General features: G+C 40.0%; 1 protein-coding gene and 1 long non-coding RNA gene across 3 annotated transcripts; both read right to left on the bottom strand.

Moving 5' to 3' along the window:
- Positions 1 to 26,267: 26,267 nt before the first annotated feature.
- Positions 26,268 to 32,950, bottom strand: LOC122686319. Its single transcript, XR_006338701.1, has 3 exons — positions 32,692 to 32,950; positions 31,496 to 31,593; positions 26,268 to 26,478 (listed from the first exon to the last, which is right to left on the bottom strand). It is a non-coding gene; the product is annotated as an uncharacterized LOC122686319 (long non-coding RNA).
- Positions 32,951 to 38,018: 5,068 nt separating this feature from the next.
- LOC122685819 (cyclin-dependent kinase 4 inhibitor B-like) lies at positions 38,019 to 63,045 on the bottom strand. Of its 2 annotated transcripts, none has more exons than XM_043890793.1 (3): positions 44,739 to 44,891; positions 41,010 to 41,316; positions 38,019 to 38,386 (listed from the first exon to the last, which is right to left on the bottom strand). In XM_043890793.1, exons 1-2 carry the CDS (start codon positions 44,874 to 44,876, stop codon positions 41,041 to 41,043), a joined length of 414 nt encoding a protein of 137 aa, XP_043746728.1. In that variant the 5' UTR covers positions 44,877 to 44,891; the 3' UTR covers positions 38,019 to 38,386; positions 41,010 to 41,040. The 2 variants fall into 2 exon arrangements, with proteins under 2 accessions (XP_043746728.1, XP_043746729.1); XM_043890794.1 differs by lacking the exon at positions 44,739 to 44,891 and adding an exon at positions 62,914 to 63,045 and having other exon boundaries at positions 38,030 to 38,386.
- Between the last annotated feature and the right edge of the window lie 9,044 nt (positions 63,046 to 72,089).

Genomic DNA, 72,089 nt, shown 5'->3' with positions numbered 1-72,089 from the left:
AAGAATGTTTTTTTCCAGAAAGAAGAAATAAAGGGAGTGGGTGGTGTGGCTCTAATGAGGAACTCATCAGATTCACTTACTAGAGAAACTAGTGAAAATTACTTTAAAACAACCAGTTAAAATCCCTGGATATGGTTCAAGTACATACAGTAACTATAGAAACACACAGTTAAGAAACTTTTCTGCAATTTGTTTAGAATATTGAGAATCTGTGGTATTTGAACTGAGATCTGCTTCCTCTTCCTCCGTCCTAACTCAACAAGATGGAAATTTTACTCCAGACTGGTAGCCAAGAACACAGGGATCCAGCTTCCAGTTTGAGAGCTATAGTTGCAGACAAGTGGTATGTTAGTATTCCTCCCCCACCTATCTATTCAGTTCAGTTCAGTTACTAAGTCGTTTCTGACTCTTTGCGAGCCCATGGACTGCAGCACACCAGGCTTCCCTGTCATCACCAACTCCCAGAGCCTACTCAAACTCAGGTGTGTCGAGTCGGTGATGCCATCCAGCCATCTCATCCTCTGTCCTCCCCTTCTCTTCTTGCCCCCAGTCCCTCCCAGCATCAGGGTCTTTTCCAATGAGTCAACTCTTCCCATGAGGTGGCCAAAGTATTGGAGTTTCAGCTTCAGCATCAGTCCTTCCAATGAACATCCAGGACTGATCTCCTTTAGGATGGACTGGTTGGATCTCCTTGCAGTCCAAGGGACTCTCAAGAGTCTTCTCCAACACCACAGTTCAAAAGCATCAATTCTTTGGCGCTCAGCCTTCTTCATAGTCCAACTCTCACATCCATACATGACCACTGGACAAACCATAGCCTTGACTAGACGGACCTTTGTTGGCAATATAATGTCTCTGCTTTTTATTATGCTGTCTAGGTTGGTCATAACTTTCCTTCCAAGGAGTAAGCCTCTTTTAATTTCATGGCTGCAATCACCATCTGCAGTGATTTTGGAGCCCAAAAGAATAAAGTCTCACACTGTTTCCACTGTCTTCCCATCTATTTCCCATGAAGTGATGAGACCAGATGCCATGATCTTAGTTTTCTGAATGTTGAGCTTTAAGCCAACTTTTTCACTCTCCTCTTTCACTTTCATCAAGAGGCTTTTTAGTTCTTCTTCACTTTCTGCCATAAGGGTGGTGTCATCTGCATATCTGAGGTTATTGATATCTCTCCCGGCAACCTTGAGTCCAGCTTGTGCTTCTTCCAGCCCAGCATTTTGCATGATGTACTCTGCACATAAGTTAAATAAGCAGGGTGACAAGATACAGCCTTGACGTACTCCTTTTCCTATTTGGAACCAGTCTGTTGTTCCATGTCCAGTTCTAACTGTTGCTTCCTGACCTGCATATAGATTTCTCAAGAGGCAGGTCAGGTGGTCTGGTATTCCCATCTCCTTCAGAATTTTCCACAGTTTATTGTGATCCACACAGTCAAAGGCTTTGGCACAGTCAATAAAGCAGAAATAGATGTTTTTCTGAAACTCCCTTGCTTTTTCAATGATCCAGCGGATGTTGGCATTTTGATCTCTGGTTCCTCTGCCTTTTCTAAATCCAGCTTGAACATGTGGAAGTTCACAGTTCATGTATTGCTGAAGCCTAGCTTGGAGAATTTTGAGCACTATTTTACTAGCGTGTGAGATGAGTGCAATTAGTTTGGTTTTCAGTTCAGTTCAGTTCAGTCACTCCGTTGTGTCCGACTCTTTGCGACCCAATGAATCGCAGCACACCAGGCCTCCCTGTCCATCACCAACTCCCGAAGTTTACTCAAACTTATGTCCATCGAGTAGGTGCTGCAAAAAATCAAATATCACAATAAAGCAAGTCGCAAGAATTTTTTGGTCCCCCATTACATACAAAAGTTATATTTACCCTATACTGTACTCCATTAAATGTGAAATGGCTTTATGTCTGAAAAAACAACGTACAACCTTAATTTTAAAATACTTTGTTGCCCACAACACTGTAAGTAAACTATAATCCACTAAAAATTTTTTAATTAAAAAAAAAACACTTTATTGCTGAAAATATACTAACCACCATCTGAGCCTTCAACAAGTTATAGCAGTAACATCAAACAAAGGTCACTGATTTTAGATCACCATAAGAAATTCACTAATGAAAAAGTCTGAAATATTGCAAACATAACCAAAGTGTGACAGAGACATGAAGTGAGAAAATGCTGTTGGAAAAATGGATCCAAGAGATTTGCTAAACACAGGGTTACCATAAAGCTTCAATTTGTAAAAACCACGATATCTATGAAGTGCAAAAAAGTGAGGCACAATAAAACCACATATGGCTATACATCAATAATCATGTTAAATGTAACTACATTAAATAATTCAAAGGCAGACACTGTCAGTCTGAATTACAAACAACAAAATCCAACTATACACTATCTACAGAAGATATTTTATATTCAAAATACAAACAAATTCAAAGTAAAGGGATGCTAAAAGATATATTATGCAAACAGTAACCACAAGAAACCTCGAGTGGCTATACTAATGTCAGAAAAAAACAGACATTAAAAAAGTGTTGCTAGACAAAAAGAGTGGCATTTTACAATGATTAAAGAGTCAACCCATGAGGAAGACCTAACAATTATAAGCATATGTGCACCTAATAGAACATAAAAATATATGAAGCAAAACTGAATAATGAAGGGAGAAATAGGTAAGTCAACATAATAGTTTAAGATTTCAACACTCTACTTTAAAAAAAAAAAAGAACAGTTAACTAGAAGATCAACAACAAAATAAAAGATTTGGACAACACTATACACCAACCATTTATTTATACAACATTCACAGACCACCCCACAAAATAGGAACAGAATATACATTCTTTCCAAGTGTACATGGCCAACCTCTGAGACAGACCATAGACAGACTAAGACAGAAAACCATAAAACAAACCACAGTGAATGTACAGAAAATAGAAATGGTTAAAAGATTAAGAGGATAGACATGATACAAAACTATGCTTTCCAACACTAGAAATCAGTAACAATAAAATGTGGAAAATTCAGAAACATAGGGGAATTAAACTATACACTCCTAAATCATCAGTGGGTCAAAGAAATAAAAAAGGAACTTAAGAAGTATGTTGAAATGAGTAAAAATGAAGACATATACCAAAACTTAAAGGATACAGCAAAAAGCAGTGCTCACAAAGGCATTTATAGCAATAAGTACTTATTTTATGGAAAAAGTAAGATCTCCAATCAGTAACCTAACCTTCTACTTTAAGACATTGGAAAAAGACGAGCAAAATAAACCTAAAGCAAGGACTTCCCTGGAGGCACAGTGGATAAGAATCTGGCTGCCAACGTAGGGGATCCAGGAGATTCCACAAGCAACTAAATCCGTGCAGCACAAGAATTGAGCCTGAGCTCCAGAGACTGCAGGCCACCACTACTGCGTCCCGTACGCCTAGAGCCCATGTTCTAGGCACAATAAAACCACGTGTGCCGATACATCAATACAACAGTGAGGAACCCGCACGCTGCAACTAAGAGTAGCCCCTGCTCACCACAACTAGACAAAGTCCTTACAAAGCAATGAAGACCCAATGCAGCCAAAAATAAATAAATAATTAATTAAAAGAAAAAAAACCACCTAAAGTGAAAAGAAATGGTAGATTAGAATGGAAATTAATGAAATAGAGAATAGAAAAATTAAAAAAAATCAATTAAACAGAAAGCTGATTCTCTAAAAAAAGAAAGAAAGAAAGAAAATGAATAAAACTAGCTTTAGTAATCAAGGCAAAAAAGATGGGACTCACACTGCTAGAATTAGAAATGAAAGCAGGTACAGTCCTACTGATCTTATGGAAATAAAAGGACCATCAAAAAATACTATAAAAACTGTATGCTAACAAATTTGACAACTAGATAAAAGGGGGAAAGTCCTAGAAACACACAATTTCTAAAATTAACTCAAAAAGAAAAAGACAATCTGAATAGACCTACAACAAAGATATTAAACTGGCAACCAAAACACTACCCAGAATGATCATTTAAACAGATGCAGAAGCAACTTTGACAATATTCAATAACCTCTTATGATGAAATTCTCAACAAATTAGAAATAGAAAGAAATTATCTTAACATAATAAAGACCATACACAAAAACCCACAATTAACATCATACTGAACAACCTGAAAGCTTTCTCTGAAACTAAAAGATGAGGAATAAGGCAAGATGCCCATTCTTGCCACCTCTATACACCTCTGTCCTATGAGTCCTAGCCACAGCAATTACATGGGGGTGGAGGACAGGAGCAACCAAATTGGAGAGAAAGAAGTCAAGTTATTTCTGTTTGTAGATGAGACAATCTGATATAGAAAACCTTAAAGACTAAAAGGTACACACACATCAAAAACCGCAAAAAAATCTGCTAGAACAAATGAATTCAGAAAAGTTGTAGATACAAAATAAACATTAGAAAATCAGTTGTATTTCTATATGCTAAACAGCAAACTACCCAAAAAATAAAATCTCATTTGTAATAGCATTAAAAAGAATAAATGACTTAGAAGTAAACTCAACTAATGAGGTGAAAGACACTTATACTGGAATCTTCAAACACTGATGAATGACATTAAAGAAGACACAAATTAATGAAAAGGTTTCCTGAGCTCACAGATGGGAAGAATTAATACTGTTAAGATATTCTTATTACCAGAAGTGATCTACCACTTTTGAGAAATGCTTATCAAAATCTTGATTTTTTTCATACTTAGAAAAAATATCCTAAAGTTCATATGAAACCACAAAGAACACAGAATGGCCAAAACAATCTTGAGAAAAAAAGAACAAAGCTGGAGGCATCACACTTCCTGAATTTAAATATATTATAGAGCTATAGTAATTAAAACAGCGTGTTACTGAAGACAGATCAACCAACCAACCAAAATTGAGAGCCCAGAAATAAACTCACACATATACAGTGAACTCATCTTCAATAGAGGTATCAAGAATTTTGTTATTGCTGTTGCTCAGTCACTAGGTTATGTCCGACTCTTTGTGACTCCATAGACTGCAGCACACGAGGCTCCCCATCCTTCACTATCTCCAAGAGTGTGTTCAGATTCATGTCCATTGAGTCAGTGATGCTATCCAACCATCTCCTCCTCTGCCTTCTCCTTTTGCCTTCAATCTTTCCCAGCATTAGGGTCTTTTCTAATGAGTTGGCTCTTCATACCAGGTAGCTAAAGTACTGGAGCTTCAGCTTCAGCATTAGTCATTCCAATGAATATTAGGGACTGATTTCCTTTATGACTGACTGGTTTGATCTCCTTGCAGTCCAAAGGACTCTTAAAGAGTCTTCTCCAACACCACAGTTCAAAAGCATCAATTCTTCAGAGTTCAGCTTTCTTTATGGGGCAACTCTCACATCCACACATGACTACTGGAAAAACTATAGCTTTGATGGACCTTTGTTGGCAAAGCAATGTCTCTGCTTCTTAATATGCTGTCTAGGTTTGTTATCACTTTCCTTCCAAGGAGCAAGCGTTTTCTAATTTCATGACTATAGTCACCATCTGTAGTGATTTTTTGGAGGCCAAGAAAATATAATCTGTCACTGCTTCCACTTTTTCCCCTTCTGTTTGCCGTGAAGTGGTGGGACTGGATGCCATGATCTTAGTGCTTAATGTTGAGTTCAAACCAGCTTATTCACTCTCCTCTTTCACCCTCATCAAGAGGCTCTTTAGTTCCTCTTCACTTCCTGCCATTAGAGGGATATCATCTGCATATCTGAGGCTGTTGATATTTCCCCTGCCAATCTTGATTCTAGCTTGTGATACATCCAGCTTGGCATTTCACATTATGTATTCTGTATATATGTTAAATAAGCAGGGTGACAACATACAGTCTTCCCTACTCCCTTCCCAATTTGGAACCAGTCAGTTGCTCCATGTCTGGATCTAACTGTTGCTTCTTGACCTGCATACAGGTTTCTCAGAAGACAAGTTAAAGTGGGCTGGTACTCCCCTCTCTTTAAGAATTTTCCACAGCTTGTTGTGATCCACACAGTCAACATCTTTCACATAGTCAGTAAATCAGAAGTAGATGTTTATCTGGAACTCTCTTGCTTTTTCTAAGATCCAACAGATGTTGGCAATTTGTTCTCTGGTTCCTCTGCCTTTTTCAATTCCAGCTTATACATCTGGAAGTTATTAGTTCATGTACTGCTGAAGCCTAGCTTGAAGGATTTTGAGTATACCTTTGCTAGCATATAAAATGAGCACAACTGTATGGTAGTTTGAACATTCTTTGGCATTGCCCTTCTTTGGGATTGGAATGAAAACTAACCTTTTCCAGTCCTATGGCCACTACTGAATCTTGGAGGACAAGGAAAGCAGGGCAAAGGCTAGTAGTTTTGTCAAGATAACACACTGGTCATAAACAAACACCCTTTTCCAACAACCCAAAAGATGACTGCACACATGGACGTCACCAGATAGTCAACGCAGAAATCAGATTATGTTCTTTGCAGCTGAAGATGAAGAAGCTCTATACAGTTAGCAAAAACAAGACCTGGAGCTAACAGTGGCTCAGATCATGAGCTCCTTATTGCAAAATTCAAGCTACAAATGAAGAAAGGGAAAACCACTAGGCCATTCAGGTATGACCTGGAGTGACAAATATATTCAAGGGATTAGATCTGATAGAGTGCCTGAAGAACTATGGATAGAAATTCGTAACATTGTACAGGAGGCAGAGACCAAAACCATTCCAAAGAAAAAGAAATGCAAGAAGACAAAGTGGTTGTCTGAAGAGAATTTATAAATAGCTGAAGAAAGAAGAGAAGTGAAAAGCAAAGGAGAAAGGGAAAGATATACCCAACTGAATGCAGAGTTCCAGAGAACAGCAAGGAAAGATAAGAAGGCCTGCTTCAATGAACAATGCAAAAGAAGTAGAGGAAAACAAAAGGGAAAGACTAGAGATCTCTTCAAGATAACTAGAGATACCAAGGGAGCATTTCATGTGAAGATGGGCATGATAAAAGACAAAAATGGTAAGGACCTAATAGAAGCAGAAGAGAATAAGAAGAGGTGGCAAGAATACATAGAAGAACTCTACAAAAAAAAAAGTCTTAATGACCTGGATAACCACAATGGTGTGGTCACTCACTTAGAGCCAGACATCCTGGAGTGTGAAGTCAAGAGGGACTTAGGAAGCATTACTAAAAACAAAGTCAGTGGAGGTGATGGAATTCCAGCTGAGTTACTTAAAATCCTAAAGGATGATGCTGTTAAAGTGCTGCACTCCATAAGTTCAGTTCGGTTCAGTCTCTCCGTTGTGTCCAACTCTTTGCGACCCCATGGACTGCAGCACACCAGGCTTCCCTGTCCATCACCAGCTCCCAGAGCTTGCTCAAACTCATGTCCATCCTGTTGGTAATGCCATCCAACCATCTCAGCCTCTGTCGTCCCCTTCTCCTCCTGCCTTCAATCTTTCCCAGCGTCAGGGTCTTCTCCACAGTGAGTCAGTTCTTCACATCAGGTGGCCAAAGGATTGGAGTTTCAGCTTTAGCATCAGAACTTCCAACGAACTCCATATGTTAGCACTCCATATGTCAGCAAATTTGGAAAACTCAGCATTGGCCACAGGACCAGAAAAGGTCAGCTTTCATTCCAATCACAAATAAGGGCAATGCCAAAGAATATTCAAACTATAACCAACAACATGACAATACAAATTGAATTAGTTTTTAAAATGGTGGAGAGGACTGCCCTGGGGGTCCAGTGGTTAAGAATCCACCTGAAAATGCAGGGGATACGGGTTTGATCCCTGGTCTGGCGAGATTCCACTTGCCTCAGGGAAACTAAGCCTGTGTGCCATCAATCTACTGAGCCCTTGCTCTAAAGAAGCCCCCGTTTGCCACAACTAGAGAAAGCTGGTGCACAGGAACCAAGACCCAGAGCAGCTAAAACTAAATACATAAAATTTTTTTAATTGTAGAGATGGGGAGAGCAAAGGAAAATGAGCTAATTATACTAATTTTAAGAGTTTCTCTCTGTACTATGGTCAAGATCCATATTTGATCTTGAGATTTTTTTTAGCTGCCAGGAATAGTAAAAACAAAAGTATGACAAGTGTTACAGTGCTCATTACCAGAAATGAGGCAACATGTTAAGTTCACAATAAATCCCTAAGTAAAGTGTATAAGAAATCACTGTCAGTCTGGATTCTTACATGCAAGAAACAGATGTCATCTCCAGCTAAGTCATTGAACAGAGAGTGGGACAGCTCACAGAATCTACTATGAAGAACTTATATACAGACTCAATATGAAACCACAACACGGAAAATGAATGCAAGCACGTTTCAGAATTGATATGGAGATAAAACTGCTCCAGCCAGTGCCACTGGGCACTGCCACTTCCACCTGCACGGCTAGTGCGGTTGTGCAGTGTATCTGGCGGCATCTGATTGGTAGAGCCGAGGTCACATATCTGTGCTCCAGATGCAAAAGAGAAAGGGAAAGTAAGCATCTGGCACTGTTCGCTCCTATAGCACACTCTACCCTATGAATCAAATAATCTGGGGGTTAGGAATTCCACCAAAATAGATGATATATTTCCTGGCAATAACCCTAGCTGTCTTATGAATTTGCTCTATAATAAATGAAGTCCACCCTGGGAGGGGCTTAACAAAGAGACAGCTAATTGTTCCTTGTTCCATACTGACTTACTGATCTAACTATTCTCAATCCAATGATGGATTATAATCCTGCATTTATTTACTGTTTTCAGTGGAGGCACTTAATACATACACGCTTGTAGTTTTAGTGAATCAATTTAACTTGATCAAAATGTAGAACCCAGAATGCCTGCAGGAGTGGCTACACTGGCAATCCTTTTTCTTATCTCAAAGGGCTCTTAATAAAACTGAATCCATCAGTTAAAACAGCAAATGATTAGGTTAAGAACAAAAGTATCAACATATAATAAACACTTGTTTACCTTAAAATGAAATTAGCCATTATCCAAATAGAAACTGAAATTCCCACCAAAATATAAATTTCAAAAGTGACAGAGATACATATAAAGAATTGAAAATTGAAGTAATAAAAAAGCTACTGGGGAGAAGATTAATTCAACTACACGCTCGACCATCTCAAAAGACAAAGTGAGCTCTGCTGTCTTCTTCCTGAGTAGTGACTGAGTCCATAATGGCCTGTTTCTCTCCATGGCGCTGAGTGGAGCCTGCTTTGCTGCTGCTGCTGCTAAGTCGCTTCAGTCATATCCGACTGTGTGACCCCATATGGCGGCCCACCAGGCTCCTCTGTCCCTGGGATTCTCCAGGCAAGGATACTGGAGTGGGTTGCCATTTCCTTCTCCAATGCATGCATGCACGCTAAATCTCTTCAGTCGTATCTGACTCTGTATGACCCCATGGACAGCAGCCCACCAGGCTCCTCTGTTCACAGAATTCTCTAGGCCAAGAGTACTGCTTTGCTAGATGACTTCAAATGCAGGCTACTTCAAAAGGGGGGTTCAAGAACAGCATGTTTTTTAGAGTATGAGTGCCAGTGGGCATGGGTGAGGCATGCTTAGGCTTGCTGCAGGATGATGATCCTTGGATTATACGGACAAATTAGCCTGAAACAAGTAACCTAAGACTGTCTCTCAAAAATCTCAAGGTCCAACTCTGAACCAGAATTTAAAATGTCCTCTACTGATAATATGTGGAAGTAGAAGGAAATGTTCCTGGAAAGAGAAGAGATGGAAGATATGAAGCTGAGTTTCTGGGAGAAGAAAGCCTTTTTCTGCTCGCAGAGCTGCTGTCTATTCCAGGGGCAGTTGGCCTTCTCTCTGTACCTTCATCAAAACTGCTTCTCTACTGCTCTTGCTTAACAAACCTAAATGCTGTGAGTCACTTTTACCAGCAATGTAGACAGGTCTTGGTAGCTGCTGAACATCCTGAGCAAACAATCCTGACTCACCAAAAAGAAAAAAATATATACATTAAACATCATAGTAAGGATGAAGCAGAGAAAAAAAATTCAGGGCACAAAGAGAATTATCTGCTAATGCATGAGATTGTTTTGGTTGATACTGTTGATTAATAAGGATTTATTTTTAATGCCAAATTTTCAACATACAATTTTCTCATTTCACTTAAAACAATGCTGGGTTTAGTACTATTCAGAGGTTGTTGTTTAACTGGAAATGGAAAATCGCTTAGAGCCAATATGAAATTTTGATTTACTTATTATTTCTTAGTTAATAGAAACCAAAGTTAAAGTCAACATACCTTCAAAAAAAGTATTGGTTTAGGCTGCTGATATTTTTTCTCCAAATTTTCTGTTAGTATTCCTGATTATAATACACACACACACACACACACACACACACACACACACACACTGCCTTTTCCAAGAATATGGAAGACTAAGTAAAAGATGTGAAAATTTTTTACCACAGAAAGTTAGAAATGCTGACAAAGGTAGCACTCTGTTGAGTGCATAGATGAGATGTCAATACAGTGAAAGAATTTCCAAGGGACCCAAAAAAGAAGGAACAGAAAAACAAAGCAGTAATAGAACGGGGAGGGGGAGTTTCTGACATTAGCAATCAAGATTTGGGTTTTTGTAATAGCCACTCACTGATGGAGATAAGACTTTGAGACTAAGAAAGCAAGACACTGGAATTGAAATTCTCACACAGAACTGGATCTCTTAACAGCTATAAACTGATGGCCAAAAGGTCCTAGGATATATATTTGAGAATGCATAAGATTGTGCCATTCGCTGCCATTAGTGGCTCTGAGTCGAAAGAAACATCTTGTGACGAAGTCTGCCTTCAAGTTGGTTTGGTACTTACTTAGTTGTGTGGTCTGGGTACCTCCATAAAAAGAAATTAACTAATTACAGACTAATCATTTTTGTGAGACCTGATAAAAACAGACAGAAGTTAGGAATTCCCTTGAGGTCCAGTGGTTGGGACTCCACACTTCCATTGCAGGGGGCATGTGAGTCAGGGAACTAGGATCCCACAGGTCACACAGCATGGCCAAAAGAATTCTTTTTAATAAATAAAAAGAAAGAAGCAACATGCTTTGGAAAGATTCACCTAAAACTCAGGCTCTGTAGGATTTTTATGGATAAAGCCCCATTTAAAATGAACTCATTATCCAAAATACAAAGCTTAAAAGGGAACAATATTCCATGAAGAAATGTCAGTAAAGAGAAGTGAAAGTCATCCAATCCTGTCCAACTCTTTGTGACCCCATGGACTGTATAGTCCATGGAATTCTCCAGGCCAGAATACGGGAGTGGGTAGCCTTTCCCTTCTCCAGGGGGTCTTCCCAACCCAGGGATCAAACCAAGGTTTCCCTCATTGCAGGAGGATTCTTTACCAGCTGAGCCACAAGGGAAGCCCAAGAATATTGGAGTGGATAGCCTATCCCTTCTCCAGAGGATCTTCCTGACCCAGGAATAGAACCAGAGTCTTCTGTGTTGCAGGTGGATTCTTCACCAACTGAGCTATCAGGGAGGAAGAGAGCCAGATCATATTCCTAAGAATGTGAGATAATGGAGAACTTAATTACATAAATCCTATTATAAAAATATTTTTGAACATAATATAAAATATGCTAATGTATAAATATATAGAGAGAAAGAAAAAATTTTCTGGAGTTAAATTGTAAAGAAACTAGTTATATAGATCCAATTGCATAAAGGACTTTGAATAACAAAAAGAGCTGTATAACCAACAGTGGTTGGGCAGAAAATAAAGACTAGTGATGGAAAACAGATCAGTGAATTGCCAGGGGTTAGAAGTGAGGGAGAAGGCAATGGCACCCCACTCCAGTACTCTTGCCTGGAAAATCCCATGGATGGAGGAGCCTGGTAGGCTGCAATCCATAGGGTCGCTAAGAGTCGGACACAACTGAGCGACTTCACTTTCACTTTTCACTTTCATGCATTGGAGAAGGAAATGGCAACCCACTCCAGTGTTCTTGCCTGGAGAATCCCAGGAATGGGGGAGCCTGGTGGCCTGCCGTCTATGGGGTTGCACAGGGTCGGACACAACTGAAGCGACTTAGCAGCAGCAGAAGTGAGGGAAAGGTGTAACTACAAAGCAAGGTTTTGGGAGTGAAGGAATTGTTTTGTATCCTGATTGTGGTTGTCATACACCTGAATCTGTAGAAGTGAATGCACTGTGCACCCACAAAAAAATCAATTTTTCTGTATGATAATTTACAAATAAAAGATAAAGAAGAGTTTGAGGGTTCCCTGGTGGTTTGGTTGTAAAGAATTTACTTGCCAATGCAGGAGGCAAGGGTTTGATCCCTGGTCCAGGAAGATCCCACATGCCTTGGAGCAACTAAGCCTGTGCACCACAGCTACTGAACCTGTGCTCTAGAGCCCAGGAGCTGCAACTACTGAGCCCAGGTGCCACAACTAATGAAGCTCATGCGCCCTAGAGCCCGTGCTCCACAGCAAGTGAAGCCACTGCAATTAGAAGCCTGCATACTGCAGCTAGAGAGCCGCCCCTGCTCTCAGCAACTAGAGAAAAGTCCTTGCAGCAGTGAAGACCCAGCACAGCCAAAAATAAATAAATAAATAAGTAATCTTTAATTATTGAAAAAGAATTGTTTTAAAATATACTTTAGAAAAGTAGAATTTTTTTATATTTCTAAAATATACTTTAGAAAAATAGAAATGAAGGCTATAAAGATATAGTTATTAAAAATGAAAATCACTGGAAGGATTAAACAGCAGGTAAACACAATAGAAGAGAGTTGGTCAACTGTAAGACAGACTTAAAGAAATCACCAGAATGAGAGAAAGACAGTGAGCAAAAGAGCAAGAGAATGAATATGCAAGAGATGTTAAGAGTCCAGGAAGACTAACATAAAATCTAATAGAAGTCTAGGTGGAAAGAACAGAGAAAATGAGAGAATAGAGGACAGGCAATATCTGAGAAAGACAGAAAAGACTGAAATGTTGACCAAAATTATGGAGAAACATGAATATTTAGATTTAGGAAACAAGTTCCAAGATGGAGAAATTAAATTCATACTTAGACAAACAGTGGTGAAAATGTTGAAAAATTTTAAAAGCAATTAAAAATAAAAGATTGCCTACATAAGAACACTCATCTGTATACTAGCATATCTGTGATCATCTGCAATATGTCAGAAATCAGTGGAAAAAAATTACCAGAATATACACTAAACTATGCCCTATGATTTAGAAAGTAAATTCTTTTTGAGAAGGAAAAAAGGTGAGTCATCTCTTTTCCTGTCAAAGATTGCTTAACAGTAATTCTGTAAATCAGAAGAAAAGCCTGGCAATTGAAAACTGAACCCAGCAATTGAAACAAATGTTAAATCAAAAGTATTTTCCACTAATTAAGGCTATGAAGGAATGTGGTTGGGTTAATGGACAAGTGGAAAAACTGAAGAAACAGCATATGATATCCAAGTACAATGCCAGACGCTGGGGTCAACTATCCTAGATTTTGACTATTTAGACAAGAGACGCAACAATGGTCAGCAGTGTTTAATTCACATAAGGTTCTAATGTACTGACTTGTAGAGGCTGTCAATAATCTTAATGCTTAATAGTTTGCATATAATAAAACAAAGCTATCAATGTATTTCAAATGGTTTGATTAAATTTTCAGGACTGCACACTTAAATTTTAAATTTTCTCATCAATGACAGTTTTTTTTAAACTACAAAAGTAAATTCTCTGTACTGCAGAAAATTTTAAAGATATAAGCTGCAAGAAAAAACATTTGTATTTCCTTTCATCTTACCAAAGAAGACATTTATCAGTTTTTTAGAATATTTCAAGTATACCTTATTTTATTATTTTTTAATTAAATTTTTTATTTTATCTTCTGTTTTTCAGCTCTTGTGGGTCTTCCTTGTTCTGTGGGCTTTTCTCTAGTTGCAGTGCACGGGATCCTCATCACAGTGGCTTCACTTGTTGCAGGGCACACAACACATGGGCTTTGGGAGTTGTGGTACCCGAGCTCAGTATTGTGGCTCCGGGGCTCAAGAGCACAAGCTTGCCAGTTGCACTGCAGGGGCCTAGTTGCTCCTCAGTATCTGGATCTTCCCTGATCAGGGGTAGAACCTGCATTGCCAGGCAGATTCTTTACCACTGAGACACCAAGGAAGCCCTAATTAAAATTTTCCTTTTAAGAGACTTATAGATTCACATGCAACTCTAGAAAATAATGCAGACAGATACTGAGAACCTTCCATCCAGTTTCCCCAAACATTAACATCTTGCAAAACTATAATACAATATCATAGCTAGGATATTTACATTAATACAGTCAAAACACAAACGTTTCCTTCACCACAAGAATCCTTCATATGGCCCTTTCAAGATGATTAAACCTCAATATTCCCAAGTTTTATACTTAATAGGAAAACCATCATAGAGTACCTCACTATAACATAAGCTTAATTCTACTATGGATTATTTTCAATCTCTCACACTCTCTCTAAACTGTGGACATCTCACTTATTCCTCAACATCAACAATATAAAAGGCTTCTTCTATACTTGTGAATAACTGATCAGTCTTCTCCCTTGTTACAAGGGGCAGAAGAATCTATAATAAGCATAAAAATACTAAGTGATAAGGATAAAAATAGCTAACATTCATTCTACCGTTTCCATGTGCCAGACAATATGCTATTCATTTAACAAGTATTAAATACTTTGATTCTTACAACACATCCATGAGGCAGATACTATTAAATTCCCCATTATGTACATGAGGAAACTAAGGCTCAAGGATATTGGGTAACTTGACCAAGTCACACATAGTTTAACAGTGGCATAACCAGGATCAAACCCATAAGGTCTATCTATAGATTCTGAAAGTGGAAGTACTAGACAAAAAGAAAAACTAGTGTTGGCTCAGCAGAGAAGGGTGAAGGTTGTAAACAATATTAAATAGAACAGTCAGCATACGGAAATGACATCTGATGATAAGAGAATTAGTCTCTGGGGAAGAGAAGCACAGAGAGAAGAGTTCTAAGACCCTAAATTGGGGAGGGCCTGGCATATTTGAAGAACGGCAAGGAGGCTGGTGCAGCTGAAGCAAAACGATCCAGTGGAACAATAGCAGTAGATAAGGTAAAAGAGACAGACATAGGAATGGAAATCACTAAAAAGTTCGGGGATTTTTTTTGAGGGATGGTGGTATCTTTGTGGGTTTTTTCTTTGTTTTTAGTAACAACTTTATTATATTACAATTCACATACCTTGAAGTTCACACTAATAAATTGTACAAGTCAGTGGTTAAATAACACATTCAGAACTGTGCTACCATCACCACAATCCAACTCCAGAGGATTTTCATCATCCCCTAAAGAATCCCCATATCCCAGCAGCTGTTTCTCATTCCACCTTTCCCCTTGCCTCTGGAAACCACTAATTCACTTCCTGTCTCTAAGGAATTGCCTATTCTGGACATTTCATATAAAAAGAATCATACGATATATGACCTTCTGTGCCTGGATTCTTCTGTTTGGCATAATAGTTTCAAGGTTCAGCCACACTGTAAGCATACATGTATCAGTACTTTGTTACATTTTAGGGTTGGATGATACCACATTTTGGTGTATCAATTTGGCACTGGGCTACACAAATGACAAATGTGTTTGCTGATATGTTATAAAGGATACAACTCAGGAATAACCAAGTGGAAAAGATGCATAGGGAAAGGTATTGACAGGTGGTGGTGGTAAATGAGGGTTTGCTGAAGTGTTGCATAAAGTTTCCACACCCTCTCCAGGCACACCACCTCCCAGGACCTCAATATGTTCACCAATTGAGCTCTCTGAACCCCACTGATTAGGAGTTTGTATGGAGGTTTCTTTGCATAGACACGATTAGTTCAATTATTGGCCACTGGTGAGTGAATTCAATCTATAGTTCCCCTCTCCTCTGAGGTGGGGACAGGGGACTGAAAGATCCAACCCTCTTATTCTGGCTTGATCTTTTCTAGCCCTGAATCTGAAGCTATGTAGGAGCCTCAGTCAAGAGTCATCTCATTAGCATACAAAAGACACTCTTCTCTCAGGAGATTCCTAGGGTTTTAGCAGCTCTGTGCCAAGAAGGAAGTGGGGCCAGCAAGGACCCAATATATTTCCTATTATACCACAATGTACAGTGCTGTGCTAAGTCACTTCAGTCACATCCGACTCTTTGCAGCCCCATGGGCTACTGCCCGCCAAGTTCCTCTGTCCATGGGATTCTCCAGGCAAGAATACTGGAGTGGGTTGCCATCTTCTTATCCAGGGATCTTCCCAACCCAGTGATCCAACCAGCATCTCTTAAGTCTCCTGCACTGGCAAGTGTGTTCTTTACCACTAGCACCACCTGGGAACTAAAATTTTACAATGTACTAATTATGCAGCTAAATTCTGATATTTTTCCCTCTGATTTTGTCTAGTATTTTAATCCACCATCATTTCTGAAACATCTACACAATACCTGCCACCCCACTCCAGCTGGGAAGAGACACCTATTTTTAAAAAACCAAGAAACACCTCAGAGATTGTCATTCTCCTGTATTATCTTGTCATTTTGTTGTTGTTCGGTCGCTCAGTCGTGTCCAACTTTTTGCGACCCCACGGACTGTAGCATGCCAGGCTTCCCTGTCCATTACCAACTCCCAGAGCTTGCTCAAACTCATGTTCATCGAGTTGGTGGTGCCATCCAACCATCTCATCCTTTGTCGTCCCCTTCTCCTTCTGCCTTCAATCTTTCCCAGCACCAGGGTCTTTTCCAATGAGTCAGTTCTTCGAATCAGGTGGCCAAAGGATTGCAGTTTCAGCTTCAGCATCAATCCTTCCAATGAATGCTCAGGACTGATTTCCTTTAGGATTGACTGGTTTGATCTCTTTGCTGTCCAAGGGACTCTCAAGAGTTTTCTCCAGCACCACAATTTGAAAGCACCAATTCTTTGGCACTCAGTCTTCTTTATATCACTGAGAACTAAGAGTATTTCCTGCCATATCAGTAAACAAGGATGTCATAATCATCAGCAATTCTGATCTGCCAAATGTGAATTTCTGAGCCCCAAGGGAACCCAGGAAGTACAGTACCTGCTATCTGGGCAGCTCCTTGATGTGAGCACTGAAGAAAAAACTGGTCCCAGATAGTTGAGATGCACATGAAAAGAATGATTTCAGTGAGCCCACATCCTTGCATCTTCTCACACACAGAAAAGCACTAAATTCCTTAATTTGAGATATCTGGTTTTCTTTAATTCACAAAGATACTTCTGATGTTTAGATTACTTGCCCTTTGTTGCAAATGTCTATATATCCTGACTCTTCCCCACACCTCCTCGGAGCAGTTCTCTCAGTTACTTGAGATACTGTCTCCCGGGCTTGAAGTCCTAAAAAATCCCCACCGAATAAAACCTAACTCTCAACTTCTGCGTTGTGACTATTTTTTTTTTAGTGGACATCACCAGGGCATTGTCTGCCCCAAGTTGCATAATGGTGCATCCTTGGCTAATTTCAAGATAGCACTAGCTATTGTTAGTACCATTTGAAAAAGAGCAAGTTCCCTACATCTGGGGCTAAAAATAATGGTAGGCTATCTAGCTCTTAATGTTCTAAAATCTTGACTAGAAGATAAACATGCCCAAATGTAGGAGTATGGCCAAGACACCATGTAATGGCTACAACAAATTAAAATGTGACAACAACTGCCTTGAAATCTAAAAGTATCTGAGGCAACTGCTGCTAAAAGATAATAAGATTTTGAAGACCACAGGGTTGTCAATAAAAAATTCAAATCAGCTAGAAAAAAGTCAATAAAACAGTCATCAAAGTAGACAAAAGCAAGAAATAGGACTCAAAAAGAAGCCAAGTGTCATTTAGGAAGCAATTATCTGATAACACAAAACTCAGAGTCCTTTTGGACCTAACCTTCATGTACATATTAAATATCAGTTAACTGATAAGGTTTGGTGGATTATATTTGCCAAAGGTTATTTGTATTTCAAAAAGGAATTAACTTCTAAAACAATGGACTGCTTTAATTCATTCAACAAATATTTGCTGAGCACCTACTCTGGGATATGATGGTGAGCACAACAGAAACTTTTCCTGGAGTCAGTTTTGGAGCAAGCGGTAAAGCCAAATACCAACCAAACAACACTAACATTTGCACAATTGCAAACTGAGGTAAATAAGTGTTCCAAAAAGAAAAATCATTCTGGGAGCGCTTATACCAAAGACCCTAATCAAGGAAGTAATCTGGAGGAAATAACCATTTAACTGAGATCTGAAGGATGAGCTGGATTGAATGGTCTGAGCCTTAAAGTGAAACAAGATTTTTACCAGAGAGTTGGTGTGTTAACTTGCTAGGGTTGCCATAACAAAGTATCACAAACTAGATGGCATAAACAACAGGAATGTATTGGCTCACAGTTCTAAAAAGCTAGAAGTCAAGGTGTCTGGAAAATTGGTTCCTTCTGAGAGTGATGAGGGAGGCTCTGTTCCATTCTTCTCCCCTAGATTATGGCAGTTTGCTGGCAATCTTTGGTGTCCCTTGGCTTGGTTTCTGCTTCATTTTCATATGGCATTCTCCTTGTGTTCATATCTGTGCCTAAATTTCCCTTTTTTATAAGGACATCAGTCATACTAAATTAGGGCTTCACCCTAATCCTCATCTTAATTAATTATATCTGCAATGACCCTATTTCCAAACAAGGTCACATTTTGAGGTACCAGAGGCTAGGACTTCAACATATGTATTTTTGCAGGTATAAAATTCAATCCACAACAGTTGGGAAAGAGACAATGTGAACAAAGAGGGGTCTCAAATTTACCTCCTGACTTCAAATGGGTTGCTAATGAGAATAAAAATTTTCATATCAGAGACCTTCAGGAAATTCCATGTCCTCAAGAGAGAGTTGGATTACATTTATGCTCTTCAAGAAGGAAGCAGAAACTAAGAAGAAATTGAGATTACATAGCATTAGCTGATTACAGAGTAGGAATACTAGGAACACAATGGAAAGCTTGGGAGGTGGGAGAGGTTTGGGTTAAGGACAAGGGATTATAGAGCATTATAAGCATGAAGGGCAGAGAGAGGAAATTGGTCAGGAATGCTTACTTATACTGAGGTTTCTGACTGACAAAAACAGAAATAAGAAGCAAAGATGGCTTTAATCCCAAATGCCTTTTTGAGAAAGGCCTAAAGACCTCCCAGTGTAGAGCAATATCAGGCTCAATGAGCATAGTCCATGTTCTCCTGGACAGAACTAGGATCAAATTCTGGCTCTACCATTCACTGGATATATATGGTTGGGCCAGGGTCAGCACCTCTCTAAGCCTTTGCTTCCTCATTTATAAGATGGGGCTTCTCTCATGACTCAGTGGTAAAGAATCTGCCTGCCAATGCAAGAGACAGGAGACGCAAGTTCAATCCCTGAGTAAGATGCCCTGGAGAAGGAAACGGCAACCCACTCCAGAATTCCTGCCTGGGAAATCCCCATGGACAGAGGAGCCTGGTGGGCTACAGTCCATGGGGTCACAAAAAAGTTGGAAAAATTGAATGACTAAGCATACATGCATATATATATATATATGTATGTATATATATATACATACATGCAATACATATATATGTATACACATATATATATAACATCAGAACATCTAAATATATAAAGCAAACATTGAGAGTTTGAAGGGAGAGATAAGCAATACAAGACAAGATAATAACAGTAAAAGACTCTGCTCTCAATAATGGAGAGAACATTCAGACAGAAGATCAAAAAGGAAACAGAGAACTTGAACAAAACTATAGACTAAACGGACCTAAGAGACATATAAAGAACATTCCATACCATGTCAATAGAATACACATTCTTCTCAAGTGCACATGGAACATTCTCCAGGAAGCTCATATTTAGGTCACAAAACATGTCTTAACAAGTTTAAGAAGACTGAAATTATACCAAGTATATTTTCTGCCCATAATGGAATGAAACTAGCAGTCAACAGTAGATGATAAATGGGAAAATTAACAAATGTGGAAATTAAGCAATAATAATCCTCAACAACAAGGTTTAAAGGAAATTGGAATATACCTTGTGATAAACAAAAACACAACATATCAAAATACATGAGGTATGACAAAATATTCAGAAAATCAGTCCTGAATATTCATTGGAAGGACTGATGTTGAAGCTGAAGCTCCAACACTTTGGCCACCTGATGGAAAGAGTCGACTCATTGGAAAAGACTCTGATGCTGGGAAAAATTGAAGGCAGGAGGAGAAGGAGATGACAGAGGATGAGATGGCTGGATGGCATCACCAACTCAATGCACATGAGTTTGAGCAAGCTCCAGGAGTTGGTGATGGACAGGGAGGCCTGGTGTGCTACAGTACGTGGGGTCGCAAAGAGTCAGATGACTGAGCGACTGAACTGACTGACAATAAAAGCAGACCAAAGAGGGAAGTTTGTTGACATAAATGCTTATATTAAAAAAGAAAAAAATTCAAACAACCTAATTTTATACCCCAGGAAGCTATAAAAAGTAGAACAAATTAAGCTTAAAGTTATCAAAATGATGGGGGGAAAAAAGATTAAAACATAAGTAAGTGAAATAGAGAATAGATTAACAATGTGAAAAAACCAACAAAACTAAGAGGTGATATCATGAAAAGATAAACAAAATTGACAAACTCTTAGACGACTTAGAAAAAAAAAAGAGATGACAAAATAAAAACATGAATGCCAATCTGTCTCAAACTCTTCCCAAAACTCAAAGAGAAGTATACATATCCAAATTCATTCACAAGGTCAGCGCCACCCTGATACCAAAGCCAGGTACCAGAATTACCCTGATAACAAACAAGAAAAGAAAACTACAGACCAATATCCCAGATGAATACAGATACAAAAATCCTAAACAAAATACCAGCAAACCAAATTCAACAGCTCTTTAAAAGGATCATAGATCATGACCAAGTGGGATTTATCCCTGGGATGCAAGGATGGTTCAACATATATAAATCAATGTGTCACACCATAAGGCCAGAATATAGAATAAAAATTATAGAATCATCTCAATAGATACACAAAAAGCATTTGACAAAATTCAAATATCCTTTCAGGATAAAAAAATCTCAGTATAAGAAAATTGCCTCAACATAACAGAAGCCATATATGATAAGCACACAGATAACATCACACTAAATGGTAAAAAAATTGAAAGCTTTTCCTCTAATATCCGTAACAGATAAAGATGACTGCTATGCTACTTCTATTTAGCATAGTACTAGAAGTTAGAGAGGTAGAGCACTTTAGGCAAGAAAAAGAAATAAAAGGCATCCAAATTGGAAAATAAGATATAAAATTATCCATGTTTGCAAATGACATGATCTTATATATATAGAAAATACTAAAGACTCCAGGTGTTATAACTAATAAATTTGGTAAAGTTGCAGGATACAAAATCAACACAAAAATCAGTTGCATTTCTATATACTAACAGTGAACTATCTGAAAAGAAAATTAAAGAAACAATCTCATTCACAATAGCATGAAAACATATTTAGGGATTTAGGAATATAAATATACATATTTAGTATATTCAGGAATAAACTTAAACAAGGAGGTAAAAGACTTGTACACCAAAAACTACAAGACACTGATAAAGACACAAACAAATGGAAAGATATCCATGTCCATGAACTGAAGAATTAATATTGTTAAAATGTCCATACAACTCAAAGTGGTCTACAGATTCTATGTAACCACTACCAAAATTCTAGTGGTATTTTTCACAGAAGTAGAAAAAACAATCCTAAAACTCATATGGAAACACTGAAGGACATGAATAGAAAAAGCAATCCTGCAAAGCTGAAAACACCCCACTTCCTGATTTCAAAATATATTACAGAGCTACAGAAGTTAAAACAGTACTGTGCCTGCTTAAAGACAAACAGCTAACCAATGGAACAGATTAAAGAGCCCAGAAATAAACATATGCATATATGGTCAACCTGATCTTTAATGAAAGTGCCAAGAATACACAATAGGGCAAGGACAATTTCCCCAACAAATTGTGTTAAGAAAACTGGATACCCACATGCAAAAGAATGAAACCTTACCCTTATTTTATGCCATATACACAAATCAACTCAAAATGGATTAACATTTAAAGAAGAGATAAGAAAGTATAAAACTCCTAAAAGAAAATGTAGGGAAAAAGCTTTGTGACACTGGTCTTGACAATGACATTTTTTGTATATGACAATAATACCTCAGGCAAGAAAAGCAAAACAGTTAACTGGAACTATGTCAAACTAAAAAGCCTCTCTATAGCAACAGAAACAAAAAGTGAAAAGGTAATTTGTGAACTCAGAGAAAACATTTGCAAACTATATAATTGATTTTTATATATGTATATATATATATATATATATACACACATACACACACAGAACTCCTAAAAGATGATGCTGCAAAAGTGCTGCACTCAATATGCCAGCAAATTTGGAAAACTCAGCAGTGGCCACAGGATTGGAAAAGGTCAGTTTTCATTCCAATTCGAAAGAAAGGCAATGCCAAAGAATGCTCAAACTACCACACAATTGCACTCATCTCACATGCTAGCAAAGTAATGCTCAAAGTTCTCCAAGCCAGGCTTCAATAGTATGTGAACTGTGAACTTCCAGATGTTCAAGCTGGATTTAGAAAAGGCAGAAGAACCAGAGATCAAATTGCAAACATCCACTGGATCATAGAAAAAGCAAGAGAATTCCAGAAAAACATCTACTTCTGCTTCACTGACCACGCTAAAGTCTTTGACTGTGCGGATCACAACAAACTGTGGAAAATTCTTAAAAGAGATGGGAATACCAGACCACCCTATCTGCCTCCTAAGAAATCTGTATGCAGGTCAAGAAGCAACAGTTAGAACCAGACATGGAACAATGGACTGGTTGCAAATTGGGAAATTTGAGTGTATCCAAAATTTGACTGGTTCCAAATTGAGTGTATCAAGGCTGTATATTGTCACCCTGCTTGTTTAGTTTATAAGCAGAGTACATCATGAGAAACGCTGGAGTGCATGAAGCACAAGCTGGAATCAAGATAGCCGGGAGAAATATCAATAACCTCAGATATGCAGATGGTACCACCCTTATGGCAAAAAGTGAAGAGGAACTAAAGTCCCTTGATGAAAGTGAAAGAGAAGAGTGAAAAAGCTGGCTTAAAACTCAACATTCAAAGAACTAAGATCATGGCATCTGGTCCTATCACTTCATGGCAAACAGATGGGGAAACATTAGAAATAGTGACTGACTTTATTTTCCTGGGCTTCAAAATCACTGCAAATGGTGACTGTAGCCCTGAAATTAAAAGATGCTTGCTCCTTGGGAAAAAAGCTATGACCAACCTACATAGCGTATTAAAAAGCAGAGACATTACTTGGCTGACAAAGGTCCATCTAGTCAAAGATATGGTTTTTCCAGGAGTCATGATGTGAGAGTTGGACCATTAAGAAAGCTGAGCACTGAAGAATTGATGCTCTTCAACTGTGATGTTGGAGAAGACTCTTGAGAGTCCCTTGGACTGCAAAGAGATCCAACCAGTCAATCCAAAGTGAAATGAATATTCAGTCCTGAATATTCATTGGAAGTACTGATGCTGAAGCCAAAGCTCCAATCCTTTGGCCACCTGATGTGAAGAACTGACTCACTGGAAAAGATCCTGATGCTGGGAAAGACTGAAGGCAGGAGGAGAAGGGGATGACAGAGGATGAGATGGTTGGATGGCATCATTGGCTCGATGGAGATGAGCTTGAGCAAGCTCCAGGAGTTGGTGATGGACAGGGTAGCCTGGTGTGCTATAGTCCATGGGGTCACGAAGAATCAGACATGACTGAGCAACTGAACTGAACTGAGAACTCAATAGCCAAATACCAAAATCTGATTTTAAAATGAGCTAAGGACCTGAATAGGCATTTATCCAAAGAAGACATATAAATGTCTATCAGGTACATGAAAAAATGTTCCACAGTCTATAAATGTAAAGGAAATACAAATCAAAGCCACAATGAAATATCATCTCATACCTGTAAGGATGGTTATTATTTAAAAAAAAAAAGATCACAAAAGTTGGTGAGGATGTAGAAAAATTGGAACCTTTGTGCACTATTGGTAGAAATGCAAAACAGTACAGCCACTATGGTAAACTGTATAGAGGTTCTTCAAAAAATTAAAAATAGAACTACCATATGACCAAGCAATCCCACTTTTAGGTATTTATCCAAAAGAACTGAAACCAAGATCTCAAAGAAATATTAGCACTTCCATGTTCATTACACCACCATTCACGATAGCCAAGATGTGAAAACAACATAAATGTCTTATCAACAGATGAATGAAGAAACAATGCCATACACATACAATGGATTATTATTTAGCCTTTAAAAAGAAGGAAACTCTGCAATATGCAACAACATGGATGAACTTTGAAGATTTTATGCCAAGTGAAATAAACCAGTCACAGAAAGACAAATATTACATGACTTCACTTATATGCGGTATCTAAAATAGTCAAAATCATAGAATCAAAATGTGCAATGGTGGTTGCCAAGGGGCAGAGGGGTGGTATGAATTATTAATCAACAGGCATAAAGTTTTAGTTAAGCAAGATGAATAAGTTCTAAAGATCTGTTATACAATATACTGTTATCCTATGGTTAACAATACTGTATTGGACACTTAAAAATTATTAAGAGGGTAAATCTCATGCTAAGTGTTCATTCTAAAAATTAAATTTTAAAAAAGAACTCTGAAATGGGTCTGACTGGGTTAAATCAATTCATTTTTGAGGCTCTGAGGGATAATTTGTTTCTTACCTTTTCTACTCTCTAGAGGCTACCCACATTCCTAGGCTTACTTGCCCTCTTTATTTCATCTTTAGAGCCATCAACATCAGACTAAGACTCCCACTGCTAACTCTCTGGCTCTTTGCTATGCCTCTCTCTCCCATTTATAGAATTACATTGGGACCATCTGGATAATCTCCCTATACATGGGAAAGTGACTAACATCCTCCGAAGATATCCAAGTCTGAATTCCTGGAACCTATGATTACTGCCATATAAGCAAAGAGGGACTTCTGTATATGTAATTAAATTAAGGATTTTGAAATAGGGAAATTATCCTAGATTATCTGGGTGAACTGCAATTACAAGTGTCCTTATCAGAGGGAGATTGAAGGAGATTTTATGAGAGAGATATGACCGAAGCAGAGATTAGAGAGATTTATGCTTCCAAGATAGAGGAAGGGGCCCCTAACCAAGGAATACAAGTGTCCACTAGAAGACAAGAAAAGGGACTTTCCATTCAGAGACTCCAGAAAAAATTAGCCCTACAAACATCTTTATTTTAGCCCAGTGAAACTGATTTTGGCCTTCTGAAATCCAAAACTGTAAGAAATTAAAAGTGTATTGTTTTAAGCTACTAAATTTTAGTAACAATAGGAAATTAATACACCATCTCAAGGTCTGCTGATGACCAAGCTTAATTCCACCTGAAACCTTCATTTCATTTGCCTTGTAACTTAATATACTCAGTTTCCAGGGATTAGGACATGGACATCCTGGGGGAAGGGCATTATACTGCCTATACCACAATTTCACATAAAGGGAAAATAAAGTACAGGTCAACAAAATAAGTAAATGTCAAGTATTAACAGCAAATGTAGGAGAATGAATTCACAATCTCGGGTGTGTCAAAGGTCTTAAGACAACAATATTGTTAAGACTACTTTTTAAAAAACTGATACATTTATTTCTATTAAAGTTTTAAAACTCTGTAATCTAAGTTACATAAAGCAAAAGTACAAGCAACAAGCTTGCAGAAAATATTTGCAGCATATATAACCAAGAATAGGACTTCCCTGGTGGCTCAGATGGTAAAAGCGTCTGCCTACAATGCAGGAGACCCGGGTTCAATCCCTGGGTCGGGAAGATCCCCCGGGAGAAGAAAATGGCAACCCACTTGAGTATTCTTGCCTTGAAAATCCCATGGACAGAGGAGCCTAGTAGGCTACAGTCCACGGAGTCACAAAGAGTTGGTCCAGAGTCGGATATGACTGAGCGACTTCACTTTCACTTGAACCAAGGATTAGTAGCCCATTTTATACTAGTAAGAATAGAAAATGACTTAAGTGTCTATCAGTAAGGGAATGATTAAATGGTGTACTTACCCATACAATAGAAAGTTAGTTGCACAGTCCGTCCAACTCTTTGTGATTCCATGGACTGCAGCCTGTCCCACTCCTCTGTCCAGGGTATTCTCCAGGCACAAGTACTGGAGTGGGTTGTCATTTCCTTCTTCAGGGGATCTGCCTGACCCGGGGATCGAATCCAAGTCTCCCATATTGCAGGCAGATTCTTTACCAGCTGGGCCACAGGGGAAGCATACAATAGGCTACCTACAACAATTTAAAAGAATAAGCAAGAATTTTTCTGATTCTTTGCAAAAATCTCAAAGACATTGATATTTTAGATAGTAACAGAACAGTATGTACTGTATAATGCTATTTTTAGGGGGGAAACAATATGCACCAAACAAAATCGTAAATCATGAAGCACTGTCCTCACTTTTATGAAGATATCAGCAGTTACCTTTGGGCAGAAGAGCAGCAGCAAAGAGAAACATTAATTTTGTTCTATATTATTTGAAGGCAGACACACTCATGTATAAACTGCATAATATTTTTTAAAGCACAATTCTGTCTTGTTCATCACTGTATCCAAGCAGCCAGCACAGTTTTTGACTGGTAATGTTTGTTTAGTGGATGAAATCCAAGGGGATGAGACTTACTGCTAATGATAAATCCTGTGCTGGTAAGAATATGCCTGAGTTATGCTTAAACTCTTTCTGCTTCAAGCCCAGCTTGGTCTTCATTTGGAAACTGCTTTGGGGAAATTGGAAGTCTGAGCCAAAAGTGAGTGAGTGAATATGTGTGTGCATGTGCTTTAGTATGTATAATAATTTATATTCTTTATGCTTCCAGACAACAACTCTGCAAAATAGTCATCCTCATACCCATTTTACAAATAAGGAAACTAAGGCTTAGATAAGAGGCTAACTGAAATGACTTACCCTAAGATTTTCTTTGTTCTCTTCCTGTAAATGCAATTTTGACAGTAACAGAAATCTTATAAAACAGAATGTGGTGAGTTCAACAGAAATACTTCCTTCTACCAGTACTTGATTTACTTCACTAGGTGTTTGTTTTACTTGTATTAGATAGTTCATACCCTTGTTTTTTAAACTGGCAGTAAACTGTTTGTACTGAAACAGTATTCAGTACAAAGTAAATCTCCCTCCACATAGCCTGTAGTCATCTACCTCCCTCCCTTGAGACAACAGTCAGCAACTTTTTCTGTGTCTTTTCAGAAATATTCCATGTATATACAAGCACACATACAAATATACCTAAAATCTAATTTGAAGTATTTTACACACATAGTCCTGTACTTTTCTTATTTCACTCAACAATGTACCTTGGAAATCATTTCATATTTGCTAGATCTGCTACATTCTGGTTAATAGCTGTACATTACTAATTTTAGGGAAAACTCATAATTTAAATAATCCCTCATTTATGGCGACTGCAGTTGTTTAATATCTTCTGTTATTACAAAGCTACAGTGGGTATTATTATACATAGGCCATTTTGCACACATGTAAATGTATCTGCAGAGTAATTTTTAGAGGAGCAATTGCTGAATACAAAAGATGTCCCTTAAATATTTCATGGATACTGGTAATTTTCCTCTGTAGATGTTATATAATTTTACTGCCCCCCCCCCAATGTTTATTTATACTCCTCTGCCAACACTTGGTAATATTTTCTTTTTTTGAAATTAATTTATTTTTTAATTGAAGAAAACTTGCTTTACAGAATTTTGTTGTTTTCTGTCAAACATAGTGTTTTCTTATACAAGGAAAAGAAAGAAAAAATTTATTTTATTTGCATTTGGCACTGAAAGGTAGCTCTTTCAACCTTTCCCAGGGGAAAGCTGCAGTTCCATCAACCCTCCATTTCCCACAATGGTACTACTTATCAACTAAAACTGTGAAACCTATTTCCCTCTCTTTTACTTTAAACATGATTGATCTACTTCATATAGGGCTGGGCATGGAAATTACTAATTCTGCTCTTCCATTTGAAAGATAACTCTCCTTTCAGGGTGATCAACCCCTCACTACCCTGGGTCACTTGCTGATTGAACTCTCCAGAAACATCCACATTTGGTTCTAGTGTGGACCCACTGCCCCTGCCTGGCAAGTATTTACATCAGGTACTGTTTCTGGCAAAAAAGAAACACACTGTTGCCATCTCCCTCCTCCTTCCTTTCATCAATCTCATCTCAATGGTCCTTAGGAAAACACTTTATTTCATTATTATTTCCTTTCAGTTCACTTCAGTCATTCAGTCCTGTCCAACTCTTTGCAACCCCATGAACCGCAGCAGGCCAGGCCTCCCTGTCCATCACCAACTCCCAGAGTTTACTCAAACTCATGTCCATTGAGTCAGTGATGTCATCCAACCATCTCATCCTCTGTCGTCCTCTTCTCCTGCCCTCAATCTTTCCCAGCATCAGAGTCTTTTCAAATGAGTCAGCTCTTCGCATCAGGTGGCCAAAGTATTGGAGCTTCAGCTTCAACGTCAGTCCTTCCAATGAACACCTAGGACTGATCTCCTTTAGGATGGGCTGGTTGGATCTCCTTGCAGTCCAAGGGACTCTCAAGAGTCTTCTCCAACACCACAGTTCAAAAGCATCAATTCTTAGTCGCTCAGCTTTCTTTATAGTCCAACTCTCACATCCATACACGACCACTGGAAAAACCATAGCCTTGACTAGTCGGACCTTTGCTGGCAAAGTAATGTCTCCGCTTTTTAATATGCTGGACTTCCCTGGTAATATGCCGTCTAGGTTGGTCATAACTTTCCTTCAAAGGAGTAAGCGTCTTTTAATTTCAAGGCTGGAATCACCATCTGCAGTGATTTTGGAGCCCACAGAAATAAAGTCAGGCACTGTTTCCACTGTTTCCCCATCTATTTGCCATAAAGTGATAGGACTGGATGCCATGATCTTAGTTTTCTGAATGTTGAGCTTAAAGCCCACTTTTTCACTTTCCTCTTTTACTTTCATCAAGAGGCTCTTTAGTTCTTTTTTGCTTTCTGCCTTAAGGGTGGTGTCATCTGCATATCTGAGGTTATTGATATTTCTCCCAGCAATCTTGATTCCAGCTTGTGCTTCATCCAGCCCAGCATCTCTCATGATGTACTCTGCATATAAGTTAAACAAGCAGGGTGACAAGATACAGCCTTGACGTACTCCTTTTCTTATTTGGAACCAGTCAGTTGTTCCATGTCCAGTTCTAACTGTTGCTTCCTGAGCTGCATACAGGTTTCTCAAGAAGCAGGTCAGGTGGTCTGGTATTCCCATCTCCTTCAGAATTTTCCAATTTATTGTGATCCACACAGTCAAAAGCTTTGGCATAGTCAATAAAGCAGAAATAGATGTTTTTCTGAAACTCTCTTTTTCGATGATCCAGTGGATGTTGGCAATTTGATCTCTGGTTCCTCTGCCTTTTCTAAATCCAGCTTGAACATCTGGAAGTTCATGGTTCACATATTGCTGAAGCTTGGCTTGGAGAATTTTGAGCATTACTTTACTAGCATGTGAGATGAGTGTAACTGTGTGGTAGTTTGGGCATTCTTTGGCATTGCCTTTCTTTGGGATTGGAATGAAAACTTACCTTTCCCAGTCCTGTGGCCACTGCTGAGTTTTCCAAATTTGCTGGCATATTGACTGCATCACTTTCACAGGATCATCTCTTAGGATTTGAAAGAGCTCAACTGGAATTCCATCACCTCCACTAGCTTTGTTCATAGTGATGCTTCCTAAGGCCCACTTGACTTCACATTCCAGGATGTCTGGCTCTAGATGAGTGTGAGTGATCACACCATCGTGATTATCTGGGTCGTGAAGATCTTTTTTGTACAGTTCTTCTGTGTATTCTTGCCACCTCTTCTTAATATCTTCTGCTTCTGTTAGGTCCATACCATTTCTGTTTTATTGAGCCCATCTTTGTATGAAATGTTCCCTTGGTATCTCTCATTTTGTTGATAAGATCTCTAGTCTTTCCCATTCTATTGTTTTCCTCTATTTCTTTGCATTGATCATTGAGGAAGGTTTTCTTATCTCTTCTTGCTATTCTTTGGGACTCTGCATTCAAATGGGTATATCTTTCCTTTTCTCCTTTGTTTTTCCCTTCTCTTCCTTTCACAGCTATTTGTAAGGCCTCCTCAGACAGCCATTGTGCTTTTTTGGGTTTCCTTTTCTTGGGGATGGTCTTGATTCCTGTCTCCTGTACAACGTCACGAACCTCCGTTCATAGTTCATCAGGTACGCTGTCTATCAGATCTAGTCCCTTAAATTGATTTCTCACTTCCACTGTACAGTCATTATTATTTAGCTTTGTGCAAACTAGTTTCCCCAGTTCCCCACCCACAAAGATAGACTCCTTGATTTCTAAGGCCAAATTTATTTCTTCTTACTATTGGGCCATTAAAACTAGTTTACCCAGTTCCCCACCTACAAAGATAGACTCCTTGATTTCCAAGGCCAAATTTATTTCTTCTTACAACTGGGCCAATAGAAAATCTATTTATTCTTTCCTATACAAAGTTTGTGGAGAAGGAAATGGCAACCCACTCCAGTATTCTTGCCTGGAAAACCCTTTGAACAAAGGAGTTTGGTGGGCTACAGTCCACAGGGTCACGAAGAGTCGGACACGACTTAGCCTGTACACTCGCACAAAGTTTGTAAATATGGAAACTAAGAAAATCTTTTTATATGTTAAAATAGCTTTAAAAGTATATAGCAGGTAATGGTGACTTAGACATTAGCAAGTAGAAGGATCCTGAGATTTGCTTCCTAGATTGCTAACTTCAAATTTCATCTGCAATAACAGTTTTCTCACTTGAATTATTTACAATAAGAAGAATCATTTCATTATATGATTTATAATGAGGGTAGCACTATTTCTCTCTCTCTCCTCCAATAAAGAAATAATACTATCAGTAGCTTCTTCTGGGTAGAGTTAACATGTTGATTTGTTCTCTTATTCACTTAAAAAAACACCAAAACTTTGGGGCAATCTTTACCGAATCAAGGCTATTCGACTTGATTGGAAACAGTTACGATTTCAGTCTGTTAAGAAGTTTGTATAACAGGAAAGATTTTCTCAGAAGGTAGCCAGAACAGAATATTGGAAGACTTATGATCAACACCAGTACTTTGTTTTGTTTTTATCTGTCCTTAGAGATGGTGAGTCCTATATTCCCATGGCTTGGCACAGTGCCTGACATACAAAAGGTACTCAATAATTATTTCTTGCATAAATTAATGAAAGAGAAGACTACTTACAGAGGCAGAACTCCTCACATTCTTCCCCCTCAAATCTCACATCTTTTTTTTTTTTTTTCCAGTAAACTGGTAGGATCTGGCGCAGCTACATTGTCCACCTGAATGGAAGCAGAGTTTAGGGAATGATTATTCTGTTTGCTCAGAAATACCTTAAAGATATAAATAAACAGAGGAGATAAGTAATTTCAGGTGGCTGTACATGGGCAGAAAACATAACTGCAGACTTGTTCCTCGACTGTGATGCCTCAATAGAAACAATTCTCTAAGACCAAGCCGTCTACAGACAGAACTGGGGCAACTCCATTTAGTCAGCTATTTAGAGGAAAAGACTACTGAGAATTCAGAAAACGGTCTAAATTATGGTAAAACAATTCAAATAGAAAAAAAACAGGAAAACTACATATATATATATGTGTGTGTGTGTGTGTGTATGTATTGTATGTATGTATGTACGTTTTGTTTATTGCTTGACCATTATTGCTTAAATTCCCCACGTGAGTTCTGCAGGAAGGTGTTGCTTGCTCCTTGGAAGTAAAGTTATGACCAACCTAGACAGAATATTAAAAAGCAGAGACATTACTTTGCCAACAAAGGTCCTACTAGTCAAAGCTATGGTTTTACCAGTAGTCATGTATGGATGTGAGAGTTGGACTATAAAGAAAGCCGAGAGCTGAATAATTGACGCTTTTGAACTGTGGAGTTGGAGAGGATTCCTGAGAGTCCCTTGAACTGCAAAATCCAACCAGTCCATCCTAAAGGAGATCATTCCTGGGTGTTCATTGGAAGGACTGATGCTGAAGCTGAAACTCCAATCCTTTGGCCACCTGATACAAAGAACTGACTCATTTGAAAAGACCCTGATGCTGGGAAAGACTGATGGTAGGAGGAGAAGGGGACGACAGAGGATGAGATGGTTGGATGGCATCACCGACTCAGTGGACATGAGGCCGAGTAAACTCCAGGACGTGGCGATGGACAGGGAGGCCTGGCGTGCAGCAGTCCACGGGGTCGCCAACAGTCGGACACGACTGAACTGAGCTGAACTGGGCCCTCCCACCGGCCGCCAGGGCCATGCAGGCACCTGAGAGACGAGGCCGAACCCACGGCGCTCTGCTCTCCGGAAGCCTGGGGCTCCAGGTTCCCCGCACCCTGCGCGTTCCCCACTGACGCTAGAATACGCCTCAGTCGGGCAGTACCTTTTTTTCTTTTCTCCACAGCCTGTTGACTCCGAAGTTTCGTCCGTTATTACGGGGAAATCCCCAGCCGGCGTCCGAGCCGAGCGGCGGTCCCGCAGACCCCAGCCAGCCTCCGGGAGGGGGCCCGCCGTCTAGTTGAAAACCTCTCCCTTTCCTCTTCCTCGCTTCCTTTCTCTCACCTTCCTTCTCGCTCTCTTTCTTTTGTTTGTTTGTTTTTTAAATCTGAGCAAGCCGCCGATTTTTCCGGGCCGCTCGGAGGAGGCCGCCGCCCAGCCCCGCGTTTCACTTCCCAGTGGCGCTGGCGGCGCTGGCTGCCGGGCGGCGCTGTGAGCGCCCGGGAGACGCGCACGTGCACGCTCCGCTCCGCTCGGCCCGCGCGGGTTCCGTAAAGGGCCCCGGACCGGCTCGCGTTGGCCCGAGCCGCTTCGGGGCCTTGAGCGCGGTCGCTCCCAGCCTGCTGGGAATCGTGGAGAGAACAGGCTGTGCTTGCGTGTCTGTGTGTGTGTCTGTGTGTGTGTGTGTGTGTCTGTGAGACAGAGCGTTGAGGAAAGAAGAGCCTCCTTTTACAGTGCAAAAAAGAGGAAGGAGAGCTGGTGGAGAAAATTTTGGAAGGGGCTAACTGAATGTTCCTGGTGTAGGAAATGGCAACCCACTCCAGGATTCTTGCCTGGAAAATTCCATCGGCAGATGAACCTGGCGGGCTACAGTCCATGGAGTCGCAAAGGGTGGGACACGACTGAGCTCGCAGATACAGCTGAGTATTAGAGCTAAACGGGGCTTCAGAGACGTGGTGAGGGACAGAAAGTAGGAAGGTGGGGCAGGGAAGACTGAGTCCCAGTCACATAGGATGTATAGAGAACGGAACCTGGCACATCAGAGTCATTTTGCCATTCGGCTGGAAAGCAAAACAAACAAACAAAAAAGAAGACAGAAGGGCTATCAGTGGAAATGGCAGAATAGGAAGCTCTATGGGCCGTCCCTACACAGAAACACCAAAATGGTGTCAGAAATGACTTTATGGGAGATCTGAGAAATAGCTGATCATTTGCAGCATTCAAGTGAATCCTCAATCAAGAAAAAGATGATTTAAACACAGCATAATGGAGACATTACCAGCGATTTTAAGGTAATAGAAAAGATTATAAGAGAAAACTATGAACAATGTATACTAACAAATTAGGTAACCTAGATAAAATGGACAAATTACTAGAAACATATAGACCATCAAAACTGATTCGAGAAAAAAAAATCTGAACAGCCTTAATAACCAGAGATTGAATCAGCAGTTTAAAAAAAAACACACACACCACCACCACCACCTTCTGATGAAGAAAAGTCCAGGACCAGATCAGTGGTTCACTAGTGAATTGTACGAACTGCTAAGAACAATTAACACCAATCCTTTTCAAACTCTTCTAAGAATAGAAAAACAGTCAACACTTCTTAACTCATTTGATGGGACCAATATTATGTGATACCAAAACTAGAGACATCACAAAAGAAAAAAACTACAGACCAATATCCCCTATGAATATAGATGCAAAAAATTCTGAATAAAATCCTTGCAAACTGAATCCAGCAGAATGTTAAAATAATTACACACCATGACCAGGTGATATTTATCTCACAAGGGGTTCAACAAATAAGAACCAATCAATTATAATATACCATATTAAAAGAATGAAAGAAAATATAATAATCTTCAATTGATGCAGAAAAAACATTTTACAAAATCCAACACTTTTTTATGATAAAAACATTAAACAAGCTAGGAATAAAGAGAACTTCCTCAATCTGATTAAGAGCGTTTGTGGAAACAAACAAACCCTACAACTGACATCAATAGTGAAAGACTGAAAGAGTTACCCCTAAGATCAGGAACAACAACAATGCCTGCTTTCACTGCTTCTATTCAAAATTGTATAAGAAACATTGTCCTGTAAGTTACAACTTGAGCAATATGTCAAGAAAAAGGAAATAAGAGACATCCAAATTGGAAAGAAACAAGTAAAACTATCCCTCTTTGCAGATGACATGATTGTATATGGAAAATAAAGAATACACACACACACACACACACACACACAAAAGAAAACTATTAGAGCTAATAAATTCAGTTGTATTTCTAAACACTAGCAATGAACAATCCAGATAAGGAATTAAAAAATTCAATTTTTAGTAGCATCAAAAAGAATAAACTATTTAGAAATAAATTTAACCAAATAGGTGCAATTAAAGAAGATGTAAATGAATGGAAAGACACCCTGTGTTCATAAATTAGAAGACTTAATAGTGTCAAGATGGCAGTAGTACCTAAGGTAATCTACATATCCAGTGTATGGATAAATCTACATATCCAGTGGGATGAAAATCCCATGTGCATCTTTCTTTTTTTGGTAAAAATGAAAAAGCTGATCCTGAAACATACATGGAATTGCAAGGGACCCCAGATACAAACTTGAAACAGATCAAGATACTTTTGAAAAGAAGAACAGAAATAGAATACTTACTGCTCAATTTCAAAACATACTGCAAAGCTAAAGTAATAAAAACAGTGTGGAGTAGATATTAAAAATACATATATATCTCAGTGGAATATAATTGAGAATCCAGAAATAAACCAATACACCTATACTCAGTTGATTTTTTAAATTTACTTAAAAATTTTTTTTTATTGAACTGGGTCATCATTGTTGTGCACAGGCCTTCTCTAGTTGTGGTAAGCAGAGGCTTCTCTTCATTGCAGTGTGAAGTGTGAAGTGTGAAGACACCACTTCTTCAAAGTGGTGGAGAATGTTGCAGAGCACAAGTTCTAGGGGTACAGGCTTCAGTAGTTGCAGTCAATTGATTTTTGACAAGAATCCCAGACCATTCAATTGACAAATAACAGTCTCATTAACAAATGGTGTCAGACAATTGGATATCCACTTGGAAGGGAAGATAGAATCCTACATTACATCACATGCCAAAAACAAACCACAGCAAAATGCATCAAAGACTTAAGTAAGAGATAGAAAACTCTAATAGTCATAGAAGAAAGTATAGAGGTAAGTCTTCAATAAGGACCTACTGTATAGTAAAGGGAACTCTGCTCAATATTATGCAGTAATCTAAATGGGAGAAGACTTTGAAAAAGAATAGATTTGTGTATATGTATAACTAAATCACTTTGGTGTACACCTGAAACTAATACAACACTGTAATCAACTATACTTCAATATGAAATAAAAAGTAAAAAAGAAAACATAGAGGTAAATCTTTGTGACCTTGGATTTGGTAATGGAATCTTAGATATGACACCAAAAGCATAAACAGCAAACATAAAGCAAAATTAATTAGACCTCATCAAAACTGTTTTGTGCATGGGAACACTATTAAGAAAGTCATATGACCGCAGATAGAATGAAAGAAAATTTTTATAAATCACATATTTGATAAGAATCTAGGATCTATAATATAGAGTTCTTACAACTTCACAGCAAAAAGAAAAGTAACCCAATTTTAAAATGGGCAAAGGACTTGAAAAGACATTTCTCCTTTGAAAACATACAAGTAATCAATAAACACATGAAAAGATACTCAACATCTGCACTCATTAAGGAAATATAAATCAAACACACAATGAGTAATACTTAATGCCCAATAGGATGCCTTCTTAAAACATACACAGACACACACAGAGAGAAAATAAGGAGGATGTGGAGATGTTGGAATTCTTGTATATTGCTGGTAGGAATATTTAGTGGTGCAGCTGCAGATAACAGTTTGGCAGTTCCACAAAAGGTTAAGTGGTATAATTATAACCTAACAATTCCACTCCTAGGCATATACCCCAAAGAATTGAAAACAAGTATTCAAAGCAAATACTTGTATACAAATGATCACAGCACTATTCACAAAAGCCAAAAGGTGGAAACAACCCAAATGTTCATTACCATAGGACCAGATAAACAATGGACTATTATTCAACCATGAAAAGGAGTGAAGTACTGACACTTGCGGCAACTTGGATGAACCTCAAAAGCATTATGCTAAGTCAAAGACAGACACAAAGGATAGCATATTGTATGACCTCAGTTATCACCAAGTGTCCAGAATAGGTAAATCCACAAAGACAACAAGAGGTTAGTGGTTGCTAGAGTCTGGGAACAGGGAGAGTCTAGGAACAGGGAGGGTCTAGTGAACTTGCTTATTGGGTATGGGGGTCTCCTATGGAGATGATGAAAATGTTTTGGAACTGGATAAATGGTGATGTTGCACAACATTATGAGTGCACTAATACCACGTTAGTGGATTATAAAATTTATAATTGTTGATCTATGTGAATTGCACCTCAATAAAAAATGAATAAGCCAGGGAGGCCAAGGCAGCCCTAGCTGAAGTTGGAGCCACGTTCCTGCAGCACCCTTGCTCTGGCACAGAATGCCGAGCCGGTTTTGGCTTGGGTGGCGCTCAGGGCAACAGATTCACGCCCCAGCCCCGCCAATCCCAGAGCACTGGGCGGGCCCTGAGGGCCCTCTCACGCAGGTCCCCAGCGCGCTGTGAGTCACCTTCCGCTGGCTTCTCCACCTATTGGCTGTAACACTTTGTGCAAAATATCCAAAACCTTACCGGCCTCGGATTCCGGGGCCGGGTAAGTAAGGGAAATCTCGATCTGAGGTCTCCCCTGGAGTTTCCATTTATCAATTTTTAACCCCATTTCATTAACCTAAATTTGCCGCTTTGGCGATTTCGTCATCTGAAATCCGGATTTCTTATTGATCTATGGTATCATGGCAACCCAATCCAGTATTCGGTGCCAGGAAAAATGCTACGGACAGAGGAGTCCATGGGGTGGCCAAGGGTCCGACTCGACTGAAGGGCCTGAGCGGTGCACACACACGTACACACTCACTATTAACTGCAGCGGTGCGTGAAACAATGGTGAGTGTCGGAAACAATGCTGTATCTACGATTCAATGAAATAGGCCTTAAAATTTCTAGTTATGTGTTGTGTGCTTATTATTTGATGTCTGTCTCGCCTCCCTTCCTATCTATACGCCTGGCAAGGTGCCATAATAGGTGCTTAATAAATGTTGACTGAACGGAAAGAACATATTTGTTTTTATTTTTTTTATCCTTGGCTCCACCCCTCACAGGCAGTTTGACACAAGTGGAGTCATGTAATCCATTTAAGCTTCGTTGTCCTAGTTCACAAAATGGCCGTAATAAACCCAGAGCCTGGCCGGTGCGAGGTTTGAAAGAGGAAGTGTCATTTTTAGACGTATTCCCAGCGCACGAGTACTCGCTCCATAAAACTCCAACCCGATGAAAAGACAAGAACGGTGTCAATTTTTTTTTTAAAGAAAACTTTTATAGCAAAATGTATATGGGAAATTTAAGGGAAGGGAAAGGAAAATCGAAGCTGTTCCAATTTTTTTTTTTTTAAAAAAAGCTTTATTTGATGCATGCCTGCTAAGTCGCTTCAGTCTTGTCCGACACTTTTCGACCCCATGGACCATACCCCGCGAGGCTACTCTGTCCATGGGGATTCTCTAGGCAAGCAAGGATACTGGAGTGGACTGCAATGCCCTCTTCCAGGGGATCTTCCCAACCGAGGGAACTGGCATTAAGACAGCTGGGAAGAATTGGGTGTGGGTGATTTCTTTCTCTTATTCCAATGATTTCAATGATTCTTTAGGTCCGAGCGAGCTGTCTGTAGATGGCAGAGAGAGAAAGAGAGAGAAAAGACATTAGAAAACGGAAGTCAAAGACTGTAACACCTCCCTCCTCCTCTCTGCCCCCACTCCCCACCCCCGGCAATGCTGACGCCTTATCCAACCCTCAGTACAGGGCCTGTCTAGGGCGTTTGGACGGGCCCAGCCGCCGCGGCACTCACTAGCCTCCGGAATTTCGCAGCGCGTCCGCTGCCAGGCTGGGCTGCTCCGGGCTCCCCAGCCGCTCCCGACGCGCCCCACGAGGGCAGGGAGACAGCGGTGGAACAGCCCGCGGGGCTGAGAGAACAAAGAGGGTCTACTACCAGTGCCAAGTTGTTTACCACTCCTAACTCCAGGCGACTGGAGGCGAAAGTGTCGCCGCCTTGCCCTTCGAACGTCCCTAGGTATCTCTTGTATCTAACTCAGAGCGATTCAGCCAACTGGCGTAACCAGAGAGGTCAGGGATTCTCGGGTTCAGGGGTGCTCCGCAGTATGAGAAACTTCGGTTCCAGTCCCATTGTCTTTTTTTCCCCAGACACCCCTTTCCCTAAGCGGCTAATCGCTTCCTAACGTTTCTAGAATAAAATCTGTGTGTGTGTGTGTTTTAGTATTTATTTGGTGCCCAGGGTCTTAGCTGTGACGTGTGGGATCTTTCATCTTCACTGTGGCATGCGAACTCAGTTGTGGCATATGGAATATAGTTCCCTGACCAGGGATGGATCAAACTCTGGTGTCTTGCATTGGGAGTACGGAGTCTCAGCCAATGGAAGGCCAGGTTGATCTAATAACCTTTTTTGGACTTACTGGGCCACTACCTTATCTGGTCTCTACCCTTCTCTTTGATCTCTGTGTGCTTTCCCCACCTGGCCTTTCCATCTTCTTAACCAGCCACGTTCCTTTTGGAGTAAGTCTTCGCACTTGAGAGTTTCTCTGCCTCCAGTGGCTAATCTCTTCTCATAAGTCTGGTTCTCTGACCACTCTTAAGATAGCCTCGCCTCCTATTCACACTTCTCTCTTATCCACCACATGGGTTTTACAAACTCACTGTTCGAAATACCCTGTTAGGTTGCTTGAAAGTCTAGTTCCCCGGAATATAAGCTCAATGAGGGCAAGACTCTTGTTCATTTCTGTGTCCGACCTAGAATGGGGCTGATCACACAGTAGGAACTTTGAAAAAGAAAAGAAAGAAGGCTGGGAAGAAGGGGTCGTGGAAGGGAGAGAGGAAGGAAGGATCATCCGAACTTGGGTTAAATATCTTAGGTTTGATTATTCATTTGCCTGTGGCCAAATTTGATCGTCTAAACCCTTCTCCTCTTCAGCTCCTTCCAGTTCTTGCTCCGCCCAACAGCCCTCTGATTGACTCCTGATCCTATGCCTTCCTTGGACTTCCCTGGTGGCTCAGACGGTAAAGCGTCTGCCTACAATGCTGGAGACCCGGGTTCAATCCTCCAGATCTCCTGGAGAAGGAAATGGCAATCCACTTCCTGTTCTTGCTTGGAATGGAAATCCCATGGACGGAGGAGCCTGGTAGGCTACAGTCCATGGGGTCGCAAAGAGTCAGACAAGACTGAGCGACTTCACTTTCTTTTCACTTTCCTATGCCACCGCCTTCCGCAAGCTTCAACTCCAGGAGAGAGGGTGGCAGGCTAAAGATATGCGTGCCTCTCATACCCAAGGTGCAGCGCTCAAGACATCTCCCCAAAATCCAGAGCTAGACTCTCCACTCTGTCCTCCTAAGCTCCCCTAGTGCAGGAGGAGCCTAGTACCCCAGTTCTGAGCCAGAACAGGATAGGTTTCGGTCTCTTTGAAGTTACGGTTTACCTTAAATTTTCGTGTAATTTCGTATTGGTATATGCTTTAGATAGATAAAACTATTCTGTCTTCAGAAAACTAAGAGTAAAGTTGATATTTTAGGCAGGTAGGAATGAGGCGGGGGAAAGGGGGCCAAGGGAAAAGAAGTTCTTGTGGTTGTAGAAAAAGGCAAGGAGGACCACATTCCCATCATAACAGAATGCTCAAGGGAGGGAAACGCTTAAGAGAGTGTTTCTCATAGAGTGCAGCAAATCCCAGTGTGCAGACTGCGAGAGTTGGGGAGGTCTCCGCTCCAGTTGCCCTGAGAACCCACTGGGGGAGCTCTGGAAAACTCCACCGCATTTTGCAACAGAGTCGGGAAGGACAGGTCTCTGCCAGATGATGCCACGCGAAGCTGACTTTGGAAATCCCAGGGTGGTTCAACCATCTTGGTAAACTAACGGGAAAACAGAGCCACTGAATGGATGCGGCTGCAGCTCATTTGCAGGAAGAGGGGCCACTAGACCTGTAGCCTCCGGAGTGTTCAGTTCTACTCAATCTAGTCTAGTTTTGCAGTGAGTGTTTAGGGGAAGGGAGGCACGGTTTCTGCGATGGGCGATGGGCTTTAACGTGCGGAAATCCATCTTGAGATATCCCCGTCCGCAACCCTAACGTGGTGGCGCGATCGGAGACTGGGGTTGTCCCACGGGTTGGCAGGGTGAGCTAACAACAAATAGCCTACTCTCCTGAGTCCAACTTTCTCTTCTGAAAAGTGAATACTCTGGGATGCGGAAGTTCTCTGAGTTCAAACTCGTGGATCCACCACCTCACCTGCCGGACCTTCCGCGGGGTCTGCGCGGGCCTAACTACCGCCTTCCGTGCCCTCTGCAGCCGCGCGCAGGTACCCGGCGACGTCGCGGTGGCCCCGCTCTTCGGCCAGGTCCACTGGCAGGCGGCCCCACGCATCGCGCACATCCAGCCGCCCCCCGGCTCGGTGCAGGGCCACCAGCGTGTCCAGGAAGCCCTCCCTGGCGGCGTCGTGCACCGGTCGGGTGAGCGTGGCGGGGTCCGCGCAGTTGGGGTCCGCGCCGTGGAGCAGCAGCAGCTCGGCTACGCGGGCGCTGCCCATCATCATCACCTGCCGGAGAGAGCAGAGTGGTCAGGACAGGTGGGGTCAGGGGCAGGATTAAAGAAACTACTTGTACAACCCCTACTTCCTGCAGATGCGCTTACAATCCGCAACTATATAGTTACTACTTTTTTTTCAGTTACCGACTCGCTTAGCCAGTTCTCCTACCTATTCCTTTTTTTTTTTCCTTTTCTGTACACACTGTTATATTCTTCAACATTTTGCGGGGTTCCAGCCACGAACAGAACACTACCAGAGTCATCAGTTCAGTTCAGTACAGTCGCTCAGTTGTGTCCGACTCTTTGGGACCCCATGAACCTCAGCAGGCCAGGCCTCCCTGTCCATCACCAACTCCGGGAGTTTACTCAAACTCATGTCCATCGAGTCGGTGATGCCATCCAGCCATCTCATCCTCTGTCGTCCCCTTCTCCTCCTGCCCCCAATCCCTCCCAGCATCAGGGTCTTTTCCAATGAGTCAACTCTTCGCATGAGGTGGCCAGCAAAAGGGTGAGGAACAAACTGACTTCTACTACAGCCTAACCTCCTGTATTTTCTTATTTTGATATGAAATTATGCCAGGCCCAGAGACTGTATGGTTCACTGCTGTATGTCCAAGCCCAGAACGTGGTAATTGTTTAAAAGCAAAAATGAAAAAAACAAACACAAAAACAATTCTAGTAAAACTTTAAGCTACCCTTGATTTCCCTGAACGTTAAACTTCAATTTCTTGAAGAATAAAATGAGAAAATTTGTCTAACCAGTCCTAAAATTCCTTCTTCTGGTAAGCTAAATAATGTCCCCCAAAGATGTCCACTTCCTGATACTCAAAAGCTGTTAGCATATCACCTTTTATGAATAAAGGGACTTTGCAGATGTGATTAAATCAAAATTGCATTTTGAGGGCAATTACCCTGTATTGTCAGGGTGGGCACAATTTAATTACAAGTTTCCTTATAAAAAGATCACAGTCAGAGAGAAGATATAAGAATGGAAGAGGAGGTTAGAGAGAAAATGCCAGGGCCAAGAGCCAAGGAATGTTGACTGTCACTAAATGTTGGGAGAGGCAAGGAAATGGATTCTTTCTTAGAACTCCCAAAGGGAATGCAACCCTGTGGACCCATTTTAGAATTCTGATTTACAGAACCATAAGATAATAAATTTATGTTGATACTAAATTTGTAGTAATTTGTTATAGCAGAAATAGGAAGACACTTTCCAAGATCACACTCTGAGACTTCATTAAAGAGGAACCTCATTTGGTTCCTAAATAATCTTTGATGATACAAGACCATTACCAAAGAGGAATTTTGAAATACTGTTCACAATCACAGCAACTTTACAATTTGAGTGTTATACAGTGGGTGGCGGTGATAGACCATTCTTTTTAGGGTAGCCATTATTTGGTTACATTAGCTACACCATAATGAGGAATTATTTATTTTCAGTTGAATTCTGTATTAAACTCAAATTAATTTGTCCAAACCAAGGTATCTTAACAAGTTATACTATGCTTGTTGAGTTCTGTCCTGGAGAAAGTGAAACTGATTTAATTTTCATAAAAACAGAGAAAATTTAAGTGAACCAACTTGCAGCTACAAAAAGAAAGAAAAACTAACATAGTGCATTAGAAGAAAGAATTGTTTTAAAAGAAAAACTGGGGAAATTTACACTATTAGATTTCTAATGGATTATGAATTAATTTCCAAAACAAAGGGGCCACACCCAAGGATACCATAATCTTTTGGAAGCTCTACTACAAGTGCCAGAGCTCATAGTATGTCTACTTCCATGCTTGTATATAACACAGGTGAAAATATATTAGATGAGTTGGATAAATGAAGTCCTTGGTCTTAGTCATAAAATTGGTTAAAGGTTTTATTATATGCTACAGTATTAAAGTATGAAAAGTAACATAATATTTAAATATTTAAATCATAGTAGCAATCCAAAGCAAAAAGAAAATTAATCATTCAAATGAATATTTCTAGGGTACTTAAGTCAAATTGAAGATATAAATTTAATTTAGTAATTAAAATTTTTCTATAAGCTAAGTATTTTTAAACACAAATTTGCTTAGGGTTCAAAACTAAAATCACATCCCTTTTGTCGATGCCCTTATTCTATTTAAAAATAATTTAAAATTAATTATCTAATTTTCTTTTTGTATTTAAATAAGGTCTACTATAACATCTTCCAGAACTAGAAGGCTGTAATGCCCAGTCTGCAAACTGCTGGCAAAACTTTAGAGATATCAAATTATGAATCATGCATGCATTTTTTTAAAAATAGAACTCATGCTTCTCTTCTACAACCATTCAACCTTTTTATCTCCAAATTTCTCCACATTTCAAAACCCAAATAATTTCAAATTTGAGGATATTTTATTTTTATTTTTGTATCTAAAAGTATATAAAATATATCTATTCTATGTAGCATAGTTTGAGGAAAGGACGATTCACTCGTGAAACTTATGAAGTTCCAAGTTGAGTTACTTTTCCTTTGTCTTTTTATGCTGGAGTTTTTGCAGTGTGCATTTCATATAAATTTTATTTTTCAGGATCAGAAATCATTGTCGAAACCTGGAATAAAACTGGAGTGACAGCCAGGAAGAAGTCATTTTTAGCCTCAGATTTAGGAAGTTAGTGAAGGCAAAAACAAAAAAACAACAGAAAAACGATCTCACAACGCATCCTCACACATAGAAAACTGGAGTGGGGAGAGGAGAAATGACATTTTTAAACTATGAGGAATTGAAAGCTCCCCAATAAATTAATCTATACCAAGTAAGTTTAAAATATCCCCAAAGGTAAGAGACACTCAAGTGGTAAGTAAATTGGCAGCATTATTTCAGGCATAACTGCACTAATTTTTTCCCCCATATATGTCTATTTCCTAAACAATCATATATGTTCCTTACTCGGTTAAAAAAATAATAAACACGATATGTAGTTGCTTCTGAATAATTTCAATAGACCTTTATTCCAATTTACACAGCAGTAGATTTCCACTGAAATCTCCCTCCCCACACCGCCGCCCCCCCCAACAAAGAATTGCATTCACAATTCTTTAAGTTCGGGGGTAAGAGGTCCAGCAAGTCTTACATGTCTTTATACTCGTAGTCCAGACGTTCGTCGATTTCTCATCTCGGTCTATATTAACACACATAGGTTCTCCCCTCTGGATCTTCACACCATTTTAGAGATCTGAACCCCACGCGCCTTCTCAGCCAACTCCGGGGGGGGGGGGGGGCTTAGTCCCCTGAGAGGTCTCCGATCCCGAACTCGGTCTGACAAGTCTCCCCTTTACCAAGAAACCCTTACCTGGTTCCGACTCACTGGCGGACCTCGTCCTCCAAAGCCTCTAGCCATCCACCGCCACCCCCCCCCCCCCACCCACCGGCCCACCTTTCCGCCGCAGACCTGCTGACCCACCTGAATCGCGCTTCGACCGTAACGGTTCGGCGCGTTGGCCGACGCCCCCGCCTCGAGCAGCGCCCGCACCTCGTCAGCCCGGCCCCGCGCGGCGGCGGTGGCCAGCGAGTCGGCCAGCGAGTCGGCCGAGGTCTCCATGCTGCTCCCCAACGCGCGCCCCTCGCTCCCTCCCTTCCTCCCGCCTGCGTCGAGCGCGGGCGGCCCGCCCAGGCAGCTCGTGAGCAGCCCGCCCCTCCTCTCTCCTCCTCCCGGGCTGGCGGAAGCGGCCCCCAGACTCGGCCCCTCGACTCCTCCCGAAGAGTCTTTCCACCCAGGGAGCGCCCTCCACGCGCTCTTCCAGGAGGCGCCCTTTGCTCCCAACGAATGAGACATCTCTGAAGTCGCCCCGCGCCGGGCCTCCTCGGTCACCGGTCCGCCGCCCACGCGACCCGAGGCACCGGCCGGAAGCTGTCCGCTCCGGGAGCGCGGCGGGACCGCGAAAGGAGGGCGCCCTGGGCCCTCCTCCCTGCCCCCTCCCCGCGTCCTCGCGGCGGGTCTCCGCACGCAGCGGGCCCCGACTCCCATCAGAGGCGCACGCGCGGCTCCGAGCGAGTTCACTCCAGCCAAGTGAAAATTCCTCGCGTATACACCCTGCGTGGCAGGAGACAACTGCACAGGACTCCTAACTGCCAAGTTCGAACCACTGTGTTTGGTGTCATAGGCGAAGTGTTGCTTCCTCTTTTAATCAGAAGCAGCAGCCAGCTTGTCCTGGCGCTGAGAGCCCAGGATAGGTATCAGCCATTCCACCATGAGGCTTTCCTTCTCGGAGAGGACACATTTCCCCCTCCAATGCTCAGCACCTGGTTTTCGAGCGCGGGCTCAATTGTGCCAGAAATTCTAGCTCAAACGTCCCTTCTGGAGGGCTGGCTCACACGCCAGCCTGTGCCTCCCTCCCTCCACGCACATGTAAAACGGATGTCGGGGGAGAGCGTTTCCTAGGCTTGCACAATGCCTGGTACTAGTGCCCAGTATACGGGCTGGCTCCGAGCAGATGAGGTCAATTTAAAAGGGATGGTAGAGATTTCCACCTAAAAACAGATAGGAAAGTGGCAAGGGTGTCCCTGGGCTTAATAGGCTCTGTTCTCAATAATTCCTCCTACACCAGAAAACATGCTCATTGCGCTAGGGACAGGGCTTCATTCAGAGATGATTCAGAAAGCAGGCTCACACACTGTCTTGGTGCCGCTTCTGTCCACCTTTGCTTCCTATTAGAAAAACCTTACACTTTTATTAGTTATAAAATGGGGGGGGGGGGGTAAGAGTCGTCCCTACTTCCTAGGACTGTTTTGAGTTTTAAATGAATTGATACACACATAAGCATTTAGAACAGTATCATACATCCTAAATTAATGCCTGTTAGCTCTTAAATTATTCATTTTGGAGATTTTCTTGCAATCTAGGAGACAGAGAAGGAAATGGTTTGGGTAGAATTATCAATATTACATATAAAAGGACAGACAAGAAAACCTTAATCACTGGAACAATGATGGACATCTTCCAACAACTGACATATTTAATGAAAAGTTAATGCTTAATCTGTCTGCTAGATAACCCAGCTGTTTTAAAAGTTATATTTCAATTCCTACTTGACTCCTCTTGAAGATCCAGAATAATTGACTATACTTTCAGTGGCTGTTAGCTTAGGCAACACAAGGTTTTCAATAATACCAATTAAAACACTTATGGGATGTCAAATCCATTATAAAATCCACAATGCATCACTGTGTTATTTATATTTTCCTCCAGGCACCTCTCAATTACTAGAGCAACAATGATGTGGAAAATTCAAACTGTGGTAGAACATAATGTAAACGTCTTCTAATGTAGCTTAAGGTATTATATGATGGGGGAGGGGAAAACAGCGGTTGTGGTAATGAGATGGAGGGGACAGATTTCCCCTGTAACATGTCTGGCTTTTTAGACTAATATCAAAATTAGTTCTCATCATTAAAATAGTGGTTCTTAATCTTAGGGCAGGGAGAATAGGCCCTTTGGAGAACCTGTTGAAAGCTATATACCCTCTCCTCCAAAAATAAAATATGCAAATTTATTTAAAAAGTGTGTTCACTGGGACAAATAACTTTTAGGGAATTCAGAAATTCCTCTAAAATTCAACTATAGATTCCTACATCAGGAACTCTGTAAACTCTCATGCAATATATCGGACTGTTGATGAAGGAAATGGGCGATAGAACAGTATAAAAAACATCCACTGGATGCATTATATATAGACATAGAAGTTGATTTTCTTCAAGAGCAGGTTGTAGACATGGATGCACTAGCTTCAACACTTACAGTAGAGTTTGCTAAAGACTATGGCATCCTTGAGTGTGGCCCCTTTGTTCTAGAAATCCACCCCACACTCAGTCAGAAATCTTGTATAAATTGCTTAATCGTTTCCGGCTCTTTGCAACTCCATGGACTATACCTACCAGGCTCCTCCAGCCATGGAATTCTCCAGGCAAGAATACTGGAGTGGGTTGCCATTTCCTTCTCCAGGAGATCTTCTTGACTCAGGGATCGAACCCGGGTCTCCCGCACTGCAGGCAAAGGCTTTAACTGCTGAGCCACCAGGGAAGCCCATAATAGTATGAAAGATTGCCTAATTTTTCTTTTAAAGAACCACCAAACTCTTAGTTTACTCATGTATATTAGATCAGACCTGAGGGGAAAAATCTCAGAAGAAATAAATATAAAACCCAGGGTCCTGGTGCTGGTTATGCTAGTCTCAGATTCCCCATGTGTAAAATGGAGTCATATTTTATGGACTGATAAAATAAGATGATACATGTCAAAGAGCTTTAGAAATTCTAAAGTTTGTTGGTTACTGTTATTACCCTTCTCAAACTTCCTTCTCTTCCCTAAGAATGACATGGCTTTCTTTAGGTTTGTGCTGTTGGCAGTTTTGAAAATCTACACTATGAAATAAAAATCTGTCTCAATTCTGATCATTTTTTTTTCTTCACGATTACTCATCTCTAAAAATGAATGCTCATTCAACAAGCTCAGAGGTTAAGGGTAGAGCAGTGAGTGTGGCAGGAGGGGGAAAGTTGTTAAATGTATGGGGCTTGAGTTAGAATACCTGGGTTCAAACCTAGACTTTTCACTTAATCGCTCTATAACAAAGTAACTTAATGTACTCGGAGCTCAGTTTTTTCATCTGTATAACTGGGATAATAGTACTTGCCTCAAACAGTTGTAGGGATTAAATGAGGTATTATATGTAATATGTGTAGAAGAGCAAAGAGAAGCAGAGGATGACACAAGAAAATGAAAACGGAACCAAGCTCATTCTGTGGCTTAGGCAAAGTCTCCATGGATGCTGAAAGCTCATCTTAGTCTTAAAACATGTGAGTATAAAGATATAAAAGTATAAAGATGTTCCAGGCAGAAGTGAATGCAAAGAGGTTTGGGAAAACTGAAAGTAATTTACTGGGGTGCATGTGGGAAGCTGGAAAAATAAACTCCTGAAAGAAAAGCCTGCAAAGGAAGTCTGCTAAGTGCTGCTTACAGGGATCAGAAGGAAAACCAAGAGTGAACGGGGTGTCAAGGAAGTGGGGACACTGTGTGTAGGCTACTCTGTCACAGGTTAGCTGCGAGAGTTCCAGGCAACATGTGGTAAGATGAGTCAGAAGGAAGGTGGGAAGAGACCTGTGCACAGGAAGAGGGCCAGGTGACAGGAAGAAGTGTTAGGAGAGGGGAAAAAGAGAGAGAGAGAGAACTTGAGGACACAGGCAAGATAGGGTATTTCTGAGGACCCGAGGCACCTAAAAAGTCAGGCAGAAATGGAGAACGAGGCACAGGGAGTGGTCATAAATTTGATGCAGGAGATTCAGCTAGATGTGGAAAGGGAGAAAAGGTCAGGGCAGGGAGGAAGTTGAAACACTTCCTTCTGTGAACAAAGAAGCCTGGCTTGTTTACAGTGGTGATAAGATGGTGGGTTAGGAAGTGAGAGTGGTGAAGATTTAGGATATCTGTTAGGAAGAACAGAGGGATGGGCTAAGACAGACTTAGAAACTGAGAAGCCTTTCCTTCAGCCTGGAGAACCCAGCTGAGGGTAGGTGACACTACTAGAGGAGTACGTGACTCTTTTATTTTAATTAAAGGAAGCCTTGTGATGATGGTGCTCCTGTGACCCTACAAATCAAAGAATAGTAATTCTAGATGTGAATATTAATTCCACACATCACCAGAAAGAGAAAGAAAGACATTTGAGAAGGTGTTAATAGTATTCTGAAATTAGGTTCTGGTTCTTACAAGCCACTGCAGGATTCACAGGGTATGATATGCATGATATGCAAACTCATCATTTGAAATCATTATTTTATCAGGAAAATAGAGGGTACTGGATACATAACTCTGACTTGGTGACAGGACTGTCTGACAACTGACAGTCTTGATTTCACTATCTGACATGTTTTTAAAAATTATTTTTAATTGGGGGATAATTGCTTTATAATATTGTATTGGTTTTTGCCATTTAACAACATGAATCAGCCATAGGTATACATATGTCCCCTCCCTCTTGAACTTACTCCCCACCTCCCACCCCAACCCACCCCTCTAGGTCGCAGAGCACCTGATTTGAGCTCCCTGTATCATATAGCAAATTTTCACTGGCTACCTAATTTTACATATGGTAATCTATGTTTCAATGCTCCTCTCTCAATTCATCCCACCGTCTCCTTCCCCTACTGTGTCCACAAGTCTGTTCTCTATGTCTACGTAATAACATGCTTTTCCACTGTGAAATCTTTTGAAACTACTCTTGGCTTCAATGTCCACATCTTTAAAATGGACTCTATCTTGCTCTACCTTTCTATCTCATGAGATTGTTATATCAAGTGAGGCAATATACATGAAAGCATACATCTCTTTACTGTATTTAATATTAGTATTGTTATAAAAGAACCATTCAATATATAGCTTGAGGTTAAAAATTAAAAATATATAGAATACCTTTGGACAGAAACAAAGAAGCCTGTTAACTGTGGGGAGAAGAAAAGGGGCATGAGGATAGGCATGTGATTTTCTTTTCATACTCTATGACTTATACTGTTGGAATTTTGTACTATATGCATATATTAACCATCTAATTAAGTAAACAGTATATTTTATTAGACAAATAAAAGTTGTTTTTCTGAAAGCCATCATTCATAATGTTATTTGACAAAGATTAACTGAGTTCATACTATATGCCAGGCACTTGGCTTTAAATTGTAGATACAAAAAAAAGAAGGGTCCTTAGTCAAGAGGGCAAATTGGTAACAACCATCAACATGTTTGATTCTCTGGAGGAGAAAGGTGGTCTGGAATTGGGATGTACCCTTTAAAGGAGCCTACATTAACAGTATAGAAGGAAGACGCACTCTGATCTGTGCACGTTGGGGTGCACACTTTAACGTGGTAATACACTTCAGACCTGTGTCATCAGGAAAAAGACATTCTGTTTCAGGGTCTGGAGAGGTTCCAATAATTAAGGTGATCTCCTTAGGAAACAGCTTATCAGAGCAGGTATGCTCAGTTAACAGTGCTTCTAGACATATCTGGGTTGAGCCTGAATAAATGGGCTCTAGGGTTGAATGAATGCAGATGGTGACTGCAGCCATGAAACTAAAAGATGCTTACTCCTTGGAAGGAAAGTTATGACCAACCTAGACAGCATAGTAAAAAGCAAAGACATCACTTTGCCAACAAAGGTCCGTCTAGTCAAGGCTATAGTTTTTCCAGTAGTCATGTATGGATGTGAGAATTGGACTATAAAGAAAGCTGAGCACCGAAGAATTGATGCTTTTGAACTGTGGTATTGGAGAAGACTCTTGAGAGTCCCTTGGAATGCATGGAAATCCAACTAGTCCATCCTAAAGGAGATCAGTCCTGAGTGTTCATTGGAACGACTAATGCTGAAGTTGAAACTCCAATACTTTGGCCACCTGATGCAAATAACTGACTCACTTGAAAAGACCCTGATGCTGGGAAAGATTGAAGGTAGGAGGAGAAGGGGACAACAGAGGATGAGATGGTTGGATGGCATCACCAACTCAATGGACATGAGTTTGAGTAAGCTCCAGGAGTTGGTGATGGACAGGGAGGCCTGGCATGCTGCAGTTCATGGGCTCACAAAGAGTCGGACACGACTGAGTGACTGAACTGAACTAAACTGAAAGCAATGGAAGAATACTTTCAGGCACCCCTTTAAATATAGAAAGAGATCGTAAAGTAAAGAAGAGTCCAGGCCTAGCTCCACCACCAACTTTATCACCTTGAGAAGGTAATACTTTATTCTGGCTTCGATATCTTCAAAGTGGGCACAGTAACAGTTGTACCTCAAGAGACTTGTTCAGCCAAGAAAACTGCCCCTCAAAGTGCCCCTGAGTAAGAATTCTAAGAGCTTAGTGCCCAAGCTTGGCATTTTAAATGGGAAAGAAGAACTTTCTTGGGTAAAAAATGACAAAGAACACAAGGTTTTCCTTTAATTATTTATTTATTTTCCCACAGGGATAAAAGGTAACTTTAGTAGAAGGGGCAATCTCTGAGAAACAAAGCAGATCTCTGTAATAGGTTATTTAAAAAAGGGGACTGTGCCCCCAGAAATTATATCTTTGAAAAATTCAAGATGGAGGCATGTTTTCTCCCCCACCCCCGTTTTTTTAAACTATTCTCTAATTAAATTCAATACAGCACAATTACTGAGTATCTGTTATGAATAGGGCACTCTTTCAGGGACTCTATGATTTTCCACTTGCACCCCGAATTATTGTAAAATTTATCTTCCTGCTCAAACAGGATGTGGGCAAAGAGCACAGAACAAATTCTTTTTAACTTATTATAAACCCGATGCATAATTATAGATAAGTCCCAATTTCTCAGTCTTGGTTTTCAAAGTTTTAATTGGGTGTAGAATCTGCAGTACCTATCATCATCTTCCCAAGATGATTTTGAGGATAACTTGTAAGTATATGTTATACAGCAGCTGTTTTTTCCAAAGTGTGTGCAAAACATATGTGATTTAAAATCTATGTAAGGAGTTTACTATTTAAACAATTTCAAGTGGACTCTTGTGAAATGAGGACTCTATAAATCATGAAAATGATTAATCTTTAACTAAATTGTTTTGTAAATATCTGTTTTTGTTTGTTGATAAGTTTCTTTTGTTGAATTACTTATGCTTATCTGTGGCTACTTAGCAAGTTGAAAAAACTAAAAAGTAGCACTGTATGTGTGTGTATGTGTCTCTCTCTTTATATATATAGTATGTGTATATATAAATATGTAATATGTATTTGTGTGCATACATGAATAATTTGTTTATATGCACAGAATATGGAGAATTAGAATTAGCCTCATCCTGAGGGACAAAATAAGTAAAGCATATAATTAGAAGACAGAGAAAGACAGAAGGAAATAGAAACAAGAGAAAATTTGTTCCGAGTTGCCAAGAAAATCATAATGGCTACCATTATTGAACCCCAACTATGTGATAAGCATTAAGCAGCTTTAGACACGTCATTTCTAATCCCACCACTATCCTGTGGGATAGAAAGTATTATCCTTCCTTCATAAATCAGAAAAAAATAAACCCAGAGTGCTTAAGTGACAATACACAAGGAGATGCAGTTCAAGCTCACGGTTCCCAGTCCCGTCTGAGAGGTGCACACTCTCCCCACTAGGTCTCCCTGCTGACTGATTTGTACCGGATGGAGAGGACAGCTCAGCAGAGTGTTTTCTCTTCTTTGAGAACTGTGCCATCAGGCAGGTTGTGAATTCTGGACCAAGGTGACAGGATCTCCACTTTTGGGAATTACCATGCTTCTGTGTGATTATTCCTGGCTAATAATACACATGGTGACAGAAATTTGGATCTTGAAGTCCCCTCAAAGTCACTTAATCCAGTCCTCTCATTTTTGAATGACTTTTTCACATATGCAAAAAAAGTAAGAAATGAGCCTTATAAAGAAAATGAAAAATAATACTACATAGAAACAAGAACACCATTTTGAAATATTTCCTTCCTGTCTTTTATTCTTGCTCAGTTCTTGTGGATATAACACAGTTTTGAAATGAGCTTTTCCTCTTACTCATCATTAGAGCATTTTCCCAAATTCTCCAAAATCACTCTATAAACACTTTTAATTTGCTGCAACATACTCTACTTGGGGGAAAATATTTACCTACTGATGCCCCTGTTGTCAGATACTTAAGGTGTTTCAAATTTTTGCAATAAATAGTATTGCAGGTTTTCAAAAAGTATAAGTCTTGTGACACATATTAAAAAATTGTTTTTCAAAAAGTTACCCCTTTGATTTATAAGTGCAGGGGTAGTGCATTGCCATGGTTACTCAGCAAGCAAATGTTTCCTGCAGATCTTAAACCCAATCCTCCTTCATGTTCTTTCTTGGGCCACAGTAACTTACTCTGACCGTGACAAATGTGGTTGGTGAAGATGTGAACCACACCCTTAAATAATGATTTTGGAGAAGACACAAATGCAACATGGGTAATGGGACAATCTTAGTCTTTATACTCAGGTAGCTGTCATCTCTCATTGACCAGTTCTGTGGACTTGAATAAATGACATAAACTTTCTGAGCCTCTATTTCCTTACCTCCCAAAGTGGGGAATAAAACATATCTCATAGGGTTATTATAAAGAATATATAATGTCAGATATAGAAAAATCCAGGTACACAGTAGGTTCTCAAAAAATGGAACTTTTTTTTTTTAAAAAGGATACATTTACTATCATCTTATTCATTTAGGCCATCTGCCATTTTTTTTTCTCATTACTGTACATTCTGGCAGGTATCTGGATTGAACAAGCAAACTCCTTTCCAAAAGGTGTGATTAATTCTGTCCTCTTTGAATTCTAATCCCATGAAAACAGAGCTTCTTTGTAATCATGTTAGCTGTATTATAATAAAAGTACTTCCACAAAATCTTTCATTAAATCATGGGAAGTAACACAGGAGTGTGTCACTATGTTCATTCAATGTTTTCTCTGCATTCATTGCCACCCACCACCATTCCTTGACTTGCAGTTCAAGTAGAAAGTACAATGGACAAACTATAGGCAAAATTGTAAAGTTTACCTTCTCTAAGCTTCTATTCCCAACCTCCCTCTTTTTCCTCCTTAATGGGATAGATTTTCTCCTTTCAAACATGTGTTGCTGTCTTAATTGCTAACTTGAAGACATATAGTAGCTGATGCCTGTATGTGCTAGTATCAACTTGAGAAAGTGAAACTCACAGAGAAGTAACATTGTGTTTAGTTTTTACTCTTGGTGGAAGTTGAGTGTTCATGGTTGATTAATAGGGTTTAACGATGATTTAGGATACTCTAATTTCCGGTAGCCTAATACTCGAGTATTCTAATATATCTATATTGAAGCTTTCCTCTTCAAAGGGAGACCTAGTTACCACCCTCCCCACAACTATCCTTTAAGAGCAGACTCTCTTCTTGGGGCTCTAGAGTCTAACTGTTATCTTCATTTTTTTTTTTCCCCTTTGCTGGACTTCTGAAAATTCTGAAGCCAAACTATCCGCTGATATTGTAAAAGATAATAAGAAAATTTTCGGTGTTGGATCACTCTTCCTGGAGTCACATTCTTTACTGACTATGGGATTAAACTCCTCTGGAAGGAATCAACTTCATGATCACACACATCAATTCCGAATAAATCATAAAATGCTTTCTATTCATGTTTTAGCACCTTTAACTTACAGATTTAACATTCCCACTTATGTTTTTCCCTTGAGACTCTAGATTAAAGATATACTTTTATAGTTCTCTATCTTATGGTTAAGATGATAACTCTCAGACTTCATTTTTCACAAAAATGATAACAGAATATTTTTTAAGTTTACTCTGCACTAATTTTATATACCTACATCAATTTTGCCCAAGGAAGTATATTCAATATATTTTGTCTCTTTGATATCCTACTAAATGTGAATAAGAATAGTTGGAGGTTATCTTCCAAGGCAGACATTTTGAAGATTTTGAGGATGGCTTTAATGCTTCTTCCCCACTTTCCATCTAGCACACACACAACGCTCCCCCCCCACACTCACACACACAGACATGCTCAAATACACACACGCACTCACACACACAACCCTATGCATGCACATTTTTTACCAAAGAACTTCTAGAAAAATCTGTGCAAAAACTATTGATTCAGATACACTGCAGCAACCTTTCCGAAGGAATCAAGAACCTATTATGTGTGTTCCCTCCAAAAATTATTATTTGGGGTTATTAAATTTTTTGATAAGTTAAAGGCAAGTTATTAACTTTTTCCAATTTTCTAAAACCAATTTAATTTCTTATTTTAGAAAAAATAATTATGAATACTAGAAAAGTTTGGGATCACACTACAAAGGTCATCATGTAGGGCTTCTGTAAAACTTTATACTGATTTTCTGCACAAACTTACCTGACACCTTGGAATACATCAGGGATTTGAATAAATAAATATATGTTTATTATGATATGCATATTCTTTAAAATGGAGTTCAGGAATCCCTATCTACTCTAAATACTTATAGTTAAGAAGGCATTTACTGTAGAAGTAAACTAATGTGCTTTTAAGGATGTAGTTTAATTAGGCACTTTAATAATAACTGACAAATGTATGTGATGGACTGAAAGTTTACAATGCCTCTTTACAGATGCTGTGTGTGTATGTACTAGTTCTTACTAGATGGCTACTAGAAGGTACCACCTCAGGGTTACAGGTGAGAAAATGGAAGCACTGAGAGCTTTAAGTATTTAGTTCTAATACCACACAGCTAGTAAGTAAAAGAAATGGAAACTAATCACAGACCACATATTCCAAGAAAGTGACATTTCTACTTTGTGCTTCAAGTGATCCCTATGCTGTGTGCATAGGTTTCCTATTTATTGATCTTACACTGAAGTGTAAGTGAGTAATTTAATTTATAAGGAAGTTTTGAGTTAGTTTTATTCTGGGCAAGACACACATTTCTAAAACAAGTTAATCTTTTTGTTTTACTATGAGATTCAATGGCTTTTAGAGCCTAGAAGGGACTTCAGTTATTAAACTGCCTTATTTTTCAGAGCTTTTTCATTCACCTAATCAATATATATTTGCTAGAATATATGTAGCTGATGCTGAATAAAATGTAGATCCAAGAGAGTTAAGCAATTTACAAAATAACAACTAACTATAAGAGATGGAACTGAAACTATATGTATACATTTATATATAATTATAATATATAATTACATGTATTACAGTACTACATGTATTATATTACATGCATTACATGTATTACATTATAATTACATGTATTTTCTATATATATAATACATAATTATGTATAATACATATATATAGTTATATATAACATGTATATATACATAAAACATGTATTCACTAGTTACAAAGGGCTAAGTTAGGGCATTTGGGGCTAGAAGTACACCTAGTTGAATTTGGTATGTTACTAATCAATGACTTTTGACAGACCATTTGCAACCCAGTCTATGAAATGAGAGAATAAAACCCCCAAAACAAAAGGAAAATGTGACAATTAAATGAAATAATATAAGTTGATGTGCTCTATTACTGTTAATAATCTCCTTATAATTATTTTGAGGGAAAAGGGAAAGCAAACTTGACCATATACTTTTAGAAGAAAGTTTCAACAAGTTTCTTTTCAAAAATTACGATACATAATATAAATTCAGTTTCAACTATTCAGTATGTAAATTGAATGGAGTAAAATTCAAAGAGTCCATGTTGCATGTACATGTAGCAATTATTTCAGAGTTAAAATATACTACTAGTTCCATAGGTTGGTAAAGATTTGCAACTGGGGGGATACACTGTTTTGGGATAGTTGCTGTTTCTTTAAATTGGGTGAAAGAGTTGTACAATTGCTGAGTCAGATGATCTGGCAGCCTGAGAGATTCAGAGCAAGAAAATGGTGGCACTCAAAAAAAGAAAGTAAAACGTAAGTTTCCCCCCCACCCCAATAAACCAGCAAACTAATAGGTGTAACATTAGAAAAATGTAGTTTAAAAGCAGAAAAATTATGACTACAATTGGGAAAGCATAATATTGTAGTTTTACTTATAATTGCTAATTCTTTTTAAGCTTATATTATTTATAAATATATTTTCTCCTCACCAATGTGTTTTTACAGACACAAAGACCCACCATTTTATCTATAAGTGCTTTATTCTGTTATGGGTACATTATACTGTAATTTGCCTTGATCATAAATAAATATAATTTAAACCTGTAAAATACTTCTATGTTTTCTTTTCCTTCTCTTACATAATTTTAGTGTGTTATGTTTACTGCTTGGTTTCTGATTTGGAAAATAAAATAAAATGAAAAAAAATCCCTTATTACTTATTACTCTATCTAGCACTATCCAACCTATGTAAACAACAGTAATGTATATAGTGCTTCAAAAAGATATCATTAATGTCTTTGGTGGAAATTTTCTGTCTGGTGGGTGCTACAAACTTTAATGCACAAGTATATCCTATTACATCCTTTGCCCTCAAATGTGTTCTGATTGTAGAAACCTGGCATCTAAGAGCAGATCTTTCCCAAGTCATATGAAGAATCACATAATACTAATAAAGGGTCCCCTTCATGTGGTGAAATAGCTCCTCCAATGATTTATTCAGATTCTCAGTGTCCTACCTGGGACCCAAAGTGTGATTCTAAAGTTTTAAATCTTATCTAAAAGCCTGAATCTCAATTTAAAAGTAAATAATAAAAAATAAGTTAAAAAAAAATGTTGGCCATATTTGTCCCAAGGAGCCATCTTTTAACAGAATCCCCTCTAAACAGTTTAAAATGCAGGTTCTTGGGACTCCACAGCAAATCTGCTCAGTTAGACATTCTGAGAGTGAGCTCCAGAAATATGTATTTTAAAGAGCAGTCCAGGTAATGATGCTGCTGATAACCTTTGCCTTACTTCTTTAACTTCTCTGATTATTCTCATGCTTAATTTAAGAAAAGGCATATTTATTTACACCACTCTGATGGCATAGCTTTGTTAGTTTCAATTTGTTTAAGAGATTACATATCTTCGTTCATACAGTTCTGAACCTCTACAATCTACAAAACTTTTCTTCGTTGAGAAAAAAACACCTACTGGCTTTGCAACCATTTAAATAAATTCTGAGATTTTCTTTTTAAAGGTAAAGGGGGAAACTGAGAGCTAGTTGAAGAAGAATTAAAAAGTCATTTGTAATAAAAAATTTTAAATCAACTTATTCTTTTCCAAAGGACCTCTGAGGCACTGTAATTTTAAATCTTGTAGTTGACACTTTAATTCTTCCCTTCTATTACTTCTTTCTGATTATGTAGTCCTGCCCAACTGCAATGATCACTCAGGTTTTATGAAATATAAAACTGCACTGAGAGGCAGAGATTATCTTCAATCCTTCTTTCTTTAAAAAGCAAATGTTATTGACATATAGTTAAATCCAACAATTGTCAATGCACATGGGATTGCTGAGCAAACATTGAAAGACCATGAATTAGGATTCGGAACCTCTGTGGACATTTTCTAAGGTGGAGTAGTCTTTAAAAAGAACTCCCTTAAAAAAAAAAAAAAAGAACTCCCTTTTCCTACTAAAACTGTCTCCAACAGTTGGCTTGCTGACATAGAAGTTGACCTTATTTTCAAACTTACTTTTTTTTCATTCTGATAAATGATATCTTTCTAATGTTTTAACTGAAGGAGAAAAGTTTTCAAACACGAGGAAAACTTCAGTAGAAGAAAAAACCTATTGCGAGACCGTATCACTAGAAGAATATTACGGACCGTTCTTTATACTACCTTGCATCCCAGACAGAGAAACAAAGAAATCGAGGCCTGTCAACACCCTGGTCGCCCCCTAGCCTGGAAGGTAAAGGAGTAGTCGCCAAAACTTGGAAGCGCACCTCGGAGGGAACCTGTCCCACCCCGCTCCCACTCTCGGCGGTGGGGGGAGGCCTAGTCAGTTTCCAGCTGGAGAGGTGACCCAGAGATGTCCCGTGTCATACGTTCACCCCTCTGAAAGCCAGGAAGCCCACTCAGACGCCACCTGCCCCCCGCCTCTCTCACCCTTGTCAGCCCGCGTCCTGCTCTGCGTTTAACCCTTGCGCTGCTCTGTTTGATGAAATATCACCTGCGGAAATAGCTGCGGCGAGGAGAGCGAGGCCCAGGGAAGGCTGAAAGTAGAAAGGGTGCGTTCGCGGAGCTGGGTGATAAATGGGTCAGCGTCTAGCTCTGGCTGGAGGGTCCTACCCCAGCGGCCAATAAAACCTCCGGCATCCGAAGCATCTCTAAGAATTGATTCGGTGGGGATATGAGTCAAGGAGGGTGACTGGGGTTGAGAAGTGAAGGGGCCGGTTCAGAGTCTCACTTCCTTCTAGACCTCACCTTGAGATCCTGGCGACAACCGTGGCGACCCCAGCCCAGCTTTAGGAAGTGGCAAACCCCACCTTGAAGTCGTCTAGACAGGACTTGGGAGAAGGGATCCCGAGAAGGGGGCAAGTGCTAGAACCGGAGAGGCCTAACACCCAGGCGCCTTGAAAACAGGTAGAGCCACCCATTTGTCAATTATTTTAAAACGAACTACGCTGTGAACAGGGATAGCGTGCCCTAGAGTCAGAACCCTTGCAGACTCTCCCCAGACCTTAAAGTCACGTTCTTATATAGAATATTTGTGCAATTTCCTCATCCTTTCTAAGCAAGGTCTTAGTCCACTATACTGTAGGAAAATAAGGTTTTTTTTAATCTTTTTTTTCTTTTTTAACTGGTGATGGTCATAGCACTTTGGAAAACTCAAAAGTATAACGAAAAAATAAAAGACCACCAACCATCTTGAGGAAGCCACTATAAATATTTTGTTACTGGGTGTGTGTGTGTGTGTGTGTGTGTGTAGAGAGAGAGAAGCAAGAATAAGAATTGTTTACTGTTACTACTTTAAATCTTGCTTTTAAAAAATCACTTAACTTTATAATATAACAATTTTACATTCTATTAAATATTCTTCAAAAACATGATTGCCTATAATGATCCAGATATGAAATATTTCGGACCTAATTCCAGAGTGTAATTCAAAATAATTGAACAATGTGATTGCTAGAATTTTAGGCAATTTTCAATTTCTTGCTACTATTTATTTGTATCAATTTTTGTCATAATTTTTCTTTCCTTAAGATGATGCCTACTTATAGAAAAGCTAAATAGGAGTGTATGGATATTTAGAAGCTCTTGATATACAATGTAAAAAATGTTCTTGCCAGTGAGGTGTTTAGGAAAGTGCATTAATCTTCAGACAGTAAACAGACACAGTAGTAGTCATCAGGTATGTGAAAATCAGAATCTAGAGAGCTGTAGGGGTTTTTTTTTTTTAAGCTATTAAATATTAGAATTTTATGTTTAGAAAATGAAACTATACCCATATTTTACATAATTTAAACTACAGAAAGAAAACACCACTAAAACTTTTTATCAGGCTGGATTTTGGAGCAGAGAGGATTCTCTGGCCTAGAGTGTTTTATGATGGAGTAGGGCAAGTGAGGTTGTTATGCTTTTCAAAAAGGACTAACGGTTTTAGAAGCAAAAACACTGGGCCAAATGTTCAGCCTTCCTTTAAGAAAGTATTTTTTGAGATGATATAGATCACTTTATTATCAGGAGTCACTCACATGTTGGGAAAATGGTTTAACTTAACTCTATCATGGTAGTTACTAGTGATAAACTAATGCGTAATTAGCAGACCTGTAAAATATTGTGGACGCAGACAGCAATAGGCTGGGTTGAGAATGGACGTTTGAAAATTCGAGTCCCCAAAGAAGTAAATGAATATCGTCTTATTTCTGATAGCTAGAGATCATGTACACATTGGGAATAAAGGTTTAAGCTAACTGTATAGTGCTTACCGTGAGAGAACACTATGCCGTTAAAGGAGGGGAAAACCTCTAAGAGTTCCCAGATAGCAGTAAACAAATAAATATTTAATTTCAGAAAAGTATGACTATTTTATAAATACACCAAGGAAGAGGTAGCAAGGCAATTAGTGTAATTCATCAGGCATGTGTGGATAAGAAACTAGTAACATGAAATTTTATTATATACAATTTCCAGTCATATAAAAAAGTCATAATGAATATATTTGCAAAACTATAAAACTATGTTAAACTAACAACACCATACAGGTCAGCATTAATGTTAAATAATTCATACAAGTTATATTTTTAGCACTGTGGCTCTCAAGGAATTGTATGAGTCCCAACATAATTACCATCCACATATATTCTTAAATTAGCACAACCATAGACATAATATATATAATTGTGAAATATAGAATTACATGCCATTTATAATGAATACTTCCAGATGTTTATATATGTGTAAAATTTCATATATGAAGTTGGAGAATTGCACATATTTTCAAAATATTCTATTCTATCTAAGCCACGTGTTCTGACATCAGATATTTGCTGAAAATTGGGCTTTTCATATGATCAATGCATTTTTAAATAGCTTTCATTCCTGAAAATTGACTTATACCTAAATAGCAAGAAATAAATGGCTATTTTCAATGAACCTATCATTTTTATATTTTAACACTTTATACAACAAATATGTTATAAAATGAATATTTCTCTAACTTAAAATAATCACAATATTATCCTATATACTCCTAAAATAGAAATCAAGTAATTACAGTATTTACATAGGTTAAAAATTTTTACTTCATTACTATAGGTTTTGGATGCAACTTAATAATTTAAATAAAATAGCTTTATATAGAGAATAATGTTAAAAATGAAGATATTAAAAGACATATCATAGTGGCTAAATGCTTGCTGGTAGAGATAAAGCATCGTTTAAAAAATGGGATCCTGTTAGTGTTTTAAAATGAACTGAAATCAAATCCAGCAACACCCCTTGAAATTTTTTACAAGCTACTTCTACTAGTACTCAAAAATGACTGAACTTTAATAAAAATATGAAAAAGAAAATGTGTACTTTCCCTATCAATTGTTTGTAGATTTTCGCCAATAGAATTGAGGCACCTAATTAAACACGGATAGTGTTAACAGTTTTATATTTACATGTAAAAAAATCTACTAACGTTAAAATAAAAAAATAATTCCCCCCTATGCTGGCCTTTGCTTTTTTCAAAACACATATTCCCAGGGAAATAACGCCACAAGGAAGGCCACAAAAATGAAGCCTCATTAAATTGTTTTTGGATTTTTCATCCTGGTTCTAATTAGGACTCTATATATTGTAACTATATATATATATTTCAACTATTCTGGTCATAGGAAATTACATCGACTGTGTAAAGAATTATCTGATGTGAGGACACAACTACCTAGATTTCTGTTTTTCAAGAAGTAGGCCTCATTTGGGGCCTTTTAGTTGGGGCCTGATGATTAAAATATGATCGGTGCCATCCTTGGGCTCCGCACTGCAGTTCTGGCTTCTTCTAAACGTATGGGCATTGTCCCGACTCCTTTAGATAACATCATGCCGCTAAAGAAGAAATCTCCATCTCACTACGAAAGTCAATCTCTCCTTTGACTTGAAAAAGCAAGTGATTGCTCCTCTTAGAAGTTACTGATCCTGCGATCAATATTACTATTTCGAGAGTAATAGTAATATTTGAGGATGCGAGCCCCCACCCTCAAACCTCCTCCACTACCGCAAGGAGAGAGGGTTGACCCGGCAGGAAGAAAAAAAGGCGGCCTCTAGAAATCTAAGACCGTTAGTAATACTTTCCTTCAGGGCACAATAAAGTGCTTTTGAAATACACCTTGTGTGTGGATGTGTGTGTTTGTTTACTGATTCCCGGTAAGGAAATTCAGGAGTGACTGACTCTTAGAGTGGGTTTAGAATCTCCCGGTTTCCCCCAGAGTTTCAGGAACTTAAGGAGCTGTGTGAAGGGGGCTCCGGACTCAACAGGTTGGGAGAACTGCACCTCGGAGAAACTGTAAACCGTATGGGGTGAAAGTGGAAGGAGCCTCCAACCCCCGTAACAGCCTCCTCCAACCTCGTCCGGAGGTGACTTATCTGTGCACTAGATTACATCAAACAAAAATCACCCAAGGGCCGACTGCGCCCGGGGTTTTCGAGGCCTTTCCTACCTGGTCTAGGATGCGGTCGCTGCGCTCTGCGCTGTCTCCTCACTAGCATCAGCACGAGGGCCGCAGCGGCCCGCACACTCGGCGCTGCCCATTCACCCGCTGGCCGCACGATGTGCATCACGAAAGCCCTGACTCGCGGTGGGCCGTCCGCACGCCGAATCCTCACTGTAATCAAGAGCCGGCGCACCATGTTCTCGCTGCCTCGGAGCTCGGCGACCGCTGCGCCGCCTTTTGACTTCAGAGGTAGGCAGCTCGGCGCCCGCCCCCCGAGGATCACAAACGGAGACCCACGCGCAGCCGCCCGCCCATCCCCGCCCCGCAGGCGCGCCCCCGCCCGGGCCGGCGCGCGCTCGCTCGCCCCCAACCTCCTGGGAGCCCAGAACCGTTCTGCGCTCAGCGCGCGCGGGAAAGGCGGGCTGAGGCGCCCGGCGGCGCGCGCGCGGGAGGCTTAGCTTCCTAGGTTCCTCTCTCGCCCGCGCACCTCTCCTTTCCCGCCTTGTCCACGCTGCCCCCCTCCCCTGCCCCGCCACCTTCCCACACAGCGCGCGGGAGCGCCACGCGGTGACAGCTCCGGGTCCTGACGCCACAACGCATCTCCAGGCAGCCCGCCCCCCTCGCAACATCCGTCACCTGACCCGGCCATATCAGGAACCGCCACCGTCCGGCTCGCGTCCCTGCTTCCCTGTCCCCCTCCCTTTATTCCTCGCGCCCCTCGCTGGCGAGGGGGGTCCTCCCATTCTTCAAACCGGATTATTTAAAAAACAAAAAGAAAGGGGGGAAAAAAAACGCAAAGTCATCTCCTGGCTCTATCCGCCATTCAGGAGGCTGGATGTCAGTTTTTGAAAGAAATGGCGCTACGCTCCACTTCTAGATTTGGGAAAGGAGCGGAATTAAAGGAAACTGCTGCGACATCTGGACACTGCGTGGCGCTGGCGCCGCTGGAGCGGCGGGCCCCGCGCCGGACCAGGTAGGCGGAGCCGAACCCCAACTCCCGCTGGGTCGGGGCGCCCCTTCCCCTCCCAGCTCCACGCGCTGCGGAGGGTTCTGGGCTAGGCCAAGAGTCCATTCACCGGGCGATTTTTATTTTCGGTTTTGACATCCCGCTCAGCGAAGCATCTGAACGCTTCTTCCTCTTTCCTCCTCCCGCCGTGCTCCCCTCCCCCACGGCTGCTCCCCGCTCTCCGGGTGTCCCTGCGTCCTCTGGCCCGTCCTCCCGCAGCCTTACCCCCCTCCTCCTCCGGCCCCACGCTGGACGCGCTTCCCTCTCGCTGCCCGACTCCGCAGCATGGTCCCTCTTCTCTCTCCTCGCCTCCCTCCCTACCTCCCCCCTCTTTTCTTCCACAGCGCTGATCCTTTCTTTCTGGACACCCCTACCCACTCCCTGTGCTGCTCTGGTCCACCCGGCACAGGAAAGCGGGGGAAGGAAAGGGAAGAGCCGCATAAAGGAGGTGGGGGGGGAGGTTGAGTCGAGGACACCGAGGCGGCCTGAGGACACTCAAGAGCCGGGTTCCGGAGCGCAGTCGGACTGGTCCCCGCTCCCAGGCTGGAAAGAGCTTTGACGCGGGCTCGCCGGCTCCCCGAAGGCGAGTGGTCCAGCCCAGGACGCCGCTTGCAGGCGGGCGGCGCTGACCCGATGTCCCCAGCTCCTCGGCTCCGAAGTCGGTCTCGATCGGCCCAGAGCCTTGCGGGCTGGAGGCGCGGCCTGGCCGCTCGGCGTGGAAGAGAGGGTGTGGGACTAGGCCCAGCCTTCGGAGCCTGAAAGGTGGACCACATTGAAGTGGCTTCTTTTGCTTGAGCCCGAGCCTAGTGGCCGAGCTGCAGAAGTGGATCCCTAGCGAGACAGCCGACAGGTCCTCTGGAGCGAACGCTGAGCTCCTCACTATCTGGAGGAGGCAAGTGGGACTCGGATGGTGCGAGCCACCGCGCTGTAACGGTGAGGCCAGGTCCAGCTGCACTCGGGCGGCTTCCACTCCCCATCCCTCACTTCCGCACAGGACGCAGCCTCCTGACTGGCCAGTTGAAGTGAGACTCAGGGGCCAGGCTTAAATGTTTTTGTTTAGTTGCTAAGTCCCCTCTGACACTTTGCTTGGACTGGTGTCTGCCAAGCTCTTCTGTCCATGGGATTTACGAGGCAAGAATACTGTAGAGGGTTACCATTTCCTTCTCCAGGGGATCTTCCCAACGCAGGGATCCAACCGGTGTCTCCTGCGTCTCCTGCATTGGCAGGAGGACTCTTTAGGATTGAGCCACCAGGGAAGCCCCAGGCTCGAATAGCCACTGTAAATAAATTACAAATGCACCTCTCCTCTCTCCTGTAGGACTCCCTCAGACTTTCCTGACCATCCAGGCTCCATGCTGAGGCTGCTTGCCACTCTTGTGTGACAGAATGAATGCGCTTTCTCGCTCTTCACAAGGTTAGCTCGTTCTTCTTCAGGTCTCTTGTCAGGTATCCGCCCTCAGAGACTTCTCTAGGCACTGTATTTCCACCCCCCCCCCCCCAACCCCTAAAGCGCTTACCCTGCAGAAGTTACTGTAAGTAATTATTTGTCTCTCAGTAGTTAGTATGTAACCTCCATGGAAGACGGATCTTGCTCTGGTTTGCGCTATGCCCATGATCCCCTCCTTCACCTCTCTCCTCCCCCACCCCACCCCCCAAAAAAACTTCATAGGAGAGATGGGCTTGTAAAAACTTACGATTATAATGAGGGAATTTCGTTTTCTGGCAAACAGAGGAAAGGTGTTTTAGGAGATGGGGGATAAGGGAAAGAATCCTGGATGAGAAATACTGCCCAATTGCAGCTTAGTATCATTTAAGCACCCTGGAGAAGTGGAAGAGTGAACCCAGGCAGTGTTATTCGCTGTGGCAGTAAACTATGATGGGTGAGGATGAGAAGACCTGTATTATACATTTCTGTATTATCATTTCTTGAAATTATTAGTCAGGGTTCTCTAGAGAGACAGAACCAAATGTGTGTGTTTCTATGATTTATTTTAAGGAATTGGCTGACCCCAGTTTTGGGGGCTGGCAAAACCTGAAGTCCGCATGACAAATAGGCAGGCTTGAGACCGAGAGAAGAGTTGATGTTGCAATTTTGAGTCAGAAGGCAGCAGCCTGGAGACTGAATTCTTTCTTCTTTGGGCAACCTCTCTTTCACCTAAGGCCTTCAACTAACTGGATGAGGCCCACACACATTATGGAGGATAATCTGCTTTACTTAAAGTCTGTGGATTTAAATGTTAATTATATATTAAAAATAGCTTTATAGCAATATCTTAACTGGTGTTTGACAAAACATTTGGATATCATAGCCTTGCCAAGCTGACACATAAAATTAAACCTCACATTATCCTATTATTCCTAAAAGGTCTGCTGAGCTTCAGTTTCCCAAATGAAGTTTTAAACTTCAGATCCCAAGTTTAAATTCGGGGATCTGTCTGTATTGATTTGGCCTGCATAGCTTCACCTGTAACCATTTCCTCTCCACCTAAACTTGTTCTGGGGATAAAGGGAGTTACCCACTTCAGAAGAATGCCATTTGAATGACAGCACAGAATAAAACGACTATGCAATAAGCTGTATATAGTAGTGGATGAACAGTTCAATGAATATAAAATTAAAGACTCGAACTTAAATTCCATCTTGGTTTTCCCTTGCTGCCCAGCACCTGTGTTTTTTTAGTTGTGGTATACAGGGGAATTCTATCTAATTTTAATATTAGACTAAGCAAAATATAATTATGAAGATGAATCTTTACCAACACAACTAACTTGTGGCATTCCAAAGCTGTTTGGAGTTTCACATGACTTGGGCTATGTGTTCTTCAAAAACAGTATGACCAAGAGCTGGGCAGTGTTATTTGTATGCACTTTGGCTTCTCTTACTTATTTTATCCTCACTGTGATAAAAGGGGGGATATTTTATCCCCCCTTTGAATTTGGGATTACTACCCTGTCTTACAGGTGAGAAGACTGAGGCCTAGACGGACTAAAATCTTGGATACTTTATGACCTGCAAGTGCCAAGGCTGGAATCATTAAGAAAGTCTTTGGATTAAAATCCTTGTGCCCTTTCTGTTGTTCTACAGGCTAGAGTCAACAGGAAGTGAGCTTTTGATGGGTCATTTTTGGCCTAAAAATGAACTTCGTAGATTTGAGTGTTTGAATGGAGGAAAATGATTTTTTATTTTTAAAAATGATTTCTGTTTAGGATCAGCAAATTCATTCCACAGGCAGAGATAGGAGTGGGCATTTTACTAATGATTTGTCTGTACCATCCAACTCTACTACCCCCAGCCATGATGTCCTAGAGACAGCTAGCTTTTTCCGTCAGGTATCTCTTGATTATCAAAATTCTGTGAGAAATTTTCCTAATATCGCACATGCTCAAACTAAAAACCCCAAAGGTGTAAGATACAGGATACTATAAGCAAGATTTTAAAACTATTATTTGAACATATATACAAAAGATTAACTCTTAGAATATATGAATACATAAGTGAGTTAGAAAAATAACCCAGTAGGAATGGTAGCAAATAATATAATGGGCAGTTTAGAAGATATTGAAATAGTCAAATGGTAAAAAACTATGAAAATATATTCAACTTTACTGATTAGTAAAGAAATGTAACAAAAACACTGACATATACCTATAGGTATGGCAGAAATAAAAAGAGTGATAATATTGGGAAAGTTGTCAGAAAACAATCATCCTTACATACTATTTTAACTTGGTACATTCATTTTGGAAAGCAACTTTATAGTCTCTATTAAAACTGCATACATATACATACCCTTTGACTCAGCAATCCCACTGAGTTTATGTATGCACGTATACACATACATAAATATAGGTATGGAAATATTTATACTATTTGTGTAGAGTTTATATGTGTATGAAAGAAATGCATATTACATATATATGTATACATGTACTACCCTTTGACTTTGCAATTCTACTCCTATAACTCATCTAAGTATGAGAAGTATATATGTATATATATGTGTATATATTATTGAAGATATACACATACACATACACACATATATACAAACATAAGTATGGAAAGATTTTATACACACATATGTGCAGACATATACTGTATGCATGTGTGTTTGTGTGTGTGAGAGGAAAGAGATGTACCCTTAACCTTAGCAATATCACTTCTATAAATTGCTACAGATTGCTCATATAGGGATGAAAAAAAAGGTTCTTTATAGCATCATATGTAGTAGCAAAAAAAAAGGAAACAATTTACATGTTTCTCAAATAAGAAACTGATTTAAAAAAATTTGGGTTTATCCATAAAATATAAACTATGCAACTATACAAAAAACGAAGTGCATCTTTATTTCCTAATGCAGGTTGTCAAAGATCTACTACCAAAGAAAACAAGTTGCAGAATGGTTTTCTAAATGTGTGTATTGGGAAGGGGTGTTTACAATTATATGTACTTATAGTTCTGGAAAGTTGATTAATTAAAAAAAAAAAGTAGTTACTCCTGAATAGTGAGAATGGTGGGTAGGGAAGTTTCAGGAGGTATTTACTTAATTTTGTTTATTTTCTGTACTGTTTGAAAGTTTACTATGAACCAGAATTTTAAAATAACAACTACAGAAATTTTCATCTTCAGAACTAGAGATTCTAATTTTGTAGTCCTGAAGTGGTCAGTGACTTCAAAATTTGAAACACAAATGATTGAGAGCCAGGGTTGAGAGTCACTTCCCTACATGTTGGTCTCAAATGACTGGTGGGGAAAGCACCATCATTTATACAGATGTAATAAATACCTGGGGCACATATAAAATGAAATGTCATGTAACTTTTCCCTAGAAAGGGGATGGCATATTCTTCTGTTCAAGATGGAATTTAAACAGATCAAAAGGCTCCTGAAGCTCTGGAATAGATCCATGTATAATATCTGTAACTATCAAAGGCAGTCCAGAGATTAGAGAGTAATAGAGAATGACAAAATATTTTAGGCAAGGTTATAGCTTATAATTCTAAATTGGCATGTTGGAAGCAGATACAGAAGACTGTACAGGGTGCTTACTTTTGTGTCCTAGGAAAGGTGATAGAGTTTAGTAACTCATAACCCACAGACAGAATGAGAAGCCAATTTCCCAGAATTCACAGAAGAAAACTGTGTTATTGATAATCTGTTGACCTACCTGTGGCTTTGTTAATAGAAAAAGTGCTTACTATTTTGTTTATATGTTATCTCTTATAAACATATTATTAAATATGTAATGACACATACTAAAATTATTTACAGCTTAATCTGATAAAGAAAACAAAATGCAATTATGTATATTAAGAGATGAGTGAAAACTGAAGAGCAGTGAATAATTTTTACCTATCTGGTTTAGGGCTATTTTGAAAACCACTCAAACAGACACTCATGACTGGTTCTGACTCCCACTCTTAGCCACACCTATTATCTTGTCAGAAGAAAGTGGAATTCTCAGTGAAATGCAGTTTTCAACTAAAGCAAAGGGATGAAGAAATTTGTGATGAGATAGGGAAGTGGAGTGGAGTTTGGTTGAAATGAAATGGAGACCCAGAAGTCACACAAGAAAAGAGTTCAAAGGCAGTAGCTCCAATCCTGCCAGAATATAGAGTATTCCAAAGAGAAAACAGATTCTGCATTTTGGGAGAAGGCCAAATTTGAAATGGAAACAAGACATGTTTTAATTACTGTAATTGGTCTTAAAGTTTTCACCTTAACTCTGTGGTAAAACATTTTATGTGCCAGCACTGACTGTATAGATCTACTGGAGGTCTAATGTCAGGGGCTTCTGAATGGGAAGGGGATTAACAGGTGTTTGGGGTTCTTTGTAAACTTCAAAGAAAATGTAGATATCTGTGAGACGGTCATTGTATCATCTTCGTACTTCTCTCTCTGTTTTTTTTACCCCCAGAAAAACATTTGGTTTATATTGATTTAAAACTTCGAATTAGAAAATCAGAATTGGGTGCTCAGTTGGGAAATACATAATTTATATTACTGTGCTTAATATGTAATCCATGCCAGTTATGTGTTATTTCGTCAGTAGTACTGGCTTCAAAGCAAAAATTTTCTATATTACATAATTAACAAAGGGATGATACATACAAGTTATTTCCATAGAGTAAAAAGGACTCCTACCCTGGTGGCTTAGATGGTAAAGAATCCATCTACCAATGCAGGAGACCTGGGTTTGATTCCTGTGTCGGAAAGATATGCTGAAGAACGAAATGGCAACCCACTCCTTGGAGTGAGGAGCCTGGCAGGCTACAGCCCATGGGGTTGCAAGGAGTTGGACATGACTGAGGGACTAACACACGCGCACATACCATTTGTAAAAGCTGATCCTGAGAAAAGCTTTATAGAAAATCCAGACAGTAGGGAATGAGCAGACTCCCATTATTTTAGGCCTGGAGATATTTCACAAACCCTACCAGCATGTAGATCATATACAGTTTGTTTTGGTTTGATTTGATTAATTCTGTTGAGCTACTCACTGATCCATCTTCCACAAAACACATGCCTCTCCTCCTTCTATTCCTTTCTTTTCATCTCATTCTCCACCCTCCTGAAATGGCTGACTCATACATATTCAAAACTAAGATCATGGCATCTGGTCCCATCACTTCATGGCAAATAGATGGGAAAACAATGGAAACAGTGACAGACTTTATTTTCTTGGGGTCCAAAATGACTGCAGATGGTGACTGCAGCCATGAAATTAAAAGACGCTTGCTCCTTGGAAGAAAAGCTATGACCAACCTAGACAGCACATTAAAAAGCAGAGACATTACTTTGATGACAAAGGTCCGTCTAGTCAAAGTTATCATTTTTTCAGTAGTTATGTATGGATGTGAGAGTTGGACCACAAAGCAAGCTGAGCTCCTAAGAATGCTTTTGAACTGTGGTGTTGGAGAAGACTCTTGAGAGTCCGTTGGACTGCAAGGAGATCCAACCAGTCAATCCTAAAGGAGATCAGTCCTGAATATTCATTGGAAGGATTGATGCTGAAGCTCCAATACTTTGGCCACCTGATGTGAAGAACTGACTCACTGGCAAAGACCCTGATGCTGGGAAAGATTAAAGGCAGGAGGGGAAGGGGACAGAGGATGGATATGAGTTTGAGCAAGCTCTGGGAGTTGGTGATGGACAGGGAAGCCTGGTGTGCTGCAGTCCATGAGGTCGAAAAGAGTGGGACAGGACTGAATGACGGAATGAACTGTCCTTATTCAGGTGATACTAAGCTCTTCCCTGACCAGCTGGTTCCTACTATCACCTAACACTTAGGGACCTAAAACTTCATAATCCAATGGAAACAAATGAGAAAGTGCAGACCTTTAGAAATGGGTCCTTAAAATCCATGACAGCTATTTTACAGAGTTATTCATCTTCTAATGACATTTCTACATATTTTAGCATTCTCATGCTTCGCACTTTCTATTCCTTCCTTATACCAACTCCTTTTAGGTCAGAATCACTTGTAATAAGCGTACTTAAAAAACATCATTCCTTTCAGAGCATTTGGTTGGTAGATACCTACTTCAGCATTATTTTAATAAATTTATTGGGTTTACCTGCTTATCTCACTTAAAGAACTGAGTTCTGAGTGACATGAGATAAATGCAAAATGCGACAACAAAAAATCAGGTAAGATGGAGTAAGAAAGAGCTTAAAATTTATTTATTTATTTTACATATTTATTTTACAAAGCATCTTTTTTGTGCTAGTTCCCACAAACTTGTCTCTAACTTTTCAATTAACTGGTAGAGGTGGTACTTATAAAGACCCCCCATTCCCCAGGGCTCCAGAGTTTTAAAATGTATCTCTTCTCTCTCTTCCTTTATATAGCTTTTCTTGGCTCAGAGAGACCATGGCAAAATAATTACTAATAAAATATAAGACCCCATTACAGTCATGTATATGACAAACTTATAAAGGGATAAAATGTTAGTGATAGTTGGGAGCTTAAAAATAATCTAGTACCACTCCCATTTTTTATAGATGAGGAAATTGGGGCGAATTATGTCATTTGATTGAGTAGATCATATATTGAATTAATTGAAGAACCAACACCAAATTCCAGGTCTCCTACCTTCCATTCAAGTCCTAATTTCTCTTTCCTTCATTCCCTCGTTCTTTCCTGGAATTTTAAATAGAACAGGAAAAGATGTTG

The sequence above is a fragment of the Cervus elaphus genome, chromosome 29 (assembly GCF_910594005.1).
Source record: "Cervus elaphus chromosome 29, mCerEla1.1, whole genome shotgun sequence".
Taxonomy (NCBI): Eukaryota; Metazoa; Chordata; class Mammalia; order Artiodactyla; family Cervidae; genus Cervus; species Cervus elaphus.
This window is presented reverse-complemented; position numbering and strand designations above follow the sequence as displayed.

Coding starts and splice junctions, on each gene's coding strand:
- LOC122685819 (XM_043890793.1), bottom strand. CDS start 44,876: ATGGAGACCTCGGCCGACTCGCTGGCCGACTCGCTGGCCACCGCCGCC. Junction 41,317..44,738: donor ACGGTCGAAGCGCGATTCAG/GTGGGTCAGCAG, acceptor TCTCTCCGGCAG/GTGATGATGATGGGCAGCGC.